The sequence below is a fragment of the Eumetopias jubatus genome, unplaced genomic scaffold (assembly GCF_037043125.1).
Source record: "Eumetopias jubatus isolate StellerSeaLion01/CBP00866 unplaced genomic scaffold, mEumJub1_p1.0 scaffold_7, whole genome shotgun sequence".
Lineage (NCBI taxonomy): Eukaryota > Metazoa > Chordata > Mammalia > Carnivora > Otariidae > Eumetopias > Eumetopias jubatus.
The window spans coordinates 73,024,332-73,083,788 of NW_028274813.1; the positions used below are offsets into that span (position 1 = coordinate 73,024,332).

The 59,457-nt window shown below is 41.8% G+C and overlaps 2 long non-coding RNA genes and 1 pseudogene across 3 annotated transcripts; all 3 read right to left on the bottom strand.

Annotated features, from left to right (window-relative positions):
* Window positions 1-32,589: 32,589 nt before the first annotated feature.
* Window positions 32,590-34,732, bottom strand: LOC114202131 (RNA-binding protein EWS pseudogene; annotated as a pseudogene).
* Window positions 34,733-37,022: 2,290 nt separating this feature from the next.
* Window positions 37,023-40,482, bottom strand: LOC114202135 (uncharacterized). Its single transcript, XR_003607760.2, has 3 exons — window positions 40,134-40,482; window positions 37,584-37,888; window positions 37,023-37,425 (listed from the first exon to the last, which is right to left on the bottom strand). It is a non-coding gene; the product is annotated as an uncharacterized LOC114202135 (long non-coding RNA).
* Window positions 40,483-41,195: 713 nt separating this feature from the next.
* On the bottom strand, window positions 41,196-45,676 carry LOC114202133 (uncharacterized). Of its 2 annotated transcripts, none has more exons than XR_015768532.1 (3): window positions 45,391-45,676; window positions 44,710-45,276; window positions 41,196-42,734 (listed from the first exon to the last, which is right to left on the bottom strand). It is a non-coding gene; the product is annotated as an uncharacterized LOC114202133 (long non-coding RNA). The 2 variants fall into 2 exon arrangements; XR_015768533.1 differs by having other exon boundaries at window positions 41,197-42,734; window positions 44,990-45,276.
* Between the last annotated feature and the right edge of the window lie 13,781 nt (window positions 45,677-59,457).

Sequence of the window (59,457 nt, forward strand, 5' to 3'; positions counted from 1 at the left end):
GTCATTGAAAATAGAAGGAGAGATAAAAAGCTTCCAGGACAAACAAAAACTAAAGGAATTGACAAACACGAAACCAGCCCTACAAGAAATATTGAAAGGGGTCCTCTAAGCAAAGAGAGAGCCTAAAAGTAACATAGACCAGAAAGGAACACAGACAATATACAGTCACAGTCACCTTACAATACAATGGCACTAAATTCATATCTTTCAATAGTTACCCTGAATGTAATTGGGCTAAATGCTCCAATCAAAAGACACAGCGTATCAGATTGGATAAAAAAAAACAAGACCCATCAATATGCTGTCTGCAAGAGACTCATTTTAGGCCCAAGACACCCCCAGATTGAAAGTGAGGGGGTGGAAAACCATTTACCATGCTAATGGACATCAAAAGAAAGCTGGGGTGGCAATCCTTATATCAGAAAAATTAGATTTTAAACCAAAGGCTATAATAAGAGATGAGGAAGGACACTATATCCTACTTAAAGGGTCTATCCAACAAGAAGATCTAACAGTTGTAAATATCTATGCCCCTAACATGGGAGCAGCCAATTATATAAGGAAATTAATAACAAAAGCAAAGAAACACAGTGACAACAATACAATAATAGTGGGGGACTTTAACACCCCCCCTCACTGAAATGGACAGATCATCTCAGCAAAAGATCAACAAGGAAATAAAGACTTTAAATGACACACTGGACCAAATGGAGTTCACAGATCTACTCAGAACATCCATCCCAAAGCAACAGAATACACATTCTTCTCTAGTGCCCATGGAACATTCTCCAGAATAGATCACATCCTAGGTCACAAATCAGGTCTCAACCAGTACCAAAAGATCGGGATCATTCCCTACATATTTTCAGATGACAACGCTTTGAAACTAGAACTCAATCACAAGAGGAAAGTTGGAAAGAACTCAAATACATGGAGGCTAAAGAATATCCTACTAAAGAATGAATGGGTCAACCAGGAAATTAAAGAAGAATTGAAAAAAATTCATGGAAACAAATGAAAATGAAAACACAACTGTTCAAAATCTTTGGGATGCAGCAAAGGCAGTCCTAAGAGGAAAGTATATAGCAATACAAGCCTTTCTCAAGAAACAAGAAAGGTCTCAAATACACAACCTAACCCTACACCTAAAGGAGCTGGAGAAAGAACAGCAAATAAAGCCTAAACCTAGCGGGAGAAGAGAAATAATAAAGATCAGAGCAGAAATCAATGAAATAGAAACCAAAAGAACAGTAGAACAGATCAACAAGACTAGGAACTGGTTCTTTGAAAGAATTAATAAGATGATTAAACCCCTGGCCAGACTGATCAAAAAGAAAAGAGAAATGACCCAAATAAGTAAAATCATGAACAAAAGAGGAGAGATCACAACCAACACCAAAGAAATACAAACAATTATAAGAACATATTATGAACAACTATATGCCAACAAATTAGATAATCTGGAAGAAATGGATGCATTCCTAGAGATGTCTCAACTACCAAAACGGGACCAGGAAGAAATAGAAAACCTGAACAGACCTATAACCACTAAGGAAATTGAAGCAGTCATCAAAAATCTCCCAACAAACAAAAGCCCAGGGCCAGATGTCTTCCCAGGGGAATTCTACCAAACATTTTAAGAATTAATACCTATTCTTTTGAAACCGTTCCAAAAAATAGAAATGGAAGGAAAACTTCCAAACTCGTTTTATGAGGCCACCATTACCTTGATCCCAAAACCAGACAAAGACCCCATCAAAAAGGAGAATTACAGACTAATATCCCTGGTGAACATGGATGCAAAAATTCTCACCAAAATATTAGCCAATAGGATCCAACAGTACATTAAGAGGATTATTCACCACGACCAAGTGGGATTTATCCCTGGGCTGCAAGGTGGTTCAATATCCACAAATCAATCAATGTGATACAGTACATTAATAAAAGAAAGAACAAGAATCATATGATCCTCTCAATAGATGCAGAAAAAGCATTTGACAAAGTACAGCATCCTTTCTTGATCAAAACTCTTCAGAGTATAGGGATAGAGGGTACATACCTCAATATCATAAAAGCCATCTATGAAAAACCCACAGTGAATATCATTTTCCATGGGGAAAAACTGAGACCTTTCCCCCTAAGGTCAGGAACACGGCAGGGATGTCCACTATCACCACTGCTATTCAACATAGTATTAGAAGTCCTAGCCGCAGCAATCAGACAACAAAAGGAAATAAAAGGCTTCCAAATCAGCAAAGAAGAAGTCAAACTCTAACTCTTTGCAGATGATATGATACTTTCTGTGGAAAACCCAAAAGACTCCACCCCAAAACTGCTAGAACTCATACAGGAATTCAGTAAAGTGGCAGGATATAAAATCAATGCACAGAAATCAGTGGCATTCCTATACACCAACAACATTACAGAAGGAAGAGAAATTAAGGAGGCGATTCCATTTACAATTGCACCCAAAACCATAAGATACCTAGGAATAAATCTAACCAAAGAGGCAAAGAATCTGTACTCAGAAAACTATAAAATACTCATGAAAGAAATTGAGGAAGACACAAAGAAATGGAAAAATGTTCCATGCTCATGGATTGGAAGAACAAATATTGTGAAGATGTCAATGCTACCTAGAGCAATCTACACATTCAGTACAATCCCTATCAATATACCATCAACGTTTTTCAAAGAAATGGAACAAATAATCCTAAAATTTGTATGGAACCAGAAAAGCCAGAGGAATGTTGAAAAAGAAAAGCAAACCTGGTGGAATCACAATTCTGGACTTCCAGCTCTATTACAAAGCTGTCATCATCAAGATAGTATGGTACTGGCACAAAAACAGACACACAGATCAATGGAACAGAATAGAGAGCCCAGAAATGGACCCTCAACTCTGTGGTCAACTTATCTTCGACAAAGTAGGAAAGAATGTCCAATGGAAAAAAGACAGTCTCTTCAACAAATGGTGTTGGGAAAATTGGACAGCCACATGCAGAAGAATGAAACTGGACCATTTCCTTACACCACACACAAAAATAGACTCAAAATGGATGAAAGACCTAAATGTGAGACAGGAATCCATCAAAATCCTAGAGGAGAACACAGGCAGCAACCTCTTTGACCTCAGCACAGCAACTTCTTCCTAGAAACATCGCCAAAGGCAAGGGAACCAAGGGCAAAAATGAACTATTGGGACTTCATCAAGATAAAATGCTTGTGCACAGCAAAGGAAACAGTCAACAAAACCAAAAGACAACCGACAGAATGGGAGAAGATATTTGCAAATGACATATCAGATAAAGGGCTAGTATCCAAAATCTATAAAGAACTTATCAAACTCAACACCCAAAGAACAAATAATCCAATCAAGAAATGGGCAGAAGACATGAACAGACATCTTTCCAAAGAAGACATCCAAATGGCCTACAGACACATGAAAAATGCTGAACATCACTTGGCATCAGGGAAATCCAAATCAAGACCTCAGGTAGTCAGCCACCTCACACCAGTCAGAATGGCTAAAATTAACAAGTCAGGAAATGGCAGATGTTGGCAAGGATGTGGAGAAAGGGGAACTCTCTTACACTCTTGGTGGGAATGCAAGCTGGGGCAGCCACTCTGGAAAACAGTATGGAGGTTCCTCAAAAAGTTGGAAACAGAGTTACCCTACGACCCAGCAATTGCACTGTTAGGTATTTACCCCAGAGATACAAATGTAGTGATCCAAAGGGGCACATGCACCCCAATGTTTATAACAGCAATGTCCACAATAGCCAAACTATGGAAAGAGCCAAGATGTCCATCAACAGATGAATGGATAAAGAAGATGTGGTATATATATGCAATGGAATATTATGCAGCCATCAATAAAATGACATCTTGCCATTTGCAATGGCGTGGATGGAACTAGAGGGTATTATGCTAAACAAAATAAGTCAATCAGAGAAAGACAAGTATCATATGATCTCACTGATATGAGGAATTCTTAATCTCAGGAAACAAACTGAGGTTTGCTGGAGTGGTGGGGCATGGGAGGGATGGGGTGGCTGGGTGATAGACATTGGGGAGGGTATGTGCTATGGCGAGCACTAATGAAGGGGGGGAAATCAGAGGGGGAGACAAACCATGAAAGACTATGGACTCTGAGAAACAAACTGAGGGTTTTTGGGGGGGATGGGTTAGCCTGGTGATGGGTATTAAGGAGGGCACGTATTGCATGGAGCACTGGGTGTTATACACAAACAATGAATCATGGAACACTACATAAAAAAATAATAATAAGTAAATTAAAAAAAAAGAATCTTCCTCTATTTATTCATCCATCATCCATAGGATAGAATTCCCAAATCCTTCTTTGGGTGAATTTCCCTCTTCTTGGAGACAGATACTTTAAGTCAATATTTGCCCTTTGGAGTTATGTTATCCAGAACTGAATGTTATGGTTTGAATATGCTCTATCTAGCACAGTGTTCCATAAATGAACTATAGCACAAGTATAATCATCCCCTGGGCAAAGTTCATAGCCCCATGATTATTTCATTGAATATTGCCTGACTCATCATCAAAAATTGTTAACCCATGAAGGTTCTTTCTAATACCTTTATGGATGGCCAGCTGCATGAGGACGATGTTCCCCCTCAGTCTCCCAATTGCAGTGGTTACATTTTATAACACTGTATTAGTGATGCTCTGTATTCATATCTTGCCTTTAAGGGATGTCCACCTGGGATAATAAATATATTTGCTATTTTGGGGAAAGTCCTTAGAAATACATGTAGGTGTTCACATGGCACCATCACCTTTGGCTTTCTCCTACAGAAACAGTAAGTGATGGATAAGTTTGCTGGTAAAATAACAGTGGCTCAGCCCGAGTCTCCTTTCCTGCCCAAGGTCTCAGACATTTACACAAATTAGAACTCTCTGTTCATGCGTTCAAACTGATTGGACCATGACTTTCTCAGACCCAGACTACAGAGATCTAACTGGCTGGGCTTGCATTAGACACATCCTCTTTACCCAGCAGGATGGTCCTACAGCAAGGAGGCAGGGGCAAGAATGTCAAAGAGGAAGTGCCCACTTTCTCTCTCCCCCAGCTCATTCACTACCTAATTGTTCCTGTCATCTTGGATACAGTCTGTATTTTGTAAAATGAAATTGGACTAAAGGATTTCTAAGGGCTCTTCCAGCTCTAAATTTCTTTTATACATATAACAAAGCAAATATTTATTGAGGACTGGTTGTGTGCACTGTGCACTGGTGTCAGGGTGGGGAGAAATTGCCTGCATCATGGAACCCCAAGATCATTTTCACAGACACATGTGACTTAGTGGGTCTGAGGTTGATCCTAACCAACACTGAGGTCTCTTCAGAAGTAGAGACAAGAGTCTTCAGGGTAAGATCCTCTATGGGTGTTCTTTTCTTCTATGAGAGCAAAGATGGATCAAGGAAGATCTAAATCTATAGAAAAATGGAATAAAATGGAACCTTATTCATTCACCACAGGCAGTGAGATGGGGTTGGCTCCATGGTTAATGAGGTTACTCATACATATGTAAAACAAAAAATACTTTCTCTAAGGGCCTAATTGCTTTCTAGCTTCTAGCTTCCTCATTCAAGTTTAACTCAGGTGTTCAAAATTCCCAGGCAGAGATGGCTAGCTATATAATTTGTGGTACACAATGACAAAGGAAAATGTGGGGCCCCATGTTCAAAAAGCAGGAAAAAAATGTTACATTATGTAATAAAATATAAAGCTCTCTTAATTTTTTTTTTTTTTTTACTGGGGCACCTGGGTGGCTCAGTCAGTTAAGCGTCTGCCTTGGGCTCAGGTCATGATTGCAGAGTCCTGGGATCAAGTCCCACGTCAGGCTCCCTGCTCAGGGGGCAGTTTGCTTCTCCCTCTGCCTCTGCTCCTTCTCTCTCCCTCTCTCTTTTTCTGGCTCACTCTCTCTCTCAAATAAATAAATTGAAGCTTTAAAAATTTTTTTAAAAATAAAAAATCTTTTTACTTATACAACACAATAGAACTTTAATGAAACATAAAGATATAAATTTACAAATTACAAAAAAACTTAGAAAAATTATATAAAAAATTTTGTATAATAAAATAAATAATAATACTTTGGTAGTATAATATCTTTTTTTTGATGTAGTGTTCCATGATTCATTGTTTGCATATAACACCCAGTGCTCCATTGATATCTTAATAATATTTTTCTGGCTCGCTTTTCTCCAAATTAATTTATTTGGCTATCAAAATTAATACGTTTAGTAATTTCATTTCAATCAGTATAATTGAAAGCAATGGCAGTTGCTGTTGTAAATACAATGCTGCAAACAGGATTTTTGATCATTCTTAATTTTGAGAAGTATATTTCTGTCGGTGCAACTGATATTACAGATTTTAAAGAATATTTTATATGCTATGACAAAATTAGCATAAATAGCTGATAAATTAGTTGAAATATAAGTAAAGTAAATCTAGAGTTGATGTCTCCAGTGGAACAATTGTTCTATAAATGATTTAACTTCATACCAATCAGTTTCATGTAAATCTGAATTCAATTTTAAATGTAAATTTATACAGCAGCACTTTATTGTTTTCTCTGACATTTTTTGTAAATTTTGGAGGGTGTATATGAAACTAAAAAGCGGCTTCATGACTTGTATATAATTCAGAATACTTGTTTATGCATCTTATTATGTCTTAAGTTACAAGACAAATTAATTTCAGAGTATCTTCTGTGTTAAAATTGGTTCACTGAGTAAGTTCAAACTTCACATGAAAATGGTATTCTTTTCCACTGAAGCTTTTACCTTTACCTTAAATTTCTATTTCTAAGCCTAAGGATATTTGCTTTCCAATGTTGCAGTAATTTTTAAAACCAGAGCTTCTAAACATTTTAAGAACTAATACCCCTCCAATATGCTTTATGCAATGTCAATATACACACTTTTATTTTGTAATAATTTATTGTCCAGGTTTATCGCCACCCGCTTTGGAGCCCAGCAGAGCCCCAGATGGTCCAAGCATGCTGTGCACTGTTGCTCTGCAAGGCCTCCTGGTGGAAGGGCTGGGGTGCAGGCCCAGCTGCAGTTAGGGTGCAAGCTGCAGATCACCAGGGAGCACTGTGTCTGCGCCGCACACAGGTAGGTGGCTGAGTCTTCCAGTTGGGAGACCGTGATGTGGAGGGTGCTGGACCGTTCCTTTGCATTCACTGTGCAGTTTAACCTTCCACTCTGCTTCATCCCTGAAGCTATGTAAAACAGTGAGGTGAGGCCACCGCCCCCCGGATTCTGTCGGAACCACTGCACATAGTTCACTGTGCTAGAAAAATTGCACTTCAGAGTAGAGCTGGCTCCCTCCTGGAGGCTCAGGGCTGAAGGGCTCTGCTCCACCTCCATCCCTCTCAACCCTGCGTGGAAAGGGAAAAACAAACACAAATGATATCACTGGGGAGTCACCGACCCAGTTTTCAAACCTGCAAAAAATCCCAAGAAACACCCCTGAGGATGTAGGACCCTCTAGGAGCTCAGTGTGAGCTCCCCGCACCACTGTGGGCTATGGACCACTCCCCAGCCCCGGGCTGAAACGCCCCCACTCACAGGAAACCTGGACCCACAGGAGCCCCAGCAGAGCTCCCCAGTGTCTCCTCATGATTCCTTGTCTAGTTGCTGAGTGACTGACACCCCTACTGTGCAGAGTGTAGAGTCTTGGATGCAGAGAAATTGTGTCTTACAGTCAATCCATTCCACCAGAATCACTGAGCACAATCACACCTCAGCCCTGTCATTCACGGAACTCGAGACTCCACCCACAGTGGCCCAGTGACACTGCACAGTAATCTCTCCAAAACTGTGCTTGCCAGCAGTGCAGGCAGGTAGGGGTAATATTTCCAATATAGGAAGATATAAGGGTTTTTTTTTTCTTGAAACACTTTATGTAAGAAATGTGAGGGTTAGTGTGTGAGGAAAGATGAATGATATATCTAGAAGAGTCAGTGAGGAAAGGGGGTTACACAAAACTTGGAAGCTATGATTCGAAGAGTGATTCCATTCCCCAAATTGCATAGTTTGATAGATAATGTGAGAATTCCGTTATATAAAAATATTGATGGGGCGCCTGGGTGGTTCAGCAGGTGGAGCATCTGCCTTTGGCTCTGGTCATGATCCCGGCGTCCTGGGACGGGGCAGCCTGGGCTCCCTGCTCAGCGGGGAGTCTGCTTCTCCCTCTGCCTCTCCCCTTGCCCGTTCTCGCTCTCTCTCATAAATAAATAAAATATTTAAAATTTAAAAAATAAAAATACCGATAAAGGAAAACTATCAATAGCATGCCCTCAGTATTGCAGAAGTAAATACAATTTCTTGACATCAGGAGAGTTCTAGAAACCAAGACAGACAGTCACCATCTGCATAGAAAATGATTCCAACCAGAATTTGGTTGGTGAAAAATAAGATATCTGCATAATGTTCCCTCTGATTTAACTTCCGCCTCTCCACCTCTCCTGTGCAACTGGTGGACACCCTGCTCACCCGCAGAGCTGAGTCTGTCCAGGCCACACGTTGCTGGTCAAAGTCAATATTGATCTCTCCTTTTCCTTCTCTTTTTATTCCTTTTTTTTTCTTTTTTCTTTTTTTTTTTCTTCTCTTCATTCTTGTTCCTTCCATTTTCAACCAAGATGTGTGAAAAGGTAGGATATCTAGGGTATTGAGAGAATTTCTAGGCCAGTGGGTTTGGGAGATTTTATTCAGAACAATTAAAAAACTGAAAACAGATAATGGGATGCTTTCTGTTGAGCTTCCTCACAAGTGCCCAGAAATATTCCTATTTCCATACCTCTGCTCAGAGGATCATCCTCACAGTGGATTTATAGAAATACAGTTTCCAACTTTTTGAAATTGATATGGAATGGCAGAACTGAAAACCTAAGATGAACTTTACACAAACAGGATTGCCCCTTTCCCGCCCACCTTTGCTATCTGTAATTTGATTGGCTCACATGTTTTCTGTTCTCTCCTAACTGTTCAACTCTCTTACCAACGGAAAAAAAAAAATCACTTCATTTCTTGTAAAGTTTAGAGTGCCCCCTAGCGGACTAAAACATAAATAAAGGCCACTTGAGACCAAGTAACTCAGCAGACACAGACCCTCAGCCCCATATGGTCATTCCATGCTTCTTCTTCTTCTTTTTTTTTTTTTTAATTATGTTATGTTAGTCACCATACAGTACATCATTGGTTTTTGATGTAGTGTTTCCTGATTCATTATTTGCGCATAATACCCAGTGTTCATTACAATGTGTGTCCTCCTTAATACCCATCACCAGGCTAACCCATCCCTCACTCCCCTTCCCTCTGAAACCCTCAGTTTGTTTCCTGGAGTCCATAGTCTCTCATGGTTCATCTCTCCCTCCGATTTCCCTCCCTTTAGTTTTCCCTTCCTTCTCCTAATGTCCTCCATGCTCTTCCTTATGTTCCACAGATGAGTGAAACCATATGAAATTGTCTTTCTCTGCTTGACTTATTTCACGTAGCATAATCTCCTCCAGTCCCATCCATGTTGATGCATATGGTGGGTTTTCATCATTTCTGATGGCTAATAGTCCATTGTGTAAATGAACCACATCTTCTTTATCCATTCGTCTGTTGAAGGGCACCTCGGCTCCTTCCACAGTTTGGCTATTGTGGACATTGGTGCTATGAACATTGGGGTGCATGTGGCCCTTCTTTTCACTACATCTGTGTCTTTGGGGTAAAAACCCAATAGTGCAATTGCTGGATCATAGGGTAGCTCTATTTTTATCTTTTTGAGGAAACTCCATACTGTTTTCCAAAGTGGCTGTACCAACTTGCATTCCCACCAACGGTGTAAGAGGGTTCCCCTTTCTCCACAACCTCTCCAACATTTCTTATTTCCTGTCTTGTTAATTTCTGCCATTCTGACTGGTGTAAGGTGGTATCTCTGTGTGGTTTTGATTTGAATTTCCCTGATGGCTAATGACTTTGAACATTTTTTCACATGTCTATTAGCCATTTGTATGTCTTCTTTGGAGAAATGTCTGTTCATGTCTTCTGCCCATTTTTTCACTGGATTATTTGTTTTTGGGGTGTTGAGTTTGAGAAGGTCTTTATAGATCTTGGATACTAGCCCTTTATCTGAAATGTCATTTGCAAATACCTTCTCCCATTCCGTGGGTTGCCTCTTTGTTTTGTTGACTGTTTCCTTTGCTGTGCAGAAGCTTTTTATCTTGATGAAGTCCCAAAAGTTCATTTTTACTTTTGTTTCCCTTGCCTTTGGAGACGTGTCTTGAAAGAATTTGCTGAGGCCAATGTCGAAGAGGTTACTACCTATGTTCTCCTCTAGGATTTTTATGGATTCATGTCTCACATTGAGGTCTCATCCATTTAAAGTTTATCTTTGTGCATGGTGTAAGTGAATGGTCGAGTTTCATTCTTCTGTATATAGCCGTCCAATTTTCCCAACACCATTTATTGAAGAGACTCTTTTCTCCATTGCATATTTTTTCCTGCTTTGTCGAAGATTAGTTGACCATAGAGTTAAGGGTCCATATCTGGGCCCTCTATTCTGTTCCATTGATCTATGTGTCTGTTTTTGTGCCAATACCATGCTGTCTTGGTGATCAGAGCTTTGTAATATAGCTTGAAATCAGGCAACGTGATGCCCCCAGGTTTGTGTTTCTTTTTCAACATTTCCTTGGCAATTCGGGGTCTTAACTGATTACATATAAATTTTAGGATTGTTTGCTCCAGCACTTTGGAAAATGCTGTTGATATTTTGATCGGGATGGCGTTGAAAGTATAGATTGCTCTAGGCAGCATAGACATTTTAACAATGTTTGTTCTTCCAATCCATGAGCATGGAATGTTTTTCCATCTTTTTGTGTCTTCTTCAGTTTCTTTCATAAGTGTTCTGTAGTTTCTAGGGTATAGATTCTCTTTGGTTAGGTTTATTCCTAGGTATCTAATGGTTTTTTGTGCTATTGTAAATGGGATCGATTCCCTAATTTCTCTTTCTACATTGTTAGTGTATAGAAAAGCAACTGATTTCTGTGAATTGATTTTGTATCCTGCCACATTACTGAATTGCTATATGAGTTCTAGGAATTTGGGGGCAGAGTCTTTGGGTTTTCCACATAAAGTATCATGTCATCTGTGAAGAGAGAGAATTTGACTTCTTTGCCAATTTGAATACCTTTTATTTCTTTTTGTTGTCTGATTGCTGATGCTAGGACTTCTAGTACTATGTTGAACCGTAGTGGTGAGAGTGGGCATCCTTGTCGTGTTCCTGATCTTAAGGGAAAAGCTCTCAGCTTTTCCCCATTGATGATGATATTCTCTGGAGGCTTTTCATAGACGGTTTTTATGGAATTGAGGAATTTTCCCAAAATCTGTACAGTCTGATGAGTTTTAATCAGGAAAGGATGCTGTATTTTGTCAAATGCTTTTCCTGCATCAATTGAGAGGATCATATGGTTCTTGTCTTTTCTTTTATTAATGTGCTGTATCACATTGATTGATTTGCGGATGTTGAACCACCCTTGCATCCCAGGAATCAATCCCACCTGGTCATGATGGATACTCCCTTTAATGTACTGTTGGAGCCTATTGGCTAGGATCTTGTTGAGAATTTTGGCATCCATCTTCATCAGGGATATTGGTCTGTAATTCTCCTTTTTGATGGGTCTTAGCCTGGTTTTGGGATCAAGGTAATGCTGGCCTCATAGAACAAGGTTGGAAGTTTTCCTTCTCTTTCTATTTTTTGAAACATCTTCAGGACAATAGGTATTATTTCTTCTTTAAATGGTAGAATTCTCCTGGGAATCCATCAGGCCCTGTGCTCTTGTTTTTTGAGAGGTTTTTGATCACTGCTTCAATTTCATTACTGGTTATTGATCTATTCAGATTGTCAATTTCTTCCTGCTTCAGTCTTGGTAGGGTATAGGTTTCCAGGAAGGCATCCATTTCTTCCATTGCTTAATTTGTTGGCATATAGTTGCTGATAATAATTTCTAATAATTGATTTATTTCCTTGGTATTAGTTGTGATGTCTCCCCTTTCATTAATAATTTCACTAATATGGGTCCTTTCTCTTTTCTTTTGGATAACCAGAAAAACAGTAGAGCAGATCAATGAAACTAGAAGCTGGTTCTTTGAAAGAATTCGTAAGATCGATAAACCTCTGGCCAGACTTATCCATTCCATACTTCTTGATGAGGTTGATGATCAGAAAACAAAGTAACTGCTTAGATTGAATGGGGATTAAAAGTGAACCAAATCCTACTTTTATAATGGAATTTCATGGAAATCAATATCATAAAATAACCTGGCAATTCTCATCTTGTGCTATTTGATTTATTTTACATAGTTCAAAATAAACCCATAAACATTTGCTGGTTTTACCCTAAATGAGGTTATTTACCAGGTGTTAAGAATATGTAAAAGGGGTGAGACAGTAGTTTACAGTCTACTGGGAAAGACAAAAATATACTTAACTGTAGTAGAGTCAAAGAGTAGGACCCTAAGAGGAGTATGAACTAAAAAATTTATGATCCCAGAGGAGGGAGAAATACTTACGTGTGGGGTAGTTGGACAAAATTTTATGAAGAAGGTGATCATCCTCTCTTTTCCTCCTTTTTGATGAGACAAATAGAGGAAAATATAAACCTTTATGATAGCTTATTACTTGTTATTAATAATAACATTAACAGGAATTCTTGAATATATGAATTATTAAAGGAATAAAACATTACATAAAGACTAAAATCCCCTTTGACTACCACTCTCAATTTTTATCTTTTCATTATTCAATTGGAATTGATGCCTCCAGGTGTTTTACTGTAAATTACACACATGTACCAAATATATGAATCCACAGAAAATATATAGTATAGTTTTATTTACAGTGTTTTAATACAAAACTATACATATTGTGCATACCTTTCTGTAACTTGCTTTATAAACTAAATAATAAATCTTGTAGGTCTTATTATGTTAACTCACATATATCCTTCTGTTGCATTGTATTCCATATTATGAATATACCACCGTTCATACAACCTTTCCTCTATTAATGAAGTGTTAAGGTGTTGATTTTTTTTACCTATGAAACACAACACAAAAATAAAACCTTCTGAGCATTCTTCTTTATTCACCTGTGCACATGTTTCTCTAGGAGCTGAGACTAGGAAAAAGTAAAGGAATGAGTCATGAGGCTAGTAGGTGAAAATTACTCCAGGCAGAGGGAAGGTCAGGGACACTGTGCAGGGGGTCAGCGGCCATACACTGCCACCTTTCCCACCTTGTTCAAGGGTCAACTGTATATCAAAGTGTTAAGATGTGTAATTTACATTAAAACTTTTTCAACACGGGCAATAAGGTATCATGTATGTGTGCCATTTAAACTAAGCTTCAACTCTAAGGAGAGGCATTTGCCCTAGTCTAGAAGCAAATTTCAGGGGTGATCAGTTTGCACCATAATAGAATGTCATGGCACAGGAAACTACAATTCAGCTATCCATATCTTGATCAATACCTGAAACTTTACTAAATAACAGAGCATACCATATGTTAAGCTTTCATTGGCAAAAATAGTGGCATGTTAAGTAGCAAAATGAATGTTAGATGTGTGTGTGTCTGTGTGTGTGTGGTGTTTTAAGAAATCTCTACACCTATTGTGGGGCTTGAACTTACAACCTCAAGATCAAGAGTCACATGCTACACTGACTGAGCCAGTCAAAATAAATAAAGGTATCTAAGATATATGTTTTGGCTAAAGCATTTTAGAGACACACCCTACTCTTGCATCCAAAGAATATAAAACTCTAGGATAGTCTGTACATTGAACCCTTAAGAATGGAATTAAAGATTTCACCCTTAACAGATCTTGTGTCCAGCCAGTGGTGGATACAGCTGAGTGGATAAACAAATTGTGATATATTCATTTAATAGGATACCCAGTAGTAGAAAGTAATGAATGAATGATACACACAAGAACATAGGTGAATCATGTTTAATGAAAGAAACCAAGGACAAAGGGGTACCTACCATATGATTCCATTGATTTAAAGTTCTAGAGCAGTTAAAATGAATCTATGGTGATAGCAATAAGAACCGTCATTGTCTTCAGGAAGGGGGTGACTGAAAAGGAACACATGAAACCTTGCTCAGGTGATAGAAGTATTCTGCCTTCAGATTGTTTTAAAATTATCTTTGTCTTAGGGTGTCTGGCTGGCTCAGTCGGTGGAACCAGTAACTCTAGAGTAATGGGTTTGGGCTGGGTGTAGAGATTACCTTTTAAAACAATTATCTTTGCCTTTCTATCCCATTTTTTTGTGCTTTTGTTTTTTAAAGATTTTATTTATTTGTCAGACAGAGCGAGCATAAGCAGGGGGAGCGGCAGGCAGAGGGAGAAACAGGCTCCTCGCTGAGCAGGGAACCTGATGTGGGACCCTGGGATCACGACCTGAACAGAAGACAGGTGCTTAACCGACTGAGCCACCAGGCAACCCTCTATCCCATTTTAGAGACAGAAAAAATTAGAAATAAGGATGTATTAAGGGAGTTACATGCAACAAGATGACTTGGAATTACAATCTCCAGACACATTCTCATTACTGAATGAATGCTCATTTGTGTTTTAAGTTAAAATAAAATATTGCTGGGGCACCTGGGCAGCTCAGTCAGTTGAGTGTCTGACTCTTGGTTTCGGCTATGGTCATGATCTCGGGGTGGTGGGATCCAGCCCCACGCTGGGCTCCACACTCGTGTTGGAGTCTGCTTGAGATTCTCTCCCTCTCCATTTGTCCCTCCCCCTGCTCTCACTCTCTCAAATAAATAAAATCTTTTTTAAAAATAATAAACTAGGGGCGCCTGGGTGGCTCAGTTGGTTAAGAGTCTGCCTTTGGCTCAGGTCATGGTCCCAGGGTCCTGGGATCAAGCCCCTAGTTGGGCTCCCTGCTCAGCAGGGAGCCTGCTTCTCCCTCTCCCTTTGCCTGCCACTCTGCCTGCTTGTGCTCTCTATCTCTCTGTCAAATAAATAAATAAAATCTTTAAAAACAAACAAATAAATAAATAAATATACAGAAACGTTGTTAAAAGATGACTATAATTTACCTCTGTGGTATGGTGAAATTTTGTGTCAAATATGTACAAAATGTGAAAAATTGAAATTAAGTTCACTGATAACTCACATAACTCATAATATTTTGAAATTCCTCTTAATTTAATTCTTTATCATAGGAAGTTTCTCATAATTATATAATAATCATATAAAACAATAAATAAACATAATCCGCTTTGATTTCTCAGGCAAAGTTGGCGAAGGAAAGATGGGGGATGCTCTCCAGCTGCTTGAGTTCCCCGGTGAAATAAATTTGGTCCAATCAGGAGAAAGAAACTGAACAGTAAACTGAATAGGGAAAGCTTAATATAAAGAACTATTAACTATAACAGAGTATTGGAGTAAAAAGGGAATGGCTAGTAGGAAGAAAAGAGACCTCTCTAGGAAGAGCATATGTAAAGTGTAGCTACTACTCCCACGGCTGGGATAGAATATATGCAAGGAAGGTGTCCCCACTCCACTCCAGGGCTGAGATTTAGATCTTGGAGAAGACAAGCTTGTGGCTCACTGGATGGCAGAGGAGTCACTACGGTGCTGTAACAGTGGCACTTGATGGGAATCCACCCTTTAGAACTTGCCAGAAAAACATCCTTTAGGATGCTGGGAAAGGATATTCACAGGGAAGTGTGTCACTGGAGGCACTCTTCTACAAAACCACCTAAAAATGGGGATGCTGGGGGAAACTGCTGTCCCCTGGGTGCTGCTTTCAAAACAGAAAAACAATAATAAAATAGTATACGTGCAGTACCTAAATCCATGCACAGCAATCCATGGCAACAGATAGAAGATGATTTTCTGAGGTTACAGGTGGAGGGAGGGAGGGATTGTAAAGGGCAAAAGAAACCTTTTGGGTGGTGGAAAGGTTCATTACCTTGTTTGTGGCATATACATATGTTGAAACTGATCAAACTGTACATTTCAAGTATGTGCAGTTTATTATACTTCAATTATAGATTAGCAAAAGGTAAATGCCATACCTAAGAGATTGGTCATCCAGTCTTTTTTTTTAATTGAGTAAATTTTTTTTTATTAACATATAATGTATTATTTGTTTCAGGGGTACAAGTCTCTAATTCATCGGTCTTACACAATTCACAGCGCTCACCATAGCACATACCCTCCCCAGTGTCCATCACCCAGCCACCCCATCCCTCTCACCCCTGCCCAGCAACCCTCAGTTTGTTTCCTGAGATTAAGAGTCTCATAAGAGACATAAGGTTTGTCTCCCTCTCTGGTTTCATCTGGTTTCATTTTTTCCCTCTCTTCCCCTATGGTCCTCTGTCTTGTTTCTCAATTCCACATATCGGTGAGATCATATGATAATTGTCTTTCTCTGACTGACTTATTTCACTTAACATAATACTCTCTAGTTCCATCCACGTCGTTGCAAATGGCAAGATTTCGTTTTTTGATGGCTGCATAATATTCCATTGTATATATATATACCACATCTTCTTTATCCATTCATCTGTCGATGGACATCTTGGCTCTTTCCATAGTTTGGCTATTGTGGACATTGCTGCTATAAACATTGGGGTGCACGTGCCCCTTCGGATCCGTACATTTGTATCTTTGGGGTAAATACCCAGTAGCGCAATTGCTGGGTTGTAGGGTAGCTCTATTTTCAACTTTTTGAGGAACTTCCATACTGTTTTCCAGAGTGGCTGCACCAGCTTGCATTCCCACCAGCAGTATAGGAGGGTTCCCCTTTTCTCCACAACCCCTCCAACATCTGTCATTTCCTGAGTTGTTAATTTTAACCATTCTGTCTGGTGTGAGGTGGTATCTCACTGAGATTTTTATTTGTATTTCCCTGATGCCGAGTGATGTTGAGCACTGGTCATCCAGTCTTTACGCTTAGCAATTCATATCCCTTCTCCAGTTCCCAACATGAATCCCAGAGGAACTAAAAAATAACTCTGTTTTCCTCCTTCCTACCCCCATGTCCCAAACCCTAAGGAAAATGTATCCTAGACTTTTTTGTATTAAATTCATTAAAACTCTCCACTATCTTGAGCTCCTCTTGAAGAGCTCATCAGAAAACCAGAGGGTAGAGCATCACGGTTTTCAGGCCGATCTTAAGAGTGACAAGTCCTTCCACCTGGAGAAACGCTCGGTGCAAATGTCAGACTCGGCCGTGTACTACTGCGTGCTGTGAGGCACAGTGAGAACAACAGGAGGGGGAGCTGAGCGCAAACCCAGAGCGGCACAGGAGGCACCTGGAAGTGGGCAGCCTGGAGGGCAGAATGATGACTTATTTCTCTCCAGTCAGTGTCCTGGGCTGGGCACAGCTAGAAGAAAGGAAAAAATTCCAGCTCGGATGGCTCCGCACTCAGGAACCCCGGTGCTACTTTGAGCTAGGAATGGAGAGGCGATCTAAGTGAAAACTTGCTTTCTGATTTCCAGAGAATTTCCTGTTTTCAGTCAGGATGCCATTTCTTTGTGCCAGGTTAAAAAATATCCCCTGGTCACCGTTTACTGAAGTTCTGTGTGGCTCTGCTTCCAAGCAAACGTGGATTTCCTCAGGTAGTTCCATCTCTGATACTGGAACACTGCAAGGATCTCACCAATTTTAGGGAAAATAGCTTGTAGACTAAATGAGATATCAGGAATCTCGTCCCACTGATTTGGTTTCTTTTCTCTGGGTCCCAGCTTTACTAAGATAATTGACTTAAAACATTGTGCAAGTGCTAGGTGTGCAGTGTGTTGGTTTGATACATGTACACATTGCAAAATGTTCACCACCATAGGATTAGCTAACCCTTCCCATCACATAATTACCATTACTTTTCTTGTGGTAAGAACTTTGAAGATCTACTCTCCTAACAACTCTCAAGTATATGATATGTTAATGTTAACTGTAACCACGATACTGTACATTAGACCCCCAGAACTTCTCCATTTTTTAAACTGGAGGTTTGTAGCCAACATCTCCCCATTTCCTCCACCCCTCAGCCCCCGGTAACCACCATTCTACTGTGTTTCTATGAGTTTCACTTTTTTCGATCTCATATATAAGTGATACAGTATTTGTCTTCCTCTGTCTGAGTATATGGTAAGGAAGCCTGATCTCGTTGGAGTACTGTTCTATCTCAACTATGGGTCCTCCTCCCAGGAAAGATCCTATAGTGTCAGAGTGTATAAAAACATAGACAGGGTGAACTGTCTTTCTTGGTGGTTGGCAAGTCAAACTAACATAATCGTTCTGTGTTTCTCAGGACCAGGAAACAGAGAAATGAGTCCCTCGCCATAAACTGGGCACACATTTTGGATTCCAGCACTGAGCCCCTAATTGGCTTAAGGATACTCAGAGAAGACCCTGGGAGCTGCAGAGGTGACCTTATGACTTCAGCTGGGCCGTGATGATTTATGTAGAGGTGGGAAAACCTAGGAAACATTCCCTACAATGCTTGTGGGTGTCAATTATATTATATGTGGCTTTTAACATGATTTCAAAGACTTGAAAGCTAATGATCCAAAGACTTGATGTTGGACTGAACTGTGTCCCCACCACCCCTACTCCTCAGTCCACATGTTGAAACCCTAACCCCTAATGTGACTGTATATGCCTTTAAGGAGGTCATTAAGGTTAAATGAGGTAAAATTATCATCAGAGCCAATGATTATGGTATTTTTAATGTTTGATAGGTTTCAAAGTTTGGTAAATAAAATACCCCTTAAAATTTGGATTCTTTTACAAAAAAACCAAACCCAGACTCATAGGTACAGAGAACAGACTGGTAAGTGCCAGAGGGGAGGGGGGTTGGGTGCAGCAGAATGAGCAAAGAGGATCAAGAAGTACAAACTTCCAGTTATAAAATAAGTAAGTCACCGGGGCACCTGGGTGGCTCAGTTGTTAAGCATCTACCTTCAGCTCAGGTCAGGATCCCAGGGTCCTGGGATTGAGCCCTGCATCTGGCTCCCTGCTCCGCGGGAAGCCTGCTTCTCCCTCTTCCACTCCTCCTGCTTGTGTTCCCTCTCTTGCTGTGTCTCTGTCAAATAAATGAATAAAATCTTTTAAAAAAATAAAATAAGTAAGTCATGGGGATGTAATGTACAGCATGGAGAACATAGTCAGTAACATTGTATTAACTTTGTAAGGTGGCAGATGGTAACTACACTTACAGTGGTGATCACTTCCTAATGTGTATAAATATTGAATCATTATGTTCTTTTTTCAGTTATATTATTACTTTCAGTTATATCTCAGTAAATGTAAAAATTGTCATTTTTGTAGAACAAAAGTGGCTTAATAGAGGTGATTTTATTTGGCTCAATCTAATACATAGATTATATTAAAATTTTTGGATTCATTAATCTCATATATCAGTGTAATAATTAACCACAATTGTGTCTAGTTCATGACAAAGGAAATATACAGCTTTTTATTCCCCAGGAGGAAGCAGTGGAGACTCAGTGACCCAGATGGAAAGCCAAGTGACCCTCTCAGAAAGGGCTTTCCTTATTGTAAACCACTCCTATGCTGCCACAAGAGTGCTCCTCCCTTTTCTGGTGCGTTCTGTATCTTGGTGAAATTATGCAGCTGTCTTGAGAACCACAAAAGAAAATGGGATTGAAGCAAGGAAGATTTTGAAGCCACAAATGAAGAAAAAAACCACCGTTCCCTGGGAGAAACTTTCAGTCCCCATGCCAGACACGGCTGTGTGCCGCTGTGCTGAGTGATGACAGAGGGAGAAGCTGCAGGGGAGCCCGGGACAAGCCCTCAGAGGGCCAGGCAGGCCCCATCTGCTGAGGACTGTTCCTCATGACTCATTCTGGTTTCGGGAAAGTCTACTATGGTTTGACCCTCGGGTACTCTGGCAGGTGCAAAGATCACCAGATCAACTCCAAAGACACAGTGGAAGATTAGGAGGTGAGTATGCCCTGAATTTAATGTCCCATTTTAGAAATGAGAAATAGGGTCTGGCTTCTTTAATCAAAGAAGTGGTGGATGGAACTAGAGGGTATTATGCTCAGCAGAATCAGTCTGTCAAAGAAAGACAATTATCATATGATTTCACCCATATGTGGAATTTAAGAAACAAAACAGATGAACATAGTGGGGATAAAAAGAGAGGCAAACCATAAAACAGACTCTTAACTATAGAGAACAAACAGGATTACTGGAGGGAAGGCAGGCAGGGGGATGGGCTAAATGGGTGATGGGGATTAAGGAGGGCCCTTGTGATAAGCATCCCGTGTTGTATGTAAGTGATGAATCACAGGGCACCTGGGTGGCTCAGTTGGTTAAGCGTCTGCCTTCCGCTCAGGTCATGATCCTGGGGTCCTGGGATCGAGTCCCACATCGGGCTCCCTGCTCAGCAGGGAGTCTGCTTCTCCCTCTGCCACTCCCCCAGCTCATGCGCATGTGCGCTCTCTCTCAAATTAAGAAAATATTTTTTAAAAAGTAAGTGATGAATCACTAAATTCTATGCCTGAAACTAATGCTACACTGGATGTTAACTAGCAAGAATTTAAATAATAACTTGAAAAAGAGAAAAAATCAGTGATCTCTCTCTCCTCCTTCCAGACAAACTGCAACCCCATGACTTTGGCCAAGATCACCCAAAGAAAGAGCGATGTATATGATTTTTTCTTTAGAGACACAACATGAGATAGATGAGGTTGCATCTGCAAAATGTCTCCCTGACAGAGAGAGGGTTATTTCCTAAGGAACACAGGAAGGAATCAAAGCAACTATTCTTAGGGAAAGAATAAAAGGGAGGAGGGAGAAACAGAATTCCACGTGTAGGCAAAGAACAGAAGGAAAATTATAGTTATCGTAACTTCTTTTGGTGCAAATGAAATAGCCTTCATGGACCGGTGCTCTCAGAACTGGACACAAACACATACTTGAAGAGGTGGCTCATGTCCAAATCCTATACACATTCCTTCCTCTCTTTCCTCCCCTCCCTACTATACCTTGATTAGCTGGCTTCTTTTTTCATTTTTTTTTAAGATTTTATTTATTTATTTGAGAGTTTGAGAGAGAGAGAGTGAGCATGAGCTGGGAGGAGGGAAGGGGGAGAGACAAGCTGAATCCCTGCTGAGCAGGGAGCCAGAAGAAGGGCTTGAGATTATGACCTGAGCCAAAGTCAGACCCTTAACTAACTGGGCCACCCAGGCACCCCTTGATTAAGTGGTTTCTTAAACCCAGCCCTTGGGACAGATGGCAGTGCCCATAGAGTCTGAGGAGGGAGAACCCTCAGGCTCAAATTCTTCATCAGAGCGTAGTTCAGGGATGGTGGTTAAGGGAGACATCATGTAGCTTCCTCAACTCCTTTCAAGGTTTTTTTCTTTTCAAGGAGACCAGTGGAGAAGTGGAAGATGACAGGGTGGGTAGAGGAAGAAGGTGGAGAAGAAAGAAGAATCTCTGGATGGCATTGCAGATATTTCTGGGGTCTCCTCAAATATGGGAGTCACTTCCCTCATACATTACAGTCATTCAGTGAATACTGATTTTTTGGCCCATCAAAAGACATTTGATTCTCAGGGAGAGGGGATGACAGAGACTTTCAGGGTGTCTCCGTATCTCCAGAACTGCCAGGGAAGGCAACTGGGAAAGATACTGAAAACACCATTAGGAGGGAAGGGCCCTTCTCCTTTGATGTTTCCTTTTCCCCTCAACCCCTCCCTCAGTCTTCTCTAACATTTCCTTTCTCACTGACCCTCTCTGTCAGTGTTATGAATAAGCTGAAGTGATAACCTCTCATTTTAATTCTAAAATTATTAGTTCTTCCTTCGTGCCCAGCCCGGGACACTGACCGGAGAGAAATAAGTCATCATTCTGCCCTCCAGGCTGCCCACTTCCAGGTGCCTCCTGTGCCGCTCTGGGTTTGCGCTCAGCTCCCCCTCCTGTTGTTCTCACTGTGCCTCCCAGCACGCAGTAGTACACGGCCGAGTCTGACATTTGCACTGAGCGTTTCTCCAGGTGGAAGGACTTGTCACTCTTAAGATCGGCCTGAAAACCGCGATGCTCTACCCTCTGGTTTTCTGATGAGCTCTTCAGGAGGAGCTCAGGTTCTTTGTTTTGGTACTGGACATACCAGAAAACAACAACTGAGTAGCTGCTCTCGTAGGTGCAGTTCAGGGTCAGCGGTGTCCCCTCACAGAGGGTAACAGGGCCTTCTGTCTGGGTCACTGTGTCTCCACTGGTCCCTCCAAAAATAATGAAAATTTTGTTATTTAGGAATTTATGAATAAAAGGACAGTCCCCAGTGAGGAAATTAAGCTAGGTATCATCACCCAGACCTAGGAAAAGAAAATCATTTAAAAAAATGAAACATTACTACAGAGATTCCTCCAAAAATTAAAAATAGAACTAGCCTATGACCCAGTAATCACAGTACTGGGTATTTACTCAAAGAATATGAAAGCACTAATTCAAAAGGATATATGCACCCCTATGTTTATTGCAGTACTATCTACAATAGCCAAATTATAGAAGCAACCCAAGTGTCCATCAATAGATGAAGATAAAATGTGGTGCATATATACACAATGGTATGTTACTCAGCCATAAAGAAGAATGAAATCTTGTCATTTGCAACAGCATAATGCTAAGTGAAATAAGCCAGTCAGAAAAAGACAAATACCATACGATTACACTCATTTGTAGAATTAAGAAGCAAAATAAATGAACAAAGGGAAAAAAAGAGAGAGAAAGACAAACCATAAAACAGACTCTTAACTATAGAGAACAGAGGGCTACCAGAGGAGAGGGGAGGGGGGCAGGGAATGGGACAAACAGGTGATGGGCATTAAGAGTCCCCTTATCATGATAAGCACTGAGTAACGTATAAAATTGTTGCATCATTATGTTGTACACCTGAAACTAATATAACACTGTATGTTAACTATATTGGAATTAAAATTAAAAACGTAATAAAAAATAGATTTAAAAAAATGAAACATTACTCACTGAGAATTACTAGCAGGACCACCACAAGCATTGAGCAAAAAGCAGAAAGCATGGCTGTTTGAACTCTGGGAAGAGAAAAATGACCTTGTACCCCCAAATATAACAAAGCTGATAGGGTGCTCCTCTAGTCTGATTCTGGATTCCGGATAGGATCTTCTAGACAATCTTCATTCTTTTGGAAAGAGCACCTTCCTGCCCTACAGCAGCTTGCAACTGAAAAGAGAACACAACATGCACAGAGAAATAAGGCCAATGAGCGTGAAACAGTCACGGGACTGAGGGAATTAACCACATCTGAGGGATGGAGTGCCCTCTTGTGGCTTTCCCTGCACATTAAAGTGATGTCATTAACGTTGGGTATTTATAGTGTAAAATTTATATTCACGTTTTATCTTTAACTTACTAATTTTAATTTTTAGCATAACAGATAATTGTTTGCTTCGTTGTCATTAACTTTGTCATATTTTTCCATCTTAAACTCATTTTTAAATTTGGAGCCCTTAAGAAGATGGCTCATTCTCTGTAATGAAGCACCCCGAAAACACAATACTGAAAATTTTTTTAAGTTTAACTAAATGCTAAAGCCTTCATTACATATTTATGTTCTCTTTCTAATAATAAACCATTGCAGGTGGTTATTAGACTATATCATAACAATTTACATATATGCCAAAACTGCTTATACTGTGACCATTGGAGCTACAACCACTTGATTTTTTCTAAATTTAGCCTGCTTATACTATCATATAACATATAACACCTCAACTTTCCTACCATTTTTCTCTGTTCTTACTACTGCAAAACCATCTGTATAATGCAGTAAGATATTTGGCCCTCAGTTGATGTCACACAATTATACCCACCTTAGGGTATTAGAATTGCATGACACGACCCTAGTACACTGCAGTCATTCAAATGATCCAAAGTATCCTCTTTTAAAATGATATTTTTCTTTTTTTAATTTTTATTTATTTGACGGGGGTGTGCAGAGGGAGAAGGAAAGGAGAAAATCTCAAGCAGACTCCCTGCTGAGCATCGAAGCAGAGGCGGGAGGCAATCTCACAACCCCAAGATCTTGACCTGAGCTGCAATCAAAGAGTTGGACACTTAACTGACAGAGCCACCCAGGCAGCCCTTAAAATGATATTTTTCAAGTGTTATCCCAATCAAAACAAAAATGTTCAAGTGTTTATAGACCTCGCACACCTGCACTCTCTCGTGTCTGTTACCATCCATAAACGGATGACTTTCAGTTTTGTATGTTAGCCTGGCCCTCTCCCCTGGACTCCAGACTTGTATTTGCAAAAGCCAGCACATCTCCAACTCTACACGTCACAGCTAACCTGTGACTTCCCCCACCTCTGGCCTTGTCCCCACAAGCCTACTCAATCTGAAGTCTACTCGACCTTCCTCATGTCTCTTAATGGCAAGCCCATCTTTCTATTGGTTTAGGTCAAAAACTTTGGAGGCATCCTTGATTTTTTTTCCCCCATATACTCATCCAATATGTCCGCTAATGTCGTTGGGTCTACTTTCAAAACATAGTCAGAAATTTGTTTACTTCTCAGCAACTCCACAGCTACCACCTTGGCCCAAATGACCATCATCTGGCCTAGATTATGGCAATAGCTTAACTTTTGCTCTGAACTCCCAAGAGTTTATTCTCAGCACCATATAGCCTATCGCCCTACCTGGTCTGGCCTTTGTTACTTTAGTGGTCCAATCTCTCACCCCTCTCCCACTGGAGGATGGCCCTCCAGCCACACTGGGCTCCTACCTCAAGGCCTTTGTACTGGTTGTTCCATCTGCCTGAACTGCTCTCCTGGATAATTTTGTGCCTTCCTTCCCCACTTCCTTCATGTATTTATTCAGTGAAGACAATTATAATCCCTTCTTCATATTTAAAGTTACAACTGGAGTTGACCCCACCTCAACATTTCTAATCTCCAATTCCCTGCATTATTTTTTCCATAGCACTTAGTGTTTCTAATATATTATGTGATTTATTATTTACCACTTTTTAAAAAATTATCTGTCCTCCTCAACAGAATATAAGGTCCACAAGGGCAGAAATTTTTGTCTGATTTATTCACCGATGTATCCCTATTGTATATAACGGTACCTGGCACATAGCAGGTGCCCAGTGATATTTGTTAATGATTCTGGGTCATGAAATACAGACTTACATACTGACTTATTTTAAGTAGATTTTGAGGTGATTTGCAATAAGATTAATGAGATAGAAACATGAAAGGGTAAATTTAATGCCCATTGCAGGAAATTTAAGATTGGACTTCCTGGAGGAAATGAGAAAACCAACCATAAAAACAAGTATCTATTGAATACCTAATATGCTAGTGTACTTGCTACTATTGGAGTTGATTGGAACATAAATCGAACAATAAATCAGGGCCCTGATGTATGTTTGTACATTTATTCTTAGAATTACTAAATTGCTAAGTTTACTAACAATAATCTTATGAGGTCCTTCTAATTACTAGCCTTTTACAGAAGAGGAAATTGATACTCAGAGAGCTTGAGATATTTGTCCAAGACTACAGAGCTGGTCCATTAGGATTTGAACAGTGATGTGTTAGACTCCCATGCCCATCCTTTTAAATGCTGTACTGCTATTGTAACTTACACTCCTATGTATTATAAAGGGGGAAATATGCCAGTTCCTCATGAGAGAAAACTATTTACTTAATTCCTTTTTTTTTTTTTCCTAAAGTAGGCTCCATGCCCAGCATGCAGCCCAATGCAGGACCTGAACTCACGACCCTGACATCAAGACTCTGAGATCAAGACCAGAGCTGAGACCAAGAGTCAGACGCTTAACCAACTGAGCCATCCAGGCACCCCTATTTACTTAATTCTAATGTAATTCTTTTACATTCAATAATTTCTGAGCTCCCTCCCCGTCCCTGTCCCGAGCTGCTGACTGATTCCCCATCCTTCTCTCAGCCCCATTTCCTGACATGACTTTTACTCTCACCCAAATTATCTGAATCTTTTGTGGCTCATTGACACCTTTTAAAAATGCAGTGAAAACTCCTCCCAAATAACACATATGCCTTAATAATGCAACCCCTATGTTCAATTTCAGGAGGCTTATGAATTTTCAAGAAGTCTAACCAGGTTAAATGCATTGGGTCTCTTGTAACAAATCCCAGATGCCAGCCCTCAGAGCCAATTATTTCCTAGCTTCCGAATGTTCCTAGCATTCTCTATTATATTGGTTGTGATTAAGATTAAGGATTCGGACTGGTTGACTGCTAATGTATATTCTAGCCCTCAAATTCTTTTTCTCGTGTTCTCATTTTCTTCCTTTATTCTCCTCCAAATATGCCCTTCCCCCTAAGGTGACCTTGCCTAAAACGATCCTTTCTTTTCTTATGTTAATAACTTTCTGCCCCACCCTCCTTCATATTAAAACATTCCATTTTGTACAGTTCCTGGGAACTTTCATTTACTTGTTAGGTGGAATGCTGCTGGATTCATGACTTACTTAATAAAGCCAATTAGATCTTCAAATTTACTTGGTTGAATTTTCTTTATTTAATATTAGTAACTGTATATGCCATGACGTCTGTCTGTCCCTTTTGCTAATAAATAAACTGAAAATGAATCCAAAAAGGAGGTAATATATGAATGACAGACTGGTAATGTGGGGAGGAATAATTTTTCTTCTACTCTTCTAGGTTCTTGACTGACACATTCCCCTCCCCCATAACAAAAGACAGCGTAACAGAAGAAAAACAAACAGAAGTTTGACGGCATGTACCCTTCCTGTATTCATGGTGATGTCCTTTTGGAATGTTGGTGAGGTCTGTTGCTGGCGACCAAAAAGAATTCTTGAGACGTCTTTGGTGCAAAAAGGTGATTTTATTAAAGCGCGGGGACAGGACCTGGGGGCAGAAAGAGCTGTTGCCCTGAGGTTGTGAGGAGTGGCTGATTTTATACTATGGGTTGGGGGAGCTTAAGGGAAAAGGGAGGTGTCCAAAAGGATTTTCATATGCTAAAGAAGATTTACAGGATACTGGAGGCCTTGCTATTATCAAGCTAAGGTTGTTTTTCCCTCTAGCAAAGCATTCACACGGAGATATTTGGAAATTTCCTGGATGGATGTCACACATATCCCACCCAGGTGTGGGGGGGGCCGGGAGGTTGCAGGGTGTCAGCTCCTGCTTTGACCTCGGCTTTCCTTCTGCTCCCTCATCAATGGGACTCACTCAGGAAAACTGAAGAACTTCCAGAAATGGCCCAAGCCATCACCTTAAACACCATCTTCAGCTAAAGACAAAAAAAAAAAAATAGGGGTGGGGGTGAGGGATATGCTAGTTATGGGAGGTTTTCAGGCAAAGCACGGTAAACAGGGGTGACACGGTGAGTGTGAAGATTAAAGTTGCTACTTTCTCTATTGATAAAGAGTTTCTAGAGCTTTATTCTGCTCCTTTCAATAGAAATGGCAGTGCTGGGTTAAAAAAAATAGAGAAGTCCTCAACTCAGAACCCATGTCAAGTATGAGAAGGTGCAAGTTCCCTCTGTTAAAAAGTTATACATAGACACACTCACTGACACCACACACAGAGTAAACAAAGGTTCTAAATGATGTGGGAAACAAAGGCAGAAGAAAAACTATTAAATGTCCTTATGACTTACAGCCCATTGACAAGTCCTTGAAACAGTCAGAGTGACATTCCTCTAGGAACTCAGCTGCCTCTCTCTTGATACTTTGCTAAGGGTTAAAGGCAATCTTAGCCTGACCCCCAGGATTCTGTAAGTCTATTTTAACATATAAAAATTCTTTTGGAAACTTCCTTTATCTCTACTCCCCAAGATACATGTCAGCAGTCATCGCCCAAGCATATGGCCCACCGATATACATCAGAAGGGTGTCATGACTAAGGTTTTACTAGACGATAATAAATGACCTTTTCCTAACAATAGCTAGCCCCCCTCAATGTCCTGGAAACCTTGCGTCCAAACTCCTTGGAGACTTATGCTAGCCCTAACCCCCTCCCAACTTCAAAATGTATCATGGGCCGCTCCTCCTGACCCCAGTGCAGCTCTTTCTGCCCACAGGGCCCTATCCCTGTTCTTTAATAAAACCACCTTTTTGCACCAAAAACATCTCAAGAATTCTTTCTTGGCCATTGGCTTCAAACCCTAATGTCTTTCTTACATCACTAAATCCATCTCTGTGGTGCTCATGACTTATGGCATGTTGCGCAGTATAGTCTGGTTCTTCCTTCACAAGATGAGTAATAACAAAGAATATAGGCGTTAAAAAGAAAACCGCATGGCCATAAAGGAGACAATTAAGACCCCAAATCAGTAAACCAAGATTTAATAACTAACCTAACTACAGTTTCAAACCCCTCAGGAATGGACCTTTAACCAGCCAACGTGGAATTTCCTAGAGGCAGTCTCCTGAAAGACCCCTCCCTCCTTAGGAGGGCAAACTTGCCTAAATGCTGCATTCCTTGCTAATTAATTCTTCTTCTTTTTTTTTAATGCCTTCTCTCTACCTTTAAAAACATTTCCTTTCCTGCAGCTCTGCGGAGCTCCCCTCTGCTTCCTGAATAGAATACTGCTCAATGCAAGAATCATTTAACAAAGCCAATTAGATCTTCAATTTTACTTGGTTGAATTTTGTTTTTTAACAGAGGTCAATTTTTTATTCTTACCATCATCATCATTATTTGGGGTTCAGTTTAGAAGGGTCCCAGGAATGTTTAGACTGGTTTTGTTTTTGTTTGTTCTTGTTCTTTATGCAGAGGAATATACATTCAATGTTTAAAAGGAATATGTTTAAACCTGTATATGTCTCAGGCTGTTCTGGCCTAGTCACAAAAACTGGGCAGAATTAATTATCCTTAAACACACACACACACACACACACACACACACACACACACACATGCGTGTGCGTAAATCCTCTTTTCTTACTCTCTGGCATTCTTCAGGGCATATTTTTTTTTCATGAAAGATTAGACTCTGTTCAGAGCTGAGACAAACTTGAGAATCATGTGTTAAGCCCTTCATGTTCCGATGAGGCAACTGAGACCTGTGAATCTCATGAGTTGCTCAAAGTCACAGAGTTGTATCAGCAGTGAGAGAATCAAGAGGCTGCGAGATAGATCCCCCCTGCTCGTGGTCAATCCAGGGCTCTGGCTCACACCCTTTAATCCTTTCAAGGGGCCCCCACTTATCATGCCTGGAGCCGGGGCAAGCCCTCGAGGTCAGCACAGCCCACAGCTCTATTGACCAGGTTGCTGGCAGAGTTTGGGTGCAGGAAGCAGGTAGCAGGGTCCTGCTGTGTGTCAGCAGCACAGACGTAGGTGGCTGAGTCTGCAGGCTGGGATTTCGTGATATATAAGGAACTCTGTTTGATGGTCTTGTCAAAGGTGGCCCTCAGTCTTCCTGTCTGTTTTTCACCCTCATTTTCACGTATTAGTTGCAAGAAGACAAGCCTTCTTCCCAGATTTTGTCGGTACCACTGGAAGACCTCTGGAGAGTAATTCGTACAGTCACAGGTCAGCACAGCCTTCTCACCCTCCTGGATGCTCAGGGACTGTGGATTCTGTTCCAACTTTTGGCTGCTTACCCCTAGGCAGAAACACAATACCAGAAACAGAAGGTTTAGTCACTACACTGACACTCCTTAAGAGTCATATTTTCAGGGTGCCTGGGTGGCCCGCCCAGTCGGTTGAGCAGCCAACTCTTGATTTCAGCTTCGGTCATAATCTCAGCGTCCTGGGATCAGGCCCTGTGCTCAGCTCAGCGCTCAGTCAGGAGTTTGCTTTAAGATTCTCTCTCCCTCTGCCCTTCCCCTGGCTCACTCACACGTGTGTGCGTGCTCTCGCTCTCTCTCTAAAATAAATAAATCTTTAAAAAAGTGTCATATTTTCTTTCCACAACCCCAGATATAACGAAAGATGAAGCAGAATGGATCTTGGCCCTCTCCCTCCATCCTGTGGGCTGGGTCCCTGGATCTCTTTGTCCTCATCACCAGGAAGCCTCCAACTCACAGTCCACTGGAAGCCACAAAATCACCAAAATAACTCCCAGGAACAGCTTCATTCTTCTCCCCAACTGTGGCCTGGTATGTGGACCCAGTCTCTTCAATCAAAAAGTCATTCCCTCTAGTTTGGTGGGTGTCACTGGGGCTCTTCTGTGGGAGGAAGTCTCTGCTTTCTACCCAATCAGTGACAAGCTTGGTTGGCCCTCTACAGACACTCGCCGACCTAATCCAACTTGAAAGTGAACTGTTTCAAAGCTGAGGAAGGATCCAAATAGATAGGAAACAGCGCCATCTTGTGTTCAGAAGGTTTTTACAATAACAAAATGTGCTCTAGAGCAGTGCTTCTCACCCTGTGTACAAATTACCTAGGGATTTTGCTAAAACACAGATTCTTTTTCATTATGTCAGGGAGCAAGAATATCCTGTTCCCTACAAGGTCCTTCTAGACAGACTAAGAATCAAATGGTCATGAGACAGATTAATAAGAGTAAAGCAAATCTGATGTCGTACTTATGATGGGGAATCCTCGCAGACATGAACATTCCAAAGACAGGCAAAATGAGGTATATATGTCATTCCGAACTAAGGAGAAGGGGGCAGGGGTCTGGGACTTCAAAGGGAAGGAAAGTAATTGACAGGAAGATGAAAAGTAAATATTTGACAAGCAAATGTTTGCTGGACGTCTCAGAGACAATGGGCCATAGAGCACTTTGATCAGACAGGCTTTGTTAAGTTCCTCCCTGTCTACCATACATAGTTCATAGTATAATGTAGTTAGTGACGGTGATAGCGGTCTTCCTGGAGCAGGTCCTCTATCTAAATTCTTTTTAGGCAGTTGTTGGGGGGCGGGGTTGGGGAGAGGTAAAGAGCTTTTCCTGAATCTGCTGGTTTTTGATTGCTTTTTAACTCAAAATAATCTTCATGCCAAAGTAGCCCACCTTGGGGCAGCCAGCCCGTGGCCCCAACAGTTAGGTCTCCAGTGGGACTGGATAGTCTATATTTCTAACAAGCTTCCTGGCCATGTTGATGCCTCTACTTTAAGTAGCAGGACTAGATGAATGCTTGCCTCAGTCCAGAAAAGGGAATTTGCAGTATTAAGGTTTGATACAGGACAAATGATCACGTTTCCCAAGGTCTCCATTCCACCACCCAAACTATACTGTTGTTTCTAACGGTTGCCGGAGGATGTCACCAGCCGTAGATTAATGTAAAGCACAGGAGAGTGCATGGCTGAATTCTAGGGAACTTGCTCAGATCCAGGCAGTGAACCTCCTCTCCTCACTCCTCCTGGCCTTCCCACAGGCAAGAAAATTATCACTTTGACTTCAAAAGGTCTTTCTTCTTGATCTTGTTGAGATAGTGTAATAAATACTCACTTTAAATCCAACAGAAACTCAAATCAGGGAAGTTTCCCAGTTCATGCAAAACCATGCTCCCTGAAAGGTCAATTATTTTTTAAAATACAACAGTCCTCTGATTGCATATATCAGAATATCTTTCCTACTTCGTTAATGCCAAAGTGGGTGTATTGTCACTTCCTCAAATACATTTAGGCCATCCTGTGGCCTAAATGAAAGAGGGATGGATAGATGGACAGACAGGCAGGAAAATGAATGCATGGAAGGAAGAAAGAAGAGAATGGGCTAGGGTATGCTGAGAAATAAAGCTGGAAGGAGAGTTTGGGTCTAGAAAGCAGAAGATTTTGAATGCTTGAATTTGTTTATAGGTTATTTATTAGCAAAAAAAAAAAAACCTACAGAGGCTTTTCAGCAGGTAAGTAATATTATAAAAATTCTATACATTTAACCTGGCTGCTTGTCCACAAGAGTAATTTGGAGAGAGAGGTTGATAGACAGTGTGGAGTGTGTTCCAGTCTCAAGCTGTCCGGGCTCTGAAACTCACTCTTGCATTTAATCTCTGCCTGAGCTTGGGCAAGCTACTTAATGTCTTCAAGTACCAATTTCTTTGTGTGTAAAACAGAAATATCATCAGGATGTTATGAGGAGACATGGATTGACTAATATACATAAAACACTTTGTACGCACGTCATGCACAGTAAGAACGCAGTAAATGGGAACTATCACTCTAAGAAAAGGGATACAATACCCTCTCATTGTGACCCATAGTGACTGAACCAGGGCTCACTGAGCTTCAAAGCTAGGAGGGATTTTAGAGAATTTGCAGAAAATGATGGATTAGAGATACCTTAAATCAACTAAGACCTATATTTTAGAAAAGAGAATGAAAAGAGAAAAATCACTACTTAGCTTGTTAAGCAAGGATATACATTATCAATATCTTGGTGTATTACTTTCCAACCTTTGTGCTGTTCCTATTTTCCCTACATAGCAATATTAAGTAGCAATCACACCAGTTCATATCTTGATAACCATTATAGAGTCTCTTTATAAATACCATTTATTTGCTATATAATATTCCATTTGGGTGACTAAGCCCTCCCCCCCCCTTTTTTTTTACCATTTAAATTGTTTTAATGTTTCTTCACAAATGGTGAAAAATACTAAAGTACAGACAAGGAATAATCATAATGTTGTGGCCAACATTATAAATATGGAATTATAAATTTAAAACATTTTCTGGTTTAAAAAATAAATCTGGTAGTCAATGCAGCTCTGCGGGGTCTCTGCGTCTAGTAGGGCCGGTCTCTGTGTTCCTGACGGTGCTCGCCTTTATCCATTTTTCCAGGTCCTCCGCGCCCGCCTCTTCGTCCTCCCATCTGTTCCATCAAAGGTCCAGGGGGCCCACCAGGGCCGCCCCGTCTTCCTCCACCAAAGCCACCTCGGTCCATGCCGTGGCCACCACGGAAGCCCCCTCTGTCTCCACCACGGCCACCTCTGAACATCCCCCCGGGACCACCGCGGTCCATGAGGCCGCCTCTTCCGCCGCGCATGCCACCAGGGCCGCCTCTGCCACGGTCACCACCCGGGGGTGGAAAGGGTGGTGGAAGGAAGCCTTCAGGCTTCGGGGCCTTACACTGGTTTAATTCTGTTCTCCAGGCGAAGTTCTGGTTTCCACACCCCGGATTGGGGCACTGCCAGTCTCCAGCTCGGTGCTGGACATTTCCTCCTCCGGATGGGTTCCCTCGGGAACCCCGGGGCCCTCTTGGGGGAAAGCCACCTCTGTCTCCTCCACGGCCTCCCATGCGACCCATGGGGCCCCCAGGACCTCCTGGGCCGCCTGGACCTCCACCAAGTGGCGGCGGCATCCCTCTGCCCTCACGGGGAGGCATACCACCCCGCATGCTGTTCATTGGAGGCTTCTTCCGAGCAAGAGAAACCTTAAGTTTGCTCCCTTGAAAATCTTTCCCATCAAACCACTCCACGGCAGCCTTGGCAGTTGGTGGGTCTTCATAGGACACTGTAGCATCACCTTTGGGCTTTCCTGTTTCCTTGTCCAAGTAGATATGGATCATGGGTTGTCCGGTTCTCTTGTTCATCTTAACAACTCCACACTGCTTAAAGAAGTCTGCCAGATCATCTAGAGTCACATTGTCATTTAAGCCTTGCACATAAATTGCACTGTTGTCAGAGTCTTCATCTGGATCTACAGGTGGGCCTAGATCAAGATCTGGTCCTTCGTCCATGGGTCCACCAGGCTTATTGAAGCCACCTCGCTCTCCAGCGCCCATTCCACCGCGTCCTCCTCCCCGCCCACCTCTGCTCATGCCTCCACGATCAAATCCCCCTCTTCCCCTGCCCCGGTTATCAGGGCCACTCATGCTCCGGTTCTCTCCTGGTCCGGAAACTCCTCCAGACTCCTGCCCATAAACAGCCATGCTACTGGGGTGGTCCTGTCGGAATGAACTCCGCTGCCCGTAGCTGCTGCTCTGTTGGCTATATTGACTTGGAGCCTGGCTGTAGGATCCAGTTTGGGGGTGGATAACTAGTGGGTGGCTGCTGCCCATAGCTGCTTTGTTGACCATAGCTACTCTGCTGTCCATAGCTGCTCGGCTGCCCATAGGTGTTCTGCTGAGAGTAACTGCTCTGATCATAACTAGTCGGCTGTGTAGAGGAGTAGCTGGTAGGAGGATAAGATGGTGGTGCTGTGACTGGCTGCATGGGGTAGCTCCCAGGTACCTGGGGATAACTGTAGTTACTCTGTCCATATCCTAGGCTGGGCTGGTTGTAACCCCTTGTGCTAGATTGAGGCTGACTAGTCTCAGCGGGTTTGTTACCATCCTGCGGTCTTGCAGGTGCGGTGGCTGCCGGCTGCTGCCCATAGGCTGGGTAAGCAGGCTGAGTGCCATAAGCAGACTGAGCTGCATAGGAGGCCTGGGTGGTAGTGACCGTAGCAGTGGTGGTATCGTAAGCGCCAGTGCCGTACCCCTGGACAGGCTGACTGTATGCCTGGGGGGGCAGCTGGAGTAGTATAACCAGCGGGAGGCTGTCCATAAGAAGTTGCATAGGCGGTCTGCCCATAGGTCGCAGTGGTCTGAGCCTGGGTATAGCTGACATCAGTGGGCTGTCCATAGGTTCCATAACTTTGCTGCCCATATGCCTGAGTGGTCTGTGCATATCCTTGAGTGGGTTGGGCAGTGTATGCACTGTAGCCCTGCCGGGCTGCCGCTTGGCTGTAGGTACTGTAATCCGTGGACGCCATTTTCTCTCCTTCCTTCTCGTTTCATTCCTTCCCCCTTTTTTTTTAAGGTTTTTTATTTATTTATTTGAGAGAGAGAGAGAGCAGGGGGAGGAGCAGAGGGAGAGGGAAAGAGAGAATCCACAAGCAGACTCCTCGCTGAGCAGGAAGCCCAACACAAGGCTCGATCCCAAGACCCTGAGATCATGACCTGAGCAGAAAGCAAGAGTCAGACGCTTAACAGACTGAGCCACACAGGCACCCCAAGCCCTTCCCTTTAAGATTAGACATTTTGATTTTCAATTTTGGGGTAATATAAATAACTTCCCAAATATCTTTGTGCATAATTATTTTCATATGCATGGAGGGTTTTCCTGAAGACAGATTTTACAAGGAAATTAATCTGTTTTTAGATTTCAAGTCATGTTTTTTAATTACTTTCCAAAATAACTTACAAAGTTACTCTCCCACTAGTGTATATTTATTTCACAGCATCCTGCTCAAATTCTGTCTTTAAATTGCTGTTTTTTTTTCTGTGCAAACTCCCTCATCACATCTTCTTTATATTTACCTATTTCGATATTAATGATTTCCTCTTTAAGCATTTAAAAATAATGCAGAAGAATTATTAATCTGTTGTGAGATTAGCAGCAAATTAACAGTAAACTGTAGTTTGAATATAATTTTGGTTATTTTTACATATAATAAATTAGTTTTTTAATATTTATGTAATCAAATCTTCTATTTTTTTCCCTTGATTTCTTCCATTGTTCTTAAGTTTAGAAAATTCTTCTCCCTTCGGTTTATTGACTAACCTGCATTTACTTTTTTTTACTAATAACTTTGTGATTTAATTACTTTAATCTCTCTGGAATTTATTTCATCATGTGAGGTACTTCATTTATTTCTTCAACCAATATTTACTGAATGCCTACTGATTTTGCAACACTTTTTGTTTTCAAATAGTCAGCTTCGTGCTTCTCAAGTTAGAGTACTCTTGCCCTCAGGACAAAACGTAATAAATATCATGCATTATCAGGGAGCATTTTTATTACTGAAAAATCGGAGAATATGTGAATTATTTACAAGATTATGTTGCACTAAAATTGATATGGATGTATAATGCAGTAAAATAAAAATGATCACTCAAAAATTTTAAAGTCAACATGGGACTTTTTGTACTTTCACCAGACTACTTTGGCGACTGTGCCCTCACATCCAGATTTCAAGAAGGAAAAGTTCTGGGGCGCCTGGGTGGCTCAGTCAGTTAAGTGTCTGCCTTCCACTCAGTTCATGATCCCAGGTCCTGGGATCAAGCCCCACTTTGGTCTCCCTGCTCAGCGGGAAGCCTGCCTCTCCCTCTGCCTGCTGCTCCCCCAGCTTGTTCTCTCTCTCTCTCTCTGTCTGTCAAATAAATAAATAAAATCTTTAAAAAAAAAAAAAAAGAGGGAAAGGTCATGTTTGGTCTTCCTCCTCTGTAGGGATCCTTCAGGAGAAAGTATGAGAAGCTCTGATACAACAAAATTTGAGGATAATCCTGTTCTTCCCTATTAACTTAGAATTCCTCTTTTGTTTTATTCAAAGTCTTTCTTATTCAAGTCCATCCCTTGCTTTTCCACTGTCTTTGTACTAGTTATTACTATTATTGGTACTGGTATTATTATTATTGGCTACCACATATAAAAAGCTATCTATTTAAAGGGTAACATCTGAGTTAAGAAAAATATTTAATCATTCCCACAAATATAAGGGAATGATTAAAGAAGAAATAAAATGGTGACCTAAAGTCACTCATAAAACCATTAAAAGTTCAATTTCATAAGATTTGACCAATGTGAATGCTCAGGTTATGATATAATGTTAAGTGGAAGTAAGTCCAAATACCAGTTTGTGTGCTTCTAATCTTTAACAAGAGTTTAATGAAGAAGGTATACCAGATGTTAGCCATGATTTATCTGGTTGATAGCGTTATGTTCGGACTTTCTATTTTATATATACTTTTGGTTTTCCTCCTATAATGTGGAGTTAATATTTTATAATCAGAAAAAGTTAATAAATGCTATTATTAAAAGGTAAAAATCTTTCCATCAAAAAGTATACTCCCTGACATTGACACCAGGATGTCCTTGGTAAAGGAGAACTTTGAACAGTACCCATAAAGTCAACCTTAGAGCCCAGATATTTAACTAAGAAATCACTAACTCCCCTTAAGTGTTCATTCCAAATGTTCTGACACTCACTGGGTCATTCTGAAACTGACCTTCTTTAAGATCATTTAGAATGTTTATATATATATTTTTTAAAAAAAAGAATGCTTATATATTTGAGATGGAATATGGCAAAATCTCTGACTTGAAGGCTTGTGACAAAGGAAAAAGAGTGGGGCTTCCACCCCAGTCTTAGGTTTGGGGACAGGCTGCAGGTGCCTGGGGACCACTGTGCTCTTGTTGCACAGAAGTAGGTGGCTGAGTCCCCAGGATGGGTGGCTGTGTCTTGCAGGGAAAGGTGTTTATCCTTTTTATTAAATAGGACAGTGAGTCTTTTTTCTTGTTTCTTGACCACATTTGAAAGAGTGGATATAAGCAACTGGAGGCCTTTTCCAGGTTCTTGCTTGTACCAAAAGAAGTAGTCGGAGGTACTGTCTGTGTACGTGCAGTTGATAACAAAGCTGGCTCCCTCCCAGATAGTCAGGAAAGAAGGGTGCTGCTGTATCTCTTCTCCTTTACTCATCCCTGTGCAAAAAGAAAAGTCAGACAAAGTCATCAGGTCATCATTCTCCAGAGTGTGCATTTCTTTTTTGCTGCAGCAACTTCAGAAGTCTGGAAGAAGCCAGTCCCCCTGTCAGACTTCTAGTACTAAGACACCCTGTTCCCAAAAGCTTTCCACTCACAGTCCAGCTGCAGCCACAAGAACAGGAGCAAAGGTCCAGTAAGAGTCTTCATTTTTCTTCCAACTGGGACCTGCAATCTCCAGCCAGGAAAGCTACGTCTATCACCAGGTTATCTCTTCCTTTCCTCCAAAGCACAGTGGTTTCTTAAACTGTCTACCCAGGCATCTGCTTCTGTCTTTAGCTTACTCTTACAGTCAACCAAAAGGACCCTTTCGCATAATCTGCATCAGCAGAGATGCTTCGCCATCTTGTGGTCAGGTCCCCAGCTGGTAAACTAGCTGGTCCAATCCTCTTTTCGCCTGTATCTGTGGGAGATGAACACACAAAACAGCAATAGGTTAAATAAATTAAGTTCTGAGTGTGTTTTCAATCAGAAGTTATGTGGATTAGCAGAAAGCATAGTGGAAGCATAGTGAAAAGGGAGGGTTCAGAATTCCATTGCAACTTCTCAGCACAGTATTGAGTCACTTTTAAATAACTTTGAAGAAGTTACATGTTTCCCACATTTTTACAACAAGCTAATTCTACTTGAAATCAGGAAAATGCCAATGGATAAATGCATAAAGAAGATGCGGTATATAGGGGCATCTGGGTGGCTCAATCGGCTAATCATCTGACTCTTGATTTTGGCTCAGGTCATGATCTCAGGGTTGTGGGACTGAGCCCTGCGTGGAGCTCTGTGCTCACCACGGAGTTTGCTTGTCCCTCTCCCTCAGCTCCTGCCCCGACTCTCTCTCTCTCTCTTAAAAAAAATAAAATCTTTCAAATAAAAAAGAAGATGTGGTATATATACTATACAATAGAATATCATTCACCCATGAGATGGAAGGACATCCTGCCATTTGTTACCTGGGTGGCACCTTGAGGGCATTATGCTAAGTGTAATATGTCAGACAGAGAAAGACAAATTCTGTATGCTATTACTCATATGTGTAATCTGAAAAAGCCAAACTCATAAAAAAAGAGTTGAATGGTGCTTACCAGGAGCTGGCAGTTAGGGAATTGGGGAGATTTTGTTTAAGGGTACAAACCTGCAACTAGTAGATAAATAAGTCCTGGAGAGCTAATAAACAGCATAGTGATTATAGTCAATAATACTGCATTATTAACTTCAAAACTGCTAAGAGGCTAGGTCTTCATCGTACTCACCACAAAAAAAAGAAATGATAATTATGTGACATGACAGAGGTGTTAGTTAAGGCTATGGTGGTAATCATATTGCAGTATGTAAAATATATCAAATCAAAACACTGTACACCTTAAACTTACACAATGTTATATGTCAATTATATCTCAATCTTTTAAAAACCAGATGGAAGAGATAAATACATCATTTTTACTCATTTTTTTGAGCATAGTTGACACACAGTGTTACATTAGTTTCAGGTGTACAACGTAGTGATTTGACTAGTTTAAACATTATGCTATGCTTGCCGCGGGCATATCTACCATCTGTCAGCACACGCTATTGCAGTACCAGTGACTATATTCCTTGTGCTGTGCCTTTTATTCCCGTGACTTATTCATTCCATAGCTGGAAGACTGTATTTCCCACTCCCCTTCCCCCATGTTGCCCCTCCCCCACCCTCTGCCATCTGGCAATCACCGGTAAATACATCTTGAATGCAGTCACAAATTTCAATATTCACCACCATAACCTTAATCCAGGCTATTATCAACCCTCACCTGAACTGTTGCCATAGTCTTCTAACTGGTTTCCTTACTAGTTCTGCCCTCTACAACCCACTCACTACACAGCAGCAAGAAAGACAGTACTGAAACACAAACTAGATCATGTCGACATGGAGCTCTTATTCAGTCAGTGGCTCTGACATTATACTTAGAATAAAATCTATACTCCTTTCAAAGATCTGCAATATCTGGCCCCAGACTACTTCTCCTATCTTATACTATCTTATACTTCTGATCCTGACTCCCACAAATTAGCTAACTTTGCCTATTTCTTTCTTATTCTTCAAGTCTCAGATTCAAAACCATATTTTTATAAAAACTTGTACATGAATGTTCATAGCAGCATTATTCATCATAGCTAAATGGCAGAAATAGCCCAAATGTCCATCAACTGGTAAATGGATAAACACAATGTGGTATATCTCTATAACAGAACATCATTCAGCCTTAAAAAGGAATGAAATACTGAGACAAGCTACAACATGGATGAACCTGGAAAATAGGCTACAGTGAAGTAAGCCCGACACAAAAGGACAAACATCATATGATTCATTCCACTGATAGGAGGTACCTAGAACAGGCAAATTACTTAATTATATGACACAACTCTGAAGATCTCAAATCTTGATTCTCTTCTTCTACCCACATACTTAAGTACTGAGGGCCATAGAACATGTCCAAGCTAGTTTTGTGCAGTTTCACATTTTAATGCTGGGTGAGTGGACCTAGTAGGTGGAAGGAACAGTCCTGGAAGCAATTCCTACACTAGGAATAGCTAACAGAAACTTAACTATACATAGAAATCACTATAAATCCCGTAAATATATCTCACTTAATGTGTCCTCAACTCAATCTCACCTCAGCCAGATTCCCAAAAATGTCTGAAGCCACTCCAATACCACCTAAAACAAGGGAAAGCCTGATAAGTTAGTATGGGAAAAAACTGGTTCTAACCAATTGCTGTTAAAATAGTTTACTTCTGAAATTTTCACATAAAGAAAATGTGACTGTATTAGAGAACCCCTCCCAGAACTTGGCCTCCATCAGGTTTCATTGGGTCTTGGAAGTTCTTCTTGTCTTTGTGCCATAGTCTTGCCCCACACTTCCCCCATGAGCCATTCCTCCGAGTATGGACTGCGATCCTTCTGAAATATAAATTGGATTAGAATGCCTATTTAAAACCCTTCAAATGGGGGCACCTGGGTGGCTCGGTCGTTAAGCATCTGCCTTCGGCTCAGGTCATGGTCCCAGGGTCCTGGGATCGAGCCCTACATCGGGCTCCCTGCTCCGTGGGAAGCCTGCTTCTCCCTCTCCCACTCCCCCTGCTTGTGTTCCCTCTCTCGCTGTGTCTCTCTCTGTCAAATAAATAAAATCTTAAAAATAAATCTAAATAAATAAATAAAACCCTTCAAATGCTTCCCACTCCATATAGAATAATATATGAACCTAACCATAATGGTATAAGGTTACATATGATCAGGCTCCTAACTACCTCTTTAACATATCACCAACCTCTCTCCCCCTCACTACCTTCTGGGAACATCAGTCTTCTTTCACAAATATATCAAATTTCTTCTGCTTAATGGCCATTGTTGCGTTTGAAAACTCTTCCTTCTCCCAGGTTTTAGCACCTTGTTTTTGCCATTTTTGTCATTGAAGACAGTTCAAATGTCATCACTCCAGAGAGCTCCATGATCACTACGATTCTTTTTCACATTACTTTGCTTTATTTTCGTTTTTTAATGTCTTTTTAAAGATCTTATTTATTTATTTGAGAGAGAGAGAGAAAGCATGAGAGAGGGGAGGGTCAGAGGGAGAAGCAGATTCCCCACTAAGCGGGGAGCCTGATGCGGGACTCGATCCTGGGACTCTGGAATCATGACCTGACCCAAAGGAAGCCGCTTAATCGACTGAGCCACCCAGGCGCCCTGTTTTATTTTCTTAATGTCACTTATATTTTGAAGTCATTTATTCAATTGTTTCCTTGTCCTATCTCCCCACAGTAGAATAAAAATTCCATACATACGGGAAACTTGTCTGTACTGTGGAATTAGATATCTTCAACCTTCATACAGTGCCTGTCATGTCACACTACAGAATACATACTTGTTGAGTGAATGCACATTTGGATGATCTTCAAATGAAATAATTTCGACAACTTCTCTCTTAGAAGAAAACAGATCCCTGGTGGCCTGGTAGGGGCTGGTAAGCCCAGGGTTGACTCATGGGATGACCCTGGTCTCATTTGTCTTCTGGCCTCTGCTGCCTGGGTCGCTGAGACCTTCTGGGGGTAGCAGTGGGTGCTTCTGTAGAACTGAGGACAATAGGTGAGTCCTCCCTTCATAGGGGACCTCAAACTAGCTTTTCCTTAGATGTCACTAGTGAGAAATTGTCAAAATATGCTTCTTTATTCATTGACTTTTATGAAAACACCCTATTTATCACTGTAAATAATTTGATTTGTAGGTTTCTGAGAAGGTAGTCAGAGTGTAGGGATTAAGAACGTGGGATCTGAAGTCAGATTGCTTCTCTTCCAAGAGTGGGTCTGTGGATTAGGAACTTGGCTATTTGAAGTCATTTACCTTTTTATTTCTTAAGCTTCTTACCCTTGTTGTAAAAAATGGGGGTGGGGACAACACAGCACCTGCATTATAAGGAGTCAAGGAGATGACATGACACTAAAGATGTTTGTACGATGCTCACTGCACATGGTGTTATCTAAACATTATCTACTTGGCTATTATATTTGTTACTCAGGACCTCCAGGCACTAAAAGTCATGAGCATAAGCACGGCCAAGTAAGACCAGGCTCGTCTTTACCCTTCTTAAAAGCTGAGCTATGTGTTCATACTAACAGCTGAGTTGTACCAGCAGCACACAACATGGGTGGGGTTCACACCACAGTAACCTATTTAGTGTCTGCTCATCGAAGCTCTAACTTTGACCCTGAGTTGGGCGTTTCCACTGTTTCCTTAAACATGGATTTGAATCTTGCCATTGTTTTTAGAATCTGTGAGAGCTCCATGTTAGGAGTCAAGGTTTATAATTATAGAGAGAATGAAAAGACTGACAAAATGAATAATGTGCTCTGCTCTGCAAGGCCTCCTGGTGGAAGGGCTGAGGTGCAGGCCCAGCTGCAGTTTGGGTGCAGGCTGCAGATCACCAGGGAGCACTGTGCCTCCACCGCACACAGGTAGGTGGCTGAGTCTTCCAGTTGGGAGGCCGTGATGTGGAGGGTGCTGGACCGTTCCTTAGCATTCATTGTGCAGTTTAACCTTCCACTCTGCTTCATCCCAGAGGTTACGTAAAACAGTGAGGTGAGGCCGCCGCCCCCGGGATTCTGTCGGAACCACTGCACGTAGTTCACTGTGCTAGAAAAATTGCACTTCAGAGTAGAGCTGGCTCCCTCCTGGACGCTCAGGGCTGAAGGTCTCTGCTCCACCTCCATCCCTCTCACCCCTGTTAGGAAAGAGAAAAACAATGATATCACTGGGGAGTCAGTGATGCAGTTTTCAAAACTGTAAAGTATCCAGAGACACACGCCTGAGGATGTAAGAACGTCTAGGAGCTCAGCGTCAGCTCCCCCACCACTGAGGGCTGTGGACCACTCCCAGCCCCCACTCACAGCAAACATGGACCCACAGGAGCCCCAGCAGACCTCCCCAGCGTCTCTTCATGATTCCTTGTGTAGTTGTTTAGTTACCAACACCCCTACTGTGCAGAGTTTAGAGGCTTGGGTCCAAAGAAATTGTGTTGTTACAGCCAATCCATTCCACCAGAACCACTGAGCCCCAATGACACTCACACTCGAGCTTTGTCATTTTGCTTCTTAACAGGAAACTCCACCCATGATGGCCCAGCCCTGGCTGAGTGTGTAAGGTTTCTCGGGGGTGTGGGTGTGTTGGGGGTGGAGGATTCAGGCTGGACTGGGCAGAGGAGGCACTAAAGGAAGATATCCAACTTTCCCAGTCTTTCTGTTTTGTTTTTCAGAACTGTTTTAGGTGTAGGAAGTCTGAACAGAGGGTAGGAAAAGTGAGATGGCAACTCAGACAGAAACAGGGGCTTCGTCTAGTCAGTACATCCTAGAAGATCATAATTGCAGGGAGGCTGCTTTCTTTTTTTTTTTTTTAAGTTTTTGTGTGTGGGTTTTTTTTTTTAAGAGTTTATTTATTTATTTGAGAGAGAGAGAATGAGAGATAGAGAGCACGAGAGGGAAGAGGGTCAGAGGGAGAAGCAGACTCCCTGCCGAGCAGGGAGCCCGATGCGGGACTTGATCCCGGGACTCCAGGATCATGACCTGAGCCGAAGGCAGCCGCTTAACCAACTGAGCCACCCAGGCGCCCCAGGAGGCTGCTTTCTAAACAAGAATAAACACACGTAGTTTAACAGAGAATGCGAGAATTTATTTATATGGAATATCTAACAAAGGAAAACTGTTTCACGGTACATATCATTTTGTTAACCTCCTTTGTTAGATAAGTAAATACAAATGAAAGAAATTAAAATCATTTTGTAAATCTAGAAAACACAGATTTGTGTTTATACCTGAACATAGTATATGTCCTACAATAAGACTTCAACTGGTAGTAAAAGAAATAGGACAAGTATAAGATGGCTACCTTGGTCTCAAAAAGTTCCCAGCCCCCTGCCTTCCCACCCAACCCTTTCCCTTCACGGCGTGAGACCCACACGACTGAATCCACTGTGTGAACATGAGGCGAGGCCCACACTGTGCGGTTCAAACAGAGTGTTTCTCCTTTCCCTCCCCATCTTTCCTTACATCTCTCCCTTTTCTCCTCTCTCTACTTCTATTCCTCAGTTCCCTCATTTCTTTATCTCAGAGGAGATACGGGAGAAGAAATTTTATCAGTGGTATTGGAGTCATTTCTAAGTCAGTGGAGTAGAAGTGTGTTTCAAAAATGTTTAGTTATAAAAATTAAGAAAAAAAGTAAAATATAAATGTTTTCTACTGGAACCTCAAGCCCACTTGGCTCTAACAGATTCCTACTCTCGACTGTGCTCCAGGAATCATCTCTGTCCTATTAGCACAGTCCAGGCCCCCCTCAACCTGATCCATTGACAGATTTATGGAGATCAGAGCTCCATCTCTTTGAGATTATATTAAAATGGAAGAGCTGAGTAAATGACAGAAACTTTCAGTAAATATTTTCCCTGTATGCTTAGTGATTTCGTTTTATCACATTTTCCTCAGTCCCTTCCTCTAAGGTTAACCTTCATCTTTCCATTCAGTTTTCCAAATGGAAACAGCTGGAATTATCTAGGATCTTAAGGAAAGTTGCTCAGTTAAGGGGGAGGCCTAGAGTGCCCCCTAATGGATTAAAACCGTCAGATGTAGACTGTCATGGTACTCTCTTGTCTGGTCACAGGTCAGATGGCAATCCCCCCACAAAACCCGTCCCTGACACTGTCCCACCTGAAGTGATTCTCCGAGGAAGTTCCAGTCTCCAGTCTGTTGGAGCCATTGTGTTTCTCTCATGAATTGTCCTCTCATCATCAATCCTGAATCTTTGAAGATTACTACCATGTCTGCACAAGAGCTAAGCAGTTTAGTCCCTTCTGTTCCTCTTGTCTTTATAGAACATGAGATCTTACTGAAAATGCCCCAGCTTGGTCCCTTGAATCACTGAAAGCCTCACATTCTCTAGAAGTTTGTGTTCAGCTCCCCCTGCCGTCCCAGGCACTGTGTCACTCACAGCACAGAAGTACTTGGCCGCATCGCTCCCATGGGCTGAGGGTTTCCTCAGGTGGAAGGAGGTTTCAGTCTTCCTAAATTCAGCCTCAAAACCTTTGATGCCTTTAACCAGAGTGTCCCCTGAAAAGTACTGGAGGAGAAGCTGGAGGCCTTGGTTGGGGTACTGCACGTACCAGTAGAGATACGGTTGAACAAGAGATGAGTAGTTGCACCTCAGCTCCAAAGCAGCTTCTTCAGAGACAGTGACGTGGGCATCGGGCTGGGTCACCGACTGGGCTCCGGTTCCCCCTGAAACATCAATGCTGAGTCAGTGAGACCAGGACAGACTTACCTATTAAGAGGAGTTGTCTCTATTCAGAGCAGTTGTAATACAGTTCTTGGCTGAAATTGAATTTTACTCACTCAGGGAAAAAAGTATCATAAGCACTGAGACAGGAGCCAAGGTCATGGCTGAGCAATGAAGAAGCTGTAGGATCCTTTTTGAAGATCTTCCCTGAGCAGGAAGGAATGTGGCTGAGTAAACAGCACCCTTGGAACAAGGAAGAATGTGTATGGTCAGTGCTCCAGAATCTTGCATAAGCACGTTCCAGAGAGTTTGGAAGAGTCTCTTCCTTGACAAATCTGACTTCTAAGTTCTTCAAAGGTCACTGTCTGCAAAGGGCGGGCTGCATCTGGACTCCTCAGTCGACTCTGGGAAGGAGGAGCGAAAGAAATGATGCTGGTCTTCAACTCTAATTCTAGTTTGTGCAACATCGCCCTCTGGAGGCCAAACAGAGGTAGTTCTTCTAGTAAGCCTTGTCCTGTCCCTTGCTATTTCACGCATCATTAGAGAGGGATTCAGAAAGGAACAGGCAGAATGCATAATCAAGAACTGGGAACTTTAAGCCAACAAAAGTTGAAAAGTAAAAAAGAAGAAGGTAGGTTCTTCTCAGTAGATAAGTAATTAAAAGAACATTTAAAAATGAGAAAATGAAAGTATGTTGTTCTTTTCCACAAAAGTAAAAATAAAGGTGATTAAAAACTGCAGAGAGGAAAATGTACAAGAAAAGGGTGATATAAATGTGAAATTATTTTAAGTAACTTAGAGAATTTAGAAAAAGAAAAACCAATTAATGATGCTAGGAATATTTTTTTTTTCTGGCTATGACATTGGCTTTTTTTTTTTTTAAGTAATCTCTACACCCAACATGGAGCTCAAACTTACAACCCAGAGATCAAGAGTCCCATACTCTACCGACTGAGCCAGCCAGGCGCCCCAACATTGGCTGTCTAGAGTAGGAAATGTTCTCTGTACATTACCTTACGTAGAGAGGAATGAACACACCAACTAACATGCTGGACCAGTAGGTAGAGGCTATGGATCTTATTTAAAAGACAGAAGTAAAGAGTAATATAGCCATCAAATATAATATAAATGAGCTGCAATGTCGGCATTCATTGTGGGAAACAAATGGATAGTAACTAAATTTAATTAAGCAGTGAGTTTTCCTGTTTTTCATCATTTCATCTAAAGCTTAGGTCAAATATGGATAAATTTCTATAAAATCTAAGTTAAGAAGTTAGGCACAACCAATGAGACTTGGTAAGAGTGATTAATTTGCCCTGAAACCCTAGGCCCTTCACCTGCCTCCAGCCTATAAGAGAGGTTGAGAGATGTAGAAAGGAAGAGAGAATTCTTTGAAAAGTATTCATAGATAGGGCTCTGGGGCATTTCCTCTGTCTTCCTCCTAAGAAAGGGAATATTGTCTCCTCCGAGCTAAGTGGAATAGCACCAGAACCCCTGAGAAGGCTGGGGAGAAATTGTGTGTGCACATGTGAGTCTGGAAACACATCTGAGTAAGGCATGCTGCGTGTCTGTAATGTGCTTAGTGCAGTGATGAGACCTAAGCTGGAGCCCTGCTCTCATGAGTCCTTAATGAATACTTCTGCTCTGCTCACTCTGATGGAAGTCGTAATACTAAATCAGAACAGGGTTGCGTACTTTGATAAACTACTGACTGCCGGAAACCCAGACAAAAACTCATCCTGGTCTCTGTAATTATACAAAGGTCTGAACATAATCATTTATTTACACAGACTGTCTTCAGCCTGGAGGCAGAGAGTTACCCATCCATCCTGGGAGTCCAGTCACCAATCATTCCATGAGCCATCATTTATCTACTTGAACTTTGAAAGCCATGCACAAAAAAAGTCATGTGATCTTTCTACAGAGAAACAGCTATTCGATTTATTGATTTTTTTTTTTTTAGTCAGAGATAACAAGACCAAGAGTTTTATCTCCCCCCAAAAGTTCTTATATTTCTTTAGGTCTTCTTCAATTTATGAAGAGTCTGAACCCACAAGATTTTATGTCATCCTCCAGTTTTATAGGGTTGGCAGATCAGGTTTCACAACCTCATTAGACAGAAATGACAACACAGGATATTGATAGCATTAGTCTGGCAGGTATTGATTAAGTGCAGGACCTTTAATGTGATATTATTTTTATTTTAAAGATTTTATTTATTTATTTACTTACTTATTTGAGAGTGCACACGTGAGGGGGGGAGAGGAAGAGAGAGGGGGAGGGAGAGAACCTCAAGCAGACTCCATGCTGAGCATGGAGCCCAACATGGGGCTCAATCCCAGGACACTGAGATCATGACCAAAAGCAAAATCAAGAATTGGATGCTTAACTGACTGAGCCACCCAGGCACCCCTAGTGTGGTATTATTTTAACCTCATAATAACCCTGGAAGATAGTATTATGATCTCCATTTTATAGAGGAGATATCGAAGCTCAGATACCATTAAGTGTTTGACCAAAGAGTAACATCTGAGATTGAACCCCAGGAATGCCTACCTCCACAGCTTATTTGTTTTCTACTCTGTTTTGTTACCCGAGGGCAAGTAGCAAAGATGAAATACAACTGGAAATCGAGTTCACTGTTTCTAATCCCACGGCTCTTTCTACCACCCCTCAGTGGCTATTATTTCAAAGTGTTCAACATGCAGACTCTCATTTATAAAACTAGAACTTAAAATTCAACCTAACCGTGGTGATTGCTCATAGTCAGTGACTCCTTGAAAGAACATGGACCATACTCCTGGCCCCTCTATCTCAAAGACAGGGCTCTTTTCCTCCTAACTACAACCAAGGCATCACCCAGCTGAGATCCCATGAACAAGAGTAAGATGAAACACCAATGTGGATAGAAAATTTTTGAAGATTTTTCTGGGCCAGATTCCACCTATAATTTCCTTTCATGGATCAGTGATCCAGAATAGTCTAATGTCTTCCTTAGATAATCACACACAGCCTCTCAGCTATGATATGGATATCTACTTTCATAAGAAACATTACAGAGATTCCCCTCTACCCCACCCTCTCAAGTCTCAAGTCAGGGGTGTGGCTGGACTCTCTGCTGCTGGTTTGGGTAGAGGCTCCAGGGACTTAGGAGTCACTGTAAATCTGCTACACAGACATAGGTGTCTTAGTCTCCAGGCTTCAAATCTGTGATGTGCAGGAAGGTATGTTTCTTGTCTTTGTTCAAATGCTGTGAATCTCCTTTCCTCGTTTACTCCATGTGAGATTATGGGAACCAGAAACTCAGGGCTTTTTCCAGGATATTATCTGTACCACATGTAGTACAGGGAAGCATGGTCTTCTAAAGTGCACTTGAGAGAAAGGCTGGCTATATCCTGAGCATTCAGTGACCCAGGGGACGCTGCTTCACCTTCAGCAGGCTCCTCACCCCTGTTTAGAAAGATGTCAGCCAACAGAGATGAGTTTATGGGCTCTAATGCTCTGTAACTTTTGTTTTCCCATAATACTACTTCTCCACCAAACCCGAAGATGAGCTAGATGGAAACACTCTCCAATCCGATGGACTCTCACTCTCAATAGAAAATGCTATCAAATGTTGCTTTCCCCATTGTCAAAATCAGAGACAACCCCCACCAAAATAATAATAATAACAACAACAATAATAATAATATCCTTACAGTCCTGATGAAGCCACAGGAACACTAACAAGATTCCCAGGAACTTTGTAAGTATTCCTGTCTCCTTTTGGTCCCCAAAGGACCCAACTCTGGGAAGTGATCATGACTCACAATCTCCATTTCTGCCTCATATATTGTAAAAATAGTCCATCATACCAATCAGAATTTTAAAACTCTCCCCATCCCCTCCTCTCCATCTCCATTCTCCTTGCCATGCAACCCACACCAGGAGAGTGAGACAAAAGAAGAGAGAGAGGAGCAACAAAGAGAGGGAGAGATCTAAACACAGAGGAGACTTGGAAACCTTCTCACAGATGCTTCAAAATGGCCAAGGAAGTGTGCACAATTTGTATGACTATATATAATAATTTGACGGAGGCTAAGTTTCTCAAAAGCCAAGAGGCATGTCATCCATGTTGTGTGCAGTGTTCGTGTAAGGGTATGTAGTGGTGGTGTGTGCATAGTGCATGCGCGCATGCGAGTGTGTGTGTGTAAGAAACGGAAGGGCACCAGTAAGCTAAGCAACAGTAGTATGAATACCATAGATTGCCTCATTCTGTATGCTTGAGCAGCTCAGGGATGACGTGCCCTGAGACACCTGGCACATAAATGGTAATCTTCTACCTAGAGAAATATAGGACCCCACAGCCAGCCCTCGACATGTTGGGTAAAGAGTGATGCTAGCAGGCAAGATTCCAGACCCCAGTCCAGGCCACATCCCAGTTCCTTTTAATCCCAAAGTAACTCACCCAAGATCAGCACAGTCACTCTTGTCACCTGCTTCATATTCCAGGTATAAACAAGGACCTAGGGTCTAGGCTCTGTTGTGGAGTCTGAGCCTGGACTGGGATACAAACTGGGAAAGAGGCACAGTAGCAATAACCAGAGCCCACCCTGTCAGGTTTCACCTGGGGCTGTCCCCAGCAGCAAGCCAAAAGCAGGGGCAGCGCCTCCTCAGAATGAGCCTCCCCCCTCAAGGTTCAACTGAGCACTCAGGAAGAATAAAAGATAAAAGTTTGCAGGGGCGCCTGGGTGACTCAGTCGGTTAATCGTCCACCTTTGGCTCAGGTCATGATCTCAGGGTCCTGAGATCGAGCCCAGGATTGGGGTGCTTGCTTCTTCTTCTCTCTGCCCCTCCCTACTGCTCATTCTCTCTCTCTCTCAAATAAATAAATAAATAAAATCTTAAAAAAGAAAAAAAGTAAAAACTTCCAGCACAACAGCATTTGTGAAACCCACAACTTGGATTTCTTTTTAGGTCTTTGCTAAGGTATAACTCCTTATAGATTTGGTCTGAATGAAGCAAATACATCAGAGGGTAGAATCCACTGGGCTCCTTATTCCCCATCACTTTTCTACAGTCTCAGAAGGTGGTCATTGACTGTAGTCAGTCTGATATTCATAAAGCTGAGATTAACCCCCCTGACCTGGTACTATATGCCTGGAAATCTTCCCCATTGGTCTTATCCAGCCAGATGAACAGAGAACGCTAATCTTATTCCACAAAAGAGCACATGAGCCCATCTGAACTGGACATTTCATCTCCTGACACCCTAGTGTCCTTTTATAATCTAAGTCCACATTTAACACCTGCTTCTCAGTCTTCACTTAACAAATGTAAAACAGGGGACCAGCTCCCTCACTAATCCCTACTGACCAGTGAGAGTAGGACATTTGAGGTAGAATCATCCACCTTACCAGGGAGGAATGAGGTGAGGAAGAAGAGGCACACAAGTTCAGAATCAGACAGACTTAAATCTAAATCCTAGCTCTGCCACCTTTTGACCTTGGACAACTCACTCTTCTGATTTCTTCATCCCCTTCCTTTTCATCTGAATCACATGCAAAGTACCATGTCCAGTGGAAATTAATTGTACAGGATTATATACATGATTTTTTTAAATGTCATTCACTCTTCCTTCAAGACATATCCAATATAAATTCAATAATAGTAACACACACACACACATATACCCACAAAACAAACAAACAAAAAACACTATTTGGGAAAAGAGACAAATCCAAAAGACACATACTGTTAATTGCACCAGCCAACTGCAATAATCAAAACATGTTAGATACTCAAATGAATGTGTTGTGAGTCCTTTGCTCATATAACATGGGAATGGAAAATCACTAGAAAATATTTAGGAGGTGCCTCTTTTAGGTCTAGAATTGCCCGATGTATTCTGAGTGAACAGTTTCTCCATTTTCCCAAGTAAAAGATCAGTGAGTGCTGATGACTTCTAATAACATTTTGACAGATTAGATATCACAAGTTATGGAATAAATAACCAGCTTGGTGCAGCCACCCTGGAAAACAGTTTGGAGGTTCCTCAAAAAGTTGAAAATAGAGCTAACCTTTGACCCAGCAACTGCACTACTGAGTATTTATCCCAAAGATACAAATGTAGTGATCCAAAGGGGCACCTGCACCCCAATGTTTATAGCAGAAATGTCCACAATAGCCAAACTATAGAAAGAGCCCAGATGTCCATTGACAGATGAATGGATAAAGAAGATGTGGGGGGCGCCTCGGTGGCTCAGTCGGTTAAGCGTCTGCCTTCAGCTCAGGTCATGATCCCAGGGTCCTGGGATTGAGCCCCATTTCAGGCTCCCTGCTCAGTGGGGAGTCTGCTTCTCCCTCTCCCTCTGCTCCACCCCCCCACCGCCGTGCTCTCTCTCACTCATGTTCTCTCTCTCTCAAATAAATAAATAAATAAAATCTTAAAAAGACTTGGTGTACACACACACACACACACACACACACACACACACACACAATGGAATACTACTCAGCCATCAAAAAATGAAATTTTGCCATTTGCAAGGACATGGATGGAACTAGAGGTATTATGCTAAGCAAACTAAGTCAATCAGAGAAATACAATTATCATATGATCTCACTCATATGTGGAATTTAAGAAACAAAACAGAGGATCATAGGGGAAGAGAGGAAAAAATAAAACAAGATGAAATCAGAGAGAGAAACCATAAAGACTCTTAATCATAGGAAAACTGAGGGTTGCTGGAAGGGAGGGAGGGTGGGGGAATGGGGTAACTGGGTGATGGACATTAAGGAGAGCACGTGCTGTAATGAGCACTAGGTGTTATATAAGACTGATGAATCACTGCCCTCTACCTCTGAAACCAATAATATATTATATGCTAATTAATTGAATTTAAATTTAAAAAATACGTAAAAAAAAATAGTAAAAAATAAATAAAGAACCAGCTTGCCCTCGGTAGCAAGTAGAGGAGAAAGGAAGTATTTATGAGGGAACTAAAAATGCTAGAACACCTTGTACAGAAATAAAGCATAAAAGGTTTACACTTTTAATTACGGGCTCCTGGGTGGCTCAGTCGTTAAGCGTCTGCCTTCAGCTCAGGTCATGATCCCAGGGTCCTGGGATCTAGTCCCACATCGGGCTCCCTGCTCATCAGAAAACCTACTTCTCCCTCTCCCACTCTCCCTGCTTGTGTTCCTGCTCTCGTTCTCTCTCTCTCTCTCTCTCTCTCTCTGTCAAATAAATAAATAAAATCTTAAAAAAAAAAGCAACTAATTACAACACTGATCCCATGTGGTAACTATATTTGGACAAAAGAAATGTTTCCCAAAAGTCAATAGGTCTCAGACCCTGCAACTTGTGGAACGTTATACTTCTTCGTTAAACACAGTAGCAGGCAGTTTGGCTTGAAGTTTATTTTATGCAGTGGAAAAAACCTTGAATGAGGAGTTAGACAAACTGGATTGTAAGCGATTCTCCGAATTCGCTAGTTGCACATCACATTTTGTGCAAAACACTTATTCTCTTCATTTCTCTGAGAGAGATTACAAAGATCAATTAAATGAGCATAGAAGGTTCTTTCTAAACCATAGTGTTCTATACAAATGCAAACTACATTTAACATAGGAAATCACAAGACCAAAAGGATATTACAGGTCAACAAACGTTATCTTGATATTTCTGTGTTGCTGTTATCTCACTTGGGAGAATGTTACTGGGTTTCAAGCAATTAGAGGAAGAAAGACTAGACATTTTCCCATGTATCAGTCTTTGGAATGAAAGTAATCATTAACAGTTGTGGTGTTATGGGTTGAATTGTGTCCTCCTCACCCCAAAAAAAGATATGTTGGAGTCTTAATCCCTAGCACCTCAGAATGTGACCTTTTTAGAGATAGGTCAGGAGAAGTAATCATGTTTTTTTTTAAGATTTTATTTTTAACTAATCTCTACACCCAACATGAGGCTCAAACTTACAACCCCACGATCAAGAGTAGAATGCTGAGCCAATCAGGTGCCCCCAGAAGGAATCAAGTTAAATGAGGTATTTGTGTGGACTTTAATCCAGTACGACTGGCATTCTTATTAAAAGGGGAAATTTGGACACAAAAACAGACACGAATAAAAGGAAAACAATGTGAAGAGACACGGAGAGGAGACGGCTGCCTACAAGCCAAGGCGAGGAGCCTGGAACATATCCTTCCTTACAGCTCTCAGGAGGAACCAGCCTTGACAACACCTTGATCTCGGACTTTAAGCTTCCAGAGCTATGAGATAATACCCCTCTGTTGCTTAAGCCCCACAGTTTGTAATACTCTGTTATGGCAGCCCTAGCAAACTAATACATGGTACTAATATTTATGTTTGATATTATATATATACTCCTTTGGGAAACATTTTTTGTTTTCAAAAGATCTGAGTAAACACAGGAGTGTATCATATGCATTAACGTTGTTTGTTATATATATTATAGTAGAAATTAAAACCATTGTTAAAGCAAATTTTAGAAAGTTCTGAAGTTAAGATAGAAAACTGTGTCCCAAAGAAAAAGAAAACTGTGTCCCATAGGAAGAGCCACCAACCAGAGGATATTTAAAAATTTTTTAAAGTGAGTTTTTTCAGGTTATTAAAGTAATGAATCCTAAACATAGAATTTGGAGAATATGGAAAAGTATAAAAAAATAACAATCATGTATAATGCCATGCCCCAGCAACATCACCGATAATGTTTGGGTATACTTCTTTTCAGTCTTTAGTCGATGGATAAATATATTTTTTAAAGATTTTATGTATTTATTTGAGAGCGAGAGCACAAGCAGGGGGAGTGGCCGGCAGAGGGAGAGGGAGAAAGAGAATCTTAAGCCGACTCCCCGCTGAGCTCAGATCCCGATGCAGGGCTCTATCTCAAGACCCCGTGATCACAACCTGAGATGAAATCAAGAGTCGGACATTCAACAAACTGAGCCACCCAGGCACCCCTCTAAGGTCTTTTTAATAAGGGCACCAATCTCATTCATAAGGGCCCCACCCTCATGACTTAATCACCCCCCCAAATGCCCCACCTGTTAATGCCATTACACTAAGGATTAGGTCTCAACACATGAATTTGTGGCAGAGAGTCTGTAGTAGTGACCTAAGTATCTGATGGCTATGCCACTCTCAACATCCACTTTTATTTTGGGTCTTAGATATATTTTTATATATACAACAATCCTTTCAATTATCTCAATTTTATGAATTAGGAGACAAAGCACATAGAGTATAAATGGCTTATCCAATGTCATATATTTACATAAAAGAGGGGGTAAAAAATGAATATTATGAGGAGAAACTCTACTGAATTACTAGTTTTGCCTAAAGGTACCTGGTTATAAGGATTATTTTCCAACAGGCATAGGGAAAAAAGAACACTAGGCTAACTTCCCTCCTAAGAGTAAAACAGACCAATGACCAGGGCCGAACGAAGAAACAGAATGTCTAAGGAAACATAGTTGCTCCCTCCCAGCCACCTCAGAAAATGGGGAAAAATATACATTCCCCTTCCCTCCATGACCTTCCTCCCATCACACCACACGACAAAAACAAACATCTGCGAGCTAGTCTGACCCTGGAGACTCTTCCTGAAAAGGAAATATTCTGGAGACTTGTGTGTCTTTGACCAAGAAATAGTTCTGTTTGGGTAAGGAAATGGTATTAACATTTTTCAAGTCTGGGCAATGGCTAGATAGGAAGCTTTTGTTCACCATTGTATCCCCAATCACTAGAACAATGCCTGGAATACAGTGGACATGCAACAAATAATCGTTGAATGAACAGGTCAATGAATGAAGGAGTTATGATTGTGTGAACATCCTTCTTTCCCTTGTAGGACTTGCATAAAGCCACTTCAAAGTCTCAAAGGCAAAAACAGATCACGGAACCAGGTTGCCCAGTGTAGTATGCTGAGAATAGCCTTCTGGGCTCCCTTTGGAGCAAAACAGTGGTGGGGGTTGAGGGTTTACCTGGAGGTATGGCAACTATATATTTAAGCCTAAAATATGGACATGGTTTAATGAACACAATGTATGTTGGGCAATAATGATATACAACACAACCACCCTGAAACACGAGCAAGCAATGTCCCTGCTCTGAGTCCTGCACTCTAAAAGGCTCCACCCTGGCCATCCTCCACGGGCTCCCACTCTACTCCCTGTGAGAAAACCACAGGGCCAAGGGCCATGGCCCTCTGGAGTCTAAGAACCTCTTCCAGACCATGCCCTGGGTACCTGGGATCCCAGAATTCCCTGCACACATGTCCCCAGATCCACTTTTAAGATCTGCATGGACCTCTTCCAAGGACCATCTTCCCAGAAACAGATATCCCACCTAGGTACACAGCCCTAGGCCCAAGGGGTGGCCAAGGGATGGCTGTTTGCAGAGAATGTAGACATGTGGACTAAGCTGTCCACATCCTTGTGTATAAAGAAAGCCCTTCAAGATATGGGGTGGAGTTAGGGATAGAAAAAGAAGGGGAGTCGGGGCGCCTGGGTGGCTCAGTCAGTTAAACGTCTGCCTTCGGCTCAGGTCATGATCCCTGGGTCTTGGGATCAGAGTCCCACATCGGGCTCCCTGCTCAGCGGGGAGTCTGCCTCTTCTTCTCCCTGTGCTCTTCCCTCATCTCATACTGTCTCTCTCTCTCAAATAAAACAATAAGACCTAAAAGAGAGAAAGAAAGAAAGAAAGAAAGAAAGAAAGAAAGAAAGAAAGAAAGAAAGAAAGAAAGAAAGAAAGAAAGAAAGAAAGAAAGAAAGAAAGAAAGGAAGGAAGGAAGGAAGGAAGGAAGGAAGGAAGGAAGGAAGGAAGGAAGGAAGGAAGGAAGGAAGGAAGGAAGGAAGGGAGTAGATCACACTGTGTAAGCCAGAGGCTTAAGGGCAACCCTCCTTGAAGCAGTACACTCCAGCACAAAACTATAAGAATAAAGGGTTCAAAAACAGATCCAGGTATATATGGGAATTTAGTGTACTATAAACGTAGTATATCAAATCTATGGGGCAAGAGGGAATTTTTCAATAAGTGGTGTTCCTACTATTGACTATGCATTTGTGAGACATAAATGTAAGCCCCTATGTAAAAGTTAATTTCTTTTGGGACATACTCCTTTTAATCATGTGATTCAAAGCAGAGATGCTAACGTCTCACAGAGACATCTGTCCAGCCACTCATTAACTGGCCAAGTGTGCAAGTCAAGCTGGGCTAATCCTAGCAGCGCACACCCATAGCCACTGCTGGTTAGTCCAGGGAAGAACACCTGACTCACAGAGTCAACCAGAGCCCTTCCCAAGATATTCTAAATTGGGGGGGGGGGGCTTCAAGTTCAGTCCCTCAAGGGCATATATAAGATGTGAACAGAGGAGGCAGAAGCAGCCTACATGTTTATTTTTTTAATATTTTATTTATTTATTTGACAGTAAGAGACAGTGAGAGAGAGAACACAAGCAGGGGGAGTGGGAAAGGGAGAACAGGCTTCCCGCAGAGCAGGGAGCCCAATGCGGGGCTTGATCCCAGGACCCCGGGATCATGACCTGAGCCAAAGGCAGCCGCTTAACGACTGACCCACCCAGGCGCCCCGCAGCCTACATGTTTAAATTCTCCTTTGATTCAAATTCTCCTTGTAGTATGACCTCACTCTCTCCTTCTTTCACAGCTAGGCTACCCCCTCTTCCTCATCTCACATAACATGTTGTGCAGTCCCCTATCTTGGCGCTTGCCAAACTCTTCTGAGTTGTTGGTTTGCTCGTCCTACAACCAGCACTCTTCTTGGCAGGAACCATCCAGGAGTTAGAGCTACCCTATCGCTGAAATCAGTCTCATGCCCTCAGGGAGCCTCCAGGCTGGCAGAGAAGTGGAGCCATCCGACCCCGCACCCGAGAGGCAGACTGCCTGGGTGTCAGTTTGCCATTTAACAGTTTTGTGACTCAAGTGAGAACTTAAATTCTCTGTGCCTTAGTTCCCTCATCTGCAAAGCAAAGCTCATGATAACAGTTGCAAGATTACATAGGTTCGTAAATGTCTGGGATCACACCTGGCACGTTGAAATCAATGATAATTTCTTTCACCAACTTGTCATCAGGGCTCAGCACAGTACTGAGCACATAAGGATTCATAAACATTTGTCTAATGAACGTGGCTTGAAATTTGTAGGGTTTTTTTAAGATTTTATTTATTTATTTGAGAGCGAGAATATGAAAGAGCACAAGCAGGGGGATCGGCAGAGGCAGAGGGAGAAGCAGGGAGCCCAACACGGGGCTCGATCCCAGGACCCTAGGATCATGACCTGAGCCGAAGGCAGATACTTAATCAACTGAGCCATCCCTTGAAATTGTAGTTTAGTTATAATGAGTGACATATCCTAAAACCACACCACCCTCTAGTGGAGGGACATAAAGGCTTCGGGAAAAAGTTCCAGGGTGGTACTCAGGGGTTTGTGCTCAGCTGCCCCCACCGCCCCCACCACTGTTTCTGCCACCACACAGAAGTACACAGCAGAATCGCTCCGGAGGACAGATGGTTTCTTCAGGTGGAAAGAGGTTTGGCTGTTATTAAATTCAGCCTCAAAACCGTAGCTCCCTTTAACCAGGTTGTTCCGGTGATGTATTTCAGAAGGAACTGGAGACCTTGGTTGGGATACCGGACGTACCAAAAGAGATAAGGGTTTCCAGAAACTGAATAGGTACAATTCACAGTCAGTGGATCCCCTTCAGCAACAGTGACATGATCTGGCTGCGACACCGACTGAGCTCTCAGTCCACCTGGAAATGAATCCACACTCCATCAGTAAAGCTGCTGAAAAGCATGTACCGCGGGTAATACAAGCGGTAAATGGGGAAAGAATAGTACTCACTCAGTGTGAAGAGAATCCCAAGTGTGGAGATGCGCGCAGAGGCCATGGTTTATGCTGAGCTGCCCACCTCCGCCGGAGATAAATTCCCACTCCAGAGAACAGGCTCTCGAAGAGGGGCCAGCGCCCCTGCGTCAGCACAGGGTTTCTTCTCTGGGGAACCCTTGGCTTCCTGGCACCTGTGTCTTCCTTCTGTTGAGCAAGCTCTTGGCCTGTGTCTTCCTTCTGTTGAGCAAGCTCTTGGCCCAGACTCCTCAAAGCTCTGTGGGGAGCCAGACTGCTACTCTTCTTGCGCCTGCGACAAGCCTCACACTGCAGCACCCCCTAGCTCCCACACACAGAGCCGGGTAACCTCAGTGTCAGGTAGCCAGAGCTTCCAGATCTTACCACACAACCAGACCTATCTGGATGTTCACATTTTCCGTGAGCCACAGAGGGAGAATTTGGCGTTCAAGGAGAAGAAACAGAAGAGTGTGAATCAAAGTAGGAAAAAAATACATGTTGAATGGACCAAGCTTTAAATGGTTTATGCTCTATTAAGATAGCATAAGAGACAGATGGGAAATAGAATTTTTTAATAAGAATGGGGAAAATAAATAGAAAAGAGAAGGAAAAGCATAGCTTTGGGTGAAGACGGAAAGAAAAAGAAAAATGAGAGAGAAGAAAAGGCAAAATAGGAGAAGAAAGCAAAGCAAGAGAAGAGAAATAACAAAGAGAAACTTGTTCTCTTCAGAAGTAATTCAGGGGCGCCTGGGTGGCTCAGTTGTTAAGCATCTGCCTTCGGCTCAGGACATGATCCCACGGTCCCGGGATCGAGGCCCACATCGAGCCCCACATCGGGCTCCCTGCTCGGAGGGAAGCCTGCTTCTCCCTCTCCCACTCCCCCTGCTTGTGTTCCCTCTCGCTGTCTCTCTTTCTCTCTGTCAAATAAATAAAATCTTTAAAAAAAAAAAGTAGAGACAGCTTCTATATAAACCTCTTTTTAAAATATTTTATTTATTTATTTGACAGAGAGAGGGGGAGAGCACAAGCAGGGGGAGCAGCAGGCAGAGGGAGGGGGAGAAGCAGGCTCCTTGCTGAGTAGGAAGCCTGATGTGGGGCTCAATTCCAGGACCTTGAGCTCTTGACCTGAGCCGAAGGCAGATGCTTAACCTACCGAGTGTGAGGTGCCCCTATGTAAACCTCTTTGACTGAAAACTAACTCAGTTTTGTTTTCTAGGTTGGGACTATTGGGAGCCCTCCCCATAAGGACCTTTAATTAAAGATTCACACAAAATGAACTTGAACTTTGTCTTTAAATATTTTTAGCGAGAGATAAGGAAG